The 58,809-nt window shown below is 34.8% G+C and overlaps 3 pseudogenes; all 3 read left to right on the forward strand.

Annotated features, from left to right (window-relative positions):
- Positions 1-39,475: 39,475 nt before the first annotated feature.
- LOC150036462 (uncharacterized) lies at positions 39,476-40,398 on the forward strand (annotated as a pseudogene).
- Positions 40,399-41,344: 946 nt separating this feature from the next.
- On the forward strand, positions 41,345-44,241 carry LOC150036463 (uncharacterized; annotated as a pseudogene).
- A 12,434-nt stretch (positions 44,242-56,675) lies between these two features.
- On the forward strand, positions 56,676-57,517 carry LOC120076763 (putative carbohydrate esterase At4g34215; annotated as a pseudogene).
- The last annotated feature ends 1,292 nt before the right edge of the window (positions 57,518-58,809 follow it).

Below are 58,809 nucleotides of genomic sequence, written 5' to 3' on the forward strand. Positions count from 1 at the left end.
TCCGGTTTAACCTAACTCAGATGCCAACTCGATCTCCAGGTAGTAGGTGTTCCGTGAACCGTAAACTTAAAAACCTTCAACCTTAGTCATCTTATTTGACTTTTTGTCAAGATCTTACCGGGTGAGTTTTCTTGTAACTTTGGTTTTACAAGATATCGACCTATTTTCTATGAAAATTGGGATTGCTCAATGGTTAACCCTAAATGAGCATGCATCTTATCTTTGTTATAGATTTTAGAAGTCTAAGTTATTTTATAACACTTATAAAATAAATTATAACAATTATAACCCTAGAGCATTCATCTATAACATGCTTCCTTCAATCAACCATGCTTTAATATAACACTTATATTAAAACTAAGCATGCATAGTATATATTTTATAACACTTATAAGATATAACAAATGCATGTCACATGTTTTTCCTATGGTGGGGTTTTAAAACTATATGGCATACTATATGCACACATAATCAAACAACATTATACATCACATGCATAATAGGTAAACAACACTAAAGTGGACCGATTTTGGCATTAAAACCAAACAAATAACTAATTTATTACAAAATTTAGCAACCAGCTTCCCGGAATCAGCTTTAAACACTTTAAACCATCTTGAACCGGCCAAAAACTCCCGAATCGGCTCAAAAACTCCAAAAATCAAGTTGAACCGGTCAAACCGGCTCAACCAAATCAAACGGACCGGTCCAGACCGTCTGGATCGGTTGGTTAATGGCCGCTGAAGCAGTCAACAGAAGCGAACACGGCGTGGGTCGAGCGAACGGAAATTGTGGGTCGCGAGCAGGTGGCGGGTCGGATCCACAGAACGCGCGGGTCGCGAGCAAATGGAAGGCGCGCAGGCAGCTTCGAACTGGGTCGCAGAACGAAGCGGGTGGACGCTCGGGTTAGATCCGGTCGAGCAGGCGTGTGAAGCCAGGCACGCGTGTGAGGCTTCTCTGAACCAAGTCGGATTGCTGCTCGGGTCGGGTTTGGGAGCTTCTCGGGTCTGGTGACTAAAATCGGGTCTGTAAGTATTTTTCTTCAACCTTTGATGCTGTCCTCTCTCCCGGAATCAAGAAATTACAGCCTAATTTCAACTCTAATGACTCCAACAAATTTAGACCCTTTTTCACACATTAATGCTCATAAACATGTGAGTAATTACAAATTTCCACAAGAAATTTAAAGAAAAACAATGCCAAAATCATAATAAATCCACTTTAGTCCATATTTCATTCAACACTTGAATAGAAAAGAAAAAAACACCCACCAAAAGCAATTGAGCGTAACTAAAGCATGCTCTAATACCACATGATGGAACTCGAGACATACACAGAGGAATAAGGACCTAATTACACTCTAATTGCTTTTAATTTAAAGGAAAAGATGTATGCAATTGAAGGAAAAAAATAGTGAATTAAAAGGGATGGGATACAACCTTTGTAGCTCCCGAACAATACTTTTCCTCACTGAATCTCGACCCAAACTCTTTCGGACCACCACTAGAGTTGACCTACTATTCTCTAGATTCAGAACCGAGTTGTGGGACCAGTGGATGAAGAAAATCGAGAGAGAGAAAAGAGATGGAAAATAAGAAATGGACTTTGGGTAGGTTTTTGGGTTTTCCTTTTTTCAGCCCAATTTTAGAAAAACAATTTGGCAAAATTGGCAAAATTCTTTGAATTAAATTGAAAAGCCCAATTTATAAAAAAAAAGTCATGCAACAATTGCATGAACCAAATCCATAAAAACCCAACACCTATAATCCACTATCTTAGTGGGCTTCATGTCTCCACTATAAGCCAACACCTAGCCCACTATTTTGTGGAATTATCTAACAAAAGTTTGGATTTTCCCACTAACTATAGTCAAAGGGCAAAATAGTCATTTGGTCAAAGTCAAACTTTGACAAAAAAGTCAACATTTTGACTTTTTATGATTTTTTTCGTGCTGACTAATTTTGACCTCCCGAGCATGAATCCGCATCCATTTTCTCAAAATTCAAATCACATTTGAATATAAGGTCGGTCAAAAGTCAACTCTTTGACTTTTCAAATTCAAAAGTCAACTCTTTGACTTTTTACATCTTTGACCATTTCCATTATTTTCGAGCTTCCGAATATGAACGTATTCATATTCTTGATATTTAAATCACATTTAAATATTAAAACTGTATCTCTAAACTGAAAAACCCAACCACCATATCACATATACTTGTCGGTTTCTCTCTCTTCACCTAATTCGAACAATTCGAATCATTCTATCATACTGTTCTAAGTTTATTCCATATGAGTTAGTAGGGGAACCTAATGAACCTATAGATAATGGACTCCAACGATCCGAGATTAGCTAGCTAAACTCTTTAAACGGAGCTAATCAACATTCGTTAACTAACGGATCATTCCACTATAGTCCTGTAGTTGCACTCCCCTCACTATAGAATATTTGTGTCCATTTGATATAACCATGATTAGTAAGCTAATTCTTCATAGGTTGTTCGTAATCTCGGCTAGGTCATAAAAACCGTTTTACCCTGAGACTACATCTTGTTCCTTAAGTTCCATTGATCCTCTAATGAACAATTGGTTTAAGGTCCAACCTATAAATTGAATCCTTATCGGGCCAAGGAGAGGGTGGAGCCCCATGTTCAAGACCTGAATTTAGTACTAAAGGGAACAACCTATCTATTATCCTTATAACGGGTAGGAGTGAATTCTGTCTTGCACCCTATGTTTCCAGCTATCCACTCAATCTTACCCCTAAAATGGGAGGCTTATTGGGCCAAAGATATTGAGCTGCCCTCACCTATGCAGATCTAAGGATAATTCTGAGTGAACAGGAGTTCATAGTTAGCTCAGGATTACGATTAAGTTACCTAGGTCATCAATTAACGAAATAGTCAGTTTTATACATAAAACGACATTTAAAACGTAAAAAGTGACTATTTCATGATTCAGTCTTATGCAAACTCATTGCATAGGATGCCCCCACTCACATATCTCTATATGAACAATTCAGGATCACATTGTTTGTACTAACTACAAAGTGGGTCGCATCCATAGTGTCCCCAGAACAAGGCGCCCAACCTCATTCATATACTATAGACCATTTTGGCTATATATTTAAACTTGATCCACATTTATGTCACTACATAAAGTTCAAACTACATTAAATAGCCTCAGGATCTTAGTTTATTGGATTCAAGATTACTATTTCAATAACAACTTTATCGAAAAATAAAACAGAATATGTTTATTAATTTACAAACTACGAGTTTTAGGACATAAAATCCAACAACATCAAACTCCCAACTACAGATGCATATGGAATTTGATTCATCTCCTCAACTTCTTGAGGTGTCTTAGGACTCTGTTCCTTAGATAGGTGAATTCCATGCCTGAAAAGTAAAGATCCTTTCTTGAAATTTGGCATTTTATACCCAGACAATATCTTGTCTATATAAGATGCTTGAGATAATGTCAATGTTCTATTCTTATGATTCCGAACTATTTGGATTCCAAGAACATACTGTGCTTCTCCCAAATCTTTCATTTGAAATTGCGAAGCCAACCATCTTTTAACGTCATCTAGATATTCTACCTCATTCCCAATGAGTAGAATATCATCAACATACAACACCAGAAAAGCGACAGTTTTGTTGACAATTTTCTTGTATACATAGGGTTCGTCAACATTTTGTTCAAAGCCATAAGATTGGATCGTAGCGTCAAATCTCATATTCCAGGATCTAGAAGCTTGTTTTAATCCATAAATGGATCGATTAAGCTTGCAAAGCTTTTGCTCTTGACCCTGCTGTATAAACCCTTCTAGTTGAGACATGTAGCTACTCTCTTCAAGATAGCCATTCAGAAAAGCTATCTTGACATCCATTTGCCATATTTCATAATCATAAAATGTGGCTATGGATAAGAGTATTCTAACAGACTTTATCATGGCAACTGGAGAGAAGGTTTCTTCGAAATCTAACATCTCTCTTTGGGTAAACCCTTTTGCCACAAGTCTAGCTTTGTAGGTCTGTACCTTACCAGCTTGGTCTCGTTTTCTCTTATAGATCCATTTGCAATCAATAGGTTTTACCGCTTCTGGTTGATCTACAAGATCCCAGACAGAATTGAAATACATAGATTCCATTTCAAGGTCCATGGCTTTAATCCATTGGTCTTTGTCCACATTGTTCATTGCTTGATTAAAAGACAATGGATCCTTTAAACCATCATCTGGTATGATGACTTGAGTTTCAGTTAAACCCATGTACCGGTCAGGCTATTACATAAGCCTCCTACTACGACGAGGCATTCTAAACTCTTAAGAAGGATATGAAGTATCAATTTCATCAACAACTCTTGTTGATGGACCTGCTCTATCAACAACTCTTGTTGAAGGACCTGCTCGATCAACAATTTGTCGTTTCTCTGGACATTTCTTCTATCACTAGCTTAATGCGAGGTTGATGATTCTTTATATAATCTTCCTCCAGGAAGGTTGCATTTATCAATACAAACACTTTATCTTCCTAAGGATCATAAAAGATACCACCTTTCGTTTCTTTTGGGTAGCCTACAAATAGGCATCCTTTTGAATGGTGTTCCAACTTTTTAGAATTTTGCACCAACACATGTGCTGGACAACCCTAAATTCTGAAGTGATATAAATTTCCTTTACGTCCTCTCCAAAGCTCGTAAGGCATTTCAGAAACGCTTTTCGAGGGAACTATGTTCAAAATATACACCATAGTACCAACTGCGTGTCCCCAAAAAAATTTGGTAACTGAGGGTAACTCATCATGGAATGAACCATGTCCAACAAGGTACTGTTTCTCCTCTTTGCCACACCGTTCTGTTGAGGTGTGCCAAGAGCTGTGAGTTGAGACTGAATTCCATGTTCTATCAAATAGTTATGGAATTCTATGTCTATATACTCACCACCTCGATTCGATCAAAGTGTTTTAATCTTTTTACCTAATTGGTTCTCAACCTCAGCCTTATACTCTTTTAACTTTTCAAAAGTTTCAGACTTTTGGTGCATTAGGTAAACATGCCCATACCAGGAATAATCATCTATAAAACTGATGAAATATTCATACCCTCCTCTTACTCTAAGACCTTTTCTAGAAAAAGATCTTTTTGTCATTTTACCCTTAAGATAGGACTCACAAGGTGGTAATAAACTGTCTTCCAACTTATTTAGATGTCCGTTCTTAACCAATCTCTCAATCCTGTTGAGATTTATGTGACCCAGTTTAAAGTGCCAAAGATAGGCATTTGGAGAAATCTTCCTTTTCTTATGAGTCCCAGTAGTTTTAAACATCTCTATGTTCAACACAACTTTGACCTCAGTTGGTTTTAACATGTACAAGTTATTTTCTAAATTTGCAGAGCAAATCTGTTTATTTTCCATTTTGATGAACACTTCACCATTTTTGAAATAAATTTTATAATTTTGTTCTAGCGAACAAGAGACAGATATTAGATTCCTTTTCATAGAAGGAATATAATATACATTTTTCAAATAAATGTACTTATCTCCTATAAATAACTTCATATCTCCCATTGCTTTGGTTGAAACAATCTCCCTGGTCCTTACCTTAAAGATTGTTTCACCTTCTATCAACTGTCTCCAGGAACTTGTTTCCTGTGAGATAGTACATACATGATTAGCGGCATTTGAATCAATTATCCAGATTTTATCGTTTTCCACTAAATATGCTTCGATAACAAGTGAATCATATTTATCTTGTTGCTTAAATTTAGCATTCTCATCTACATAATTCATAATTTTAGATGAGTTGGGAGATAGAGGACAATCCTCCATTAAAACTCTTTTGGTGTAATCAACCGCTAGTAATTTGTTTGTCGATTTGATTTTACTGTTAATAATATCGGAAGTGAGTATTCTAGAATTCGACATGCTGATAAAATTCAAACAAATTCTAATTAGAAAATTGTAACTAAATCCAAAATCAAGTTTTAACAAAGAGTAATAATGTACCCATAACCATTATTTATTTGCAACGATATTTTAGTGAGTCAGAATATGTGCTACCGTGGGATAGTCAGATACTCCTTCACTAAAACAAACAATTTTGACCAAACACTAACCCCGAAATAACTTTTATTCCTATAGTCGTTTAGCTATCGTTTTCGGTTAAGATCTTTACTAACAACTTAATAATTCTTGTAAGTGTGACCCACCATTTTCAGATCTTATAGAACGTTATGAACTTGCCTCCAAAATAGAAGACAATACCCAAGATGGAACTATAAAACCCTATTCATTTTACTGAAGCCTGGGTTATTCCGAATCCTATGTTACAACCCTCCATGGGGATAGCCGTTGCTAAATTACTAATAAAGGGCCGCTTAAAGCTAACCAACAGGCATAACATAAGAATCTCACGATTCAGACTAATGGAGAAGACCGTAGGATATATTGACACATATCCTTCACCCACTTACTACGAACTACTTCCTCCGTTTACCTTGATATTGATTCATACAAAACACTCCATAGGGAGACCACTTCTAGGGTGACACGAAGCGTTATATGAATCTCATGGTATAAACTATGTGGAGACGTGGCAGCTAAAATCTATTTATCGTATAATAGACTTATGTTTGAACAACTTCCTCTTATTCACTGAAATCCAGATTGAAGCTAAAAATACTTTCCGTAGGGAGGTCACTTCCAGGGTGACATGAAGTACCGCTTAAATCTAGATTGCGAACTCTTAAAGATGTGAGAGCTAAAAATAACGTATCATATATGTTATTAATCTCCCACTGAAGTTTTCTAATAACTCTATCATATAGAAGTTATTAAACTACCACTGAAGTGTTCTATTTGGGTAGATTTATACTTAGGTTCTTTTCGGCTAATAAAACAACCCTAAGTCTATGTGATTTATCCAAGTATAACTCTTATAATTGGATTTTAACCTGCGATGTCTAGGTGATAAACCATTTTATTACCTCACATCACTCACGTATGCTCCTAAAACTAGTTACCAACGAATTCGGCTATAATCCCCAAGTAGAAGGTGTTTCGTAACCCGTCAACTTAAGTACCCCCAGCCTAAGACAAGATTATATACCAGTTGAGTTTGTAACCTAGATTTTATTAATTTTAACAATGAAAATAGGTGGTCAACCTACATGAGTATGCAACTATTGTTTATGGATTTTAAATGTCTAACCCCATTTTATAACATCTTATAAAACTTTAGACATGCTAAATATCCATACTTAAGGCATTCAACATTTAATATAACATTTATATTAAATACAAGAAACCCTAACATGCATACTATATATTATAACAATTATAACATACTTTCAATGCATGTAACATGCTTCCTAAGGTGGGATTTTAAATCTAAATGGCATACTATATACACATACAAGATTTATTTAATTATAACATACGTCAAATGCATAATACAGACTGATATGGTTTTAGTTTTGGTGAAAACAAGAAAACAAAACCTAATTATTACAAAATAGCTTCTAAACCACTTCTAGACCACTCGAACCACTCCAAAACGAACTCAAGTAGCTTGAACCAGACCCGAACTATTTGAACCGGACCAGCCAAGATCCATTTGAAGCTGAATCGAACCAGACCACAAGAGAACCGGTTGAACCAACAGCCCTTACTCATGTTCAACATCTTGCTAAGTCTCATCGTTTAGCAATGACGATCATCGTCTTGCATTTTGCCTGATCGTTTAGCAAAGCTACACGATCGTGTAGTATTTTCCTTCTATCACATAGTGTCATCGTCTAGTGTCGAAGGAAGCTACACGATCGCATAGCTCCACCGTCTAACGCATGAAGCCGATCATTTAGCACGCTGAAAAAGTAACGATCGCTTAATGTCATTGCATAGCATTCAACGCATCGCCTAGCTACCGCACAAAGGTAAGCGATCGCGTAGTGCTATCACTTAGCAACTCGACGCATCGCTTAGCTGCCGCATAGAGGTAAACGATCATATAGTGCTATCGCTTAGCAACTCAATGCATCATTTAACTCCTGATCAAAGGTAAATGATCGTGGTAAGCGATCGCTCAGGGCTATTGTATAGCTCTTCATCGCATCGGTTAGCTCCCACTCGATGTTACACGATCATGTAGTGCCATCACATAGCATATAATGCATCACTTATCTCCAGTAGGTAGATGATCGTCTAGCGCACAATACCTCAATGATCAATGCTCAAAGCTACACGATCGCTTAGCTTTTCTTCACATCGTCTAACCCTTGAAGCTAAATGATCATTTAGCTATTGAAGCTCAACGACAATAAGAACAGAGGCTGATTTTCTGGAACTGCAACTCGGCCTCTTCGCTTATTTCTTCAATTTAGAGCTTAATTTCAACTCTAATGACTCCAAAAAAATTACAGAATCTTGCTAACACATAAAATCTCATCAAACAAAAGCTAATTACAAATTTAAATGAAAATTAAAGAGAATTAAACAGCCAAAACTCAGAAAACCATATCAATGCACCAGTGTCATATTTCTCATATAAAACACCAACCAAACCAAAATTAAACCGAATTAAATGCTTATTTGATGCTTTGATACCAATTGTAGGATTGTATCAATAGTAGCGGAAGCACAAGGATCATCTAAGAACTCAAATTCACTAATTTTGGCTAAATATAAAGTATGCTTTTGCAGAAACAAGTGAGTTTCAAGACATACCTTTTGTAGATCTTCTTCAAAGCTCCTTTACCAGCTACTATCTTCTCCAAACCAAGAACTCAAATTCACTAATTTTGGCTAAATATAAAGTATGCTTTTGCAGAAACAAGTGAGTTTCAAGACATACCTTTTGTAGATCTTCTTCAAAGCTCCTTTACCAGCTACTATCTTCTCCAAACCATGTTGTAGACCACCTCAAGATCTTTTTCACTATTCTCTTGGTGCTCTAGATTGAGTTGTGGGACTCAAAACCAGCTTGAATCAAGGGTAGAAGGAGAAATGCTCACAGCAGAAAACCACCTAAAGAACTCTTTCTTCAAACCAAATTTTCTCTCAAAATCTCTATAGATTGCAACTTCGTTTTTCACTCCATTCTTTTTACTATATTGTAGATCAACATGCAAAGAAAAAAGTTGCATGAGTTGCAACTCATGCTTGGAGAAGACAAAGCCAAAGCAAATGCTTCATGTGTGAGCAACTACAAAGATGGATAATGGAAAATCTCTTTTTTCCATTTTAGTATTTTGTTGTTTTTTTCTCTTTTCTATTTTATCATAAAATCAAAATTTGATTTTAAAAAATCTATTTTGATTTTAAAAAAGAAAAACTAATTAATTTCATAAATTAATTATTAAATAAAACTTAATTAATTTAATATCAAATATTAAATTAATTTTAACACATATACATCTTTATATATTTAAATCATATTTAAATATATATAAATTCTCCTATTTCGTTTAATTCTTAAATTAAACATGTAATTATATCTCATATAATCACCAATTTCCTTAATTCTAATTTGAACGTTTCAAATTAACTTATCACGCTATTCTAGAGCTAGTCCGTTACGAGCTAGTAGGGCGACCTCGCGGACCTACAAATCATGGACTCCAATGATCCGAGATTCATTGGTAAACTCATTAGACCAAATTAATCCCCATTCGTTAACTAATGGGTCACTCCACTAAAGCCCATAGTTGCACGACACTGTAGATATATTATGTCCACATAATTTATCCATAATCAGCAAATCGACCCTTCACAGGTTGTTCGTAATAACGGCTAGGTCAAATATCTATTTTACCCCCGAGATTAAATCTTATTCCTCAAGTCCCTACTGATCATTTAATGAACAATTGATTTGTGATCCAATCAATAAACCAAACTCTCTTAACCTAGTGACAGGGTGGGGCCCCTTGTTCAAGATCTAGATTCAGTACTTGAGAGAACAACCTTTGTTCTATCCCTAAATTAGGTAGGTGTGAACTCCGTCTTACACCCTATGTTCCCATCTATCTATCTGGTTTTACCCCTGAAATAGATGTCATATTCAGTCAATGCTGTTGAGCCAACCTTCAGCTATGAAAATCTAAGGGTAATCCCGAATAAATAGGAGTTCATAGTTAGCTTAGGATTAAGATCAAGTTACTTAGGTCATCTAGGTGAAATAGTCAGTCTTAAACAGAAATAACATTATAAAATAAGAGTGCCTTATTTCTTGGTCCTGATCTTATGCAATCTCATTGCATAGGACGCCCCCACTCCTCATGTCGTCACATGTAGAAATTAGGATCACATCATATGTAGCACTTTACAACTCTTTGTAACAACTATAGAGTAGGCCACATCCAATGGTGTTACTAGAATAAGGTACCCAATATTATTCATGTACCATAGATCATTTTAACTATTTACTCGAATCTGATCTACTCTTATGTCTCCACATAAATTTCAAGTACTCATACAATAGTCATGGGTATTAGTTTATTGGATTTAGACTTTCATACAATTTATGAGATCAATAACAAGTACATTGATAATAGAAAATGTTTATTATTTTACAAATTACGAGATTTTAGGATATAAAACACAACATTTTTGTTGTTTTGTTTCTCTAAAAACCCATCACCATGTTCATTGCTAATAATTACCACTTCGGAGTCCATTTGGGCATGATCGACATTGATTTTGCTTTGGTCAACGATTCGACTGCCATGGTAGTGCATGACAAAGTAGAGGAGGAAGAGAAATTATAACATCGTGAATTGAAAAGTAGAGAAGGAAGAGAACTTACTAGACATCACTAGGGCTTCTTCGATCTTGGAGGAACGGTGAAGAAGACAAGCCAGAAAATATGCTAGGGCTTGTTTGATCTTCCAGCAACCACACGGCGACCACGTTGAGTGTAGAGACGGTGCGATCGTGACCTGGAAAAAAAGAGGCGAGATTGTCGAAGAAGAGAAGGTGAGATGGTCGAAGGGAAGAAAAAATGATAGGGTTTCGTTTGAGAGGGAGAAGGCACGACAAGCGAAAGGAATAAAAACTGAGGCTTTTAAAACTGAATCCTAAAACTTGACATTTTTTACATGTCAAGTATTCTGCCAATGTGAAAAAATATCTAAAAAATCCCCTACCTCCGCTTTTCACATTTTCTTAACGTTTTTCATTAAAATTACCCTCATTTTTAATTTTTTAAATATATTTTCTTGACATTTTTCTTTAAAAATCACCAAAAAAAATGTCAAGTATTTAAAATTGCAAACGTCAAGAAATGTGTTTTTCTAGTAGTGAACAATGTTTTTTTTGGTCATTTGGTAGCTGCCTATCTATAAAATAGAGATCACTTTCCTAAATCTTAATAACAATTTCTATCGTTTTGTACTTTTACAGCTTTACATTTATCTGAATGAAACAAGAATGATAACTTATAGAAATATAAGTTATTGTTCTCTTAAAATTAGAACAATTAGAATCAAATAATGAGAAACACATTCATTTCAATAGGAAAACATAAAAAATTATATATATGCATTCAATACATACAAAAGCATATTTTTTAAAGAAAAATGCACTACTAAGGCTTGATAATGCAGGAGTCCTGGAATTTCACTAAGTATTGCAGAGAATCCAACATAGGAAGCAAGCGTGGAAACCAAACGGACACAAGAAGATACATTTCACTTGTATACTTAACGTCAAATCTCAACTTGTAGTATAGGCAGCCTGATAGATAGCGCCTGAGTAGATCAGAATAGCAGGCGGCCATAATAGGGCATGGAATTTAATGTTATCATATCACAAGTTGCTGAGTCCAGTGCCTATAAAAGAAGATGCTGCCCATCTGAAGAATAGTTAGTTAGTTAGAGAGTCAAAAAGTAAGACACTGAGGAGTAGACAGTAACATCGTTGTACAAAATTAGTTCCTCAGTTGCCTGCAAGAAGATGAGTCTAACCACCATTTCCACTATCGATACGGAGGTTCTACCAAAGTTAGAGTGTGAAAAAGACGACCTTTAACATGCCCTCGCCCCAGTCACAACAGCAAACAGCTAAAAGCAAACCAAAGGAGCAAGAGAATGACCCAAGCGGCTTGACACAATTTTCTTTCCCTTACTTAGCATTTTCTTCCATTATTTGTCTTGATTGAATGGGGATTTTGTAGAAATATTTCATTACTATTAATTCAATCATGATTTCATCCATTTCCATATTCATTTTCTTACTTTCTTTCATCATGAGTACCAAAATCCAACGTCGGTTGTGTGGAACTAAATATTCATCTACTAAGTCAGATGTATGTGCATCCAGCTTGCTTGATGTATACTTAAAATGTTTTATGCTTGAATCCATCTGATCAATCCATTTGACTTGATATAGTCAACTATTTGAAAAAGTAAGTAACTATGGAACACATCAAGTAAGAATATTGAGTAGCTTTAGAGATAAAGTTAGTCATATTGATATTTCATATTAGTAAACACATGCACCTTAGAGATAAGATAAAATGTGACAAACGCATCAAGAGATGTTGAAAGACTTAAGTGGAGAATATAACCTGGACGCATCACACATGTACACTTAGAGATTACCAGATAGTCTTCCCAACCCTATTTCATTCCATTGATTTCATACAAATTTGTTGTCTGTTACTGAGGAATCATCACATTACATTCTAACACATTCCATATTCAAGTCAATGCATCCCATTTCTCAAACCTCTTTCTCTTGCATGTATGCTTGCTTAGTTTAGTTTAGAATCTCAACACATATCTATACTTAGAATCACACTGCAAAAGATCATTTCACCATCTTACGTTAGCACTAACTAATCCCTGTATTCTATCCTGGGCTTGCCAAGAAACTTGAGCTAGGTTTATACTTGGATCTAACTCAAGAAAACTTGTATGTGACTAAAGCTTTGCATGAAATACTAATCTCTACCTCCTAACGTATAGTCTCACATTAAAATAGACAATGACACAAGCACAACGTAAAAATAAAAACACAACAAATTTTTAGCGTCATTGTCGGGGATTACCTCCAATGTAGGGGGTAATCCCCGACAACGACGTCTGACGTAGAAAGAGCACTTGGCTCTACGATCCATTCTCCAGCAAGTACCTCCAATGTAGGGGGAATATCTGACATACGTCCAATTGTGCCTTTCTCCCGATGATTACAAAAAAGTAATGATGAAAAAATATTCAAGTGTTTCCTTGATGTTCTTAAGCAGCTACATATTAACATTCCACTGGCCGAAACATTGGAGCAAATGCCCAATTATGTTAAGTTTTTTATAGATATTTGTCAAAGAAAAAGACGATCAATGAAGCTGACACCGTGGGGTTGACAAAAGAATGTAGTGTGCTATTCAAAAGAAACATTCTTGAAAAGTAAAGCAATCATAGTAGCTTTACAATCCCATGCTCAATTGGAGGGATCGACATGGGGCATGCGTTACGTGATTTAGGTGTGAATATTAATTTGATGCCCTACCAATTTCTAAGAAGCTGGGAATTGGTAAAGCCAGTCTAACCACAGTAACATTTTAGCTTGCTGATAGATCCATTATTTATCTATAAGGGAAAATTGAAGATGTGCTCGTGAAGGTTGATAAATTTATCTTTCTAGAAGACTTCATAATCTTGGATTATGAAGCAGGCAAGTGTTGGGATTGGTGTCCTAATTCTCCCGGAGTCTTGTTGTTTTGTAAAGATTATTGCGAGATCGACAATTAAAGAACACAAAAAGGAACGTAGAGTAGGGAAGATCGACACACAGATATACATGGTTCACTAATAGTGTGTTAGCTACATCCACGGGCAGAGGGAGAACAATATTATTTCGAGAGAATGTTTTCAGAATTACATAAAAAACGGCGCCTCTAGGTTAGAGAGTTTATATATCGCACTGCTCTAAACCTTAGGGACAAAATCGTAAATAACTTCAAATAAATAAATATGTTGAATATAAAATTTGAATAGGTTTCAGGGGCTTTTTCCCCGAACCCCAACGAGGGCACGCCATACTAGGTTGTTCGAAGTGCCAGCAAATAGATTCAAGGCATTTCAACAAATCTCCACCTTGACTTGAATTCTCTCCCAGATAATAGATGTACCAAATGCAACATAAATCAATATCGTCAGACGTACCCAGACTTCTCCCTCATGCCTCAAAATATCCCACAAAGGGGACCACTAACAATTCAAAATATTTAGCAAGTCCAAACAATGTTGGAACTTGCCTTGTGGAATCGGTTTGGTGAACATATCAGCAGGGTTATCAGCAGTACCAATTTTCATCACTTTAACTCTCTGCTCACCTCTTAAGAAGTGATATCTTACATCTATGTGCTTAGTTCTCTCATGATGAACTTGATCCTTGGCTAGCCATATTGCACTCAAACTATCACAATATACAATAGCTTGGTCATGATGCAAACCAAGATCACCAACTAACCCCCTCAGCCATATTCCCTCTTTAGCAGCTTCTGTCAAGGCCATGTACTCTGCTTCAGTAGTAGACAAAGTAACTGTAGGCTGTAATGTTGCCTTCCAACTAATAACAGAATCACCCAGAGTGAACACATAGCCAGTCATAGACCTTCTGCTGTCAACATCTCCAGCATAGTCAAATCGAGAATAACTAGTCACCAAACACTCTGTGCAATTTCCATAAAAAAGACCAACATCAGATGTACCTCTAAGGTAATGAAAAATCCTTTTAATGGCTTGCCAATGCTCTTTCCCAGGTTGACCCATGAACCTGTTGACAACCTAACAGCATGGCCAAGATCAGGCCTAGTACAGACCATATCATACATCAAACTTCCCACTGCACTAGCATAAGGAACTCGAGACATGTAATCCTTCTCAGCTTCAGACTGTGGTGAAAACTCAGATGACAAACGAGCATTTACACCACTAGAAGTATCTATAAGCATAGCTGATGACATACCAAACCTGGATAATATTTTCTGAATATATCCTTTCTGTGACAAGAAAAGCTTATTCTTACCTCTGTCCCTATAAATCTCCATACCTAAAATTTTTTGAGCAGCACCCAAATCCTTTATATCAAACTCAACACTGAGAAGATTCTTCAATTTTAGAATATCAGACTTGGACTTTGCAGCTATGAGCATATCATCTACATATAAAAGTAGATAAATCATCGAACCATCATCAACTTTGTTGTAATATACACAACAATCATACGGACTCCTGTTATAGCCAAGTCCAATCATATAGCGGTTAAATCGTTTGTACCACTGCCTTGGAGACCGCTTTAACCCATGCAAACATAATCTTCTTTACCTGAACACTGGAACTCATCTGGTTGGGTCATATAAATCTTTTCCTCCAACTCTCCATGTAAGAAAGTTGTCTTCACATCTAGTTGTTCAAGTTCCAAAGTCTGATGTGCTACTATAGCTAGTAACACCCTGATAGAAGTATGTCTGACTACTGGTGAGAAGATCTCATTATAATCATCTTCTTCTCTTTGTGTGAACCCTCTAGCAACAACTCGAGCTTTATATTTAATGCCCTCTGAAGGTGATATTCCCTCATTTTTCTTGAAGACCCATTTACAAGTGACAATTTTTCTCTCCTTAGGTCGTTTAACTAATTCCTAAGTCTGATTTTTATCAAGAGATTCCATCTCATCCCCCATAGCAGCAAGCCATTTAGCAGACTCACCACATGACACAGCTTCTCTATAGGTGGATGTCTCATGAGGATCCACCTCTTCAGCAACTTGCAATGAAAAAGTAACCATATCTTCAAAACCATACCTCACAAGAGGTCCAACACCAACTCTTCTAGCTCTATCATGACCTATGCTCGGTTGATCTATTCGTGATCTAGAATTCTCAGGAAAATCAACTTCTGACGTTCTAGGCACATTAATTTCTGGTTGCATATCAGTTTTTGTAGTAACGTGTTGATCTTCTCCACCTTGATGTTGTAATTCATTCACAGCTAAAGTGAATTGCATCTCCACCTGTTTATCAACACTACTACTTTCCCCCACATCAGTAGACGTCGCAAAAGGTTTTATAATTGAGTTAAACATGAAATTTTCATCAAATATTACAGTCCTACTAAGTATGACTCTATTCTTAGAAGGTGACTAAACTCTATATCCCTTAACTCCATCCCCAAAACCTACAAATATACCCTTTCTAGCTCTTGGTTCTAATTTACCCTCATTAACATGATAGTAGACAGTACAACCAAAAACTTTTAATAAAGAATAATCTGCAAGTTTGCCAGACCACACCTCATAAGGTGTTTTACAATCAATAGCTATGTGAGGTCCACGATTGATTAGATAACATGATGTATTTACTACTTCTGCCTAAAACTTTCTAGCCAACCCTGCATTAGAGAGCATGCATCTTGCTCTCTCCAACAACGTCTAATTCATACGTTCTGCAACCCCATTTTGCTGTGGAGTATTCCTAATAGTGTGATGGCGAACAATCCCCTCAGCTTTACAAAACTCATTAAATTCAGATCCATAGAATTCCAGACCATTATCAGTTCGCAGCCTTTTGATCTTCTTCCCAGTTTGATTTTCAATCAATATCTTCCACTGCTTGAAATTCTTGAAGGCTTCACTTTTATGTTTCATCATAAAAACCCAAGTCATTCTCGAGTAATCATCAATTATCGACAAAAAATACCTATTGCCTCCAATAGATTAAACTTTGGAAGGTCCTCAATAGTCTGAATGAATATAATCAAGTGTCCCTTTTGTACGATGAACACCTTTTGGAAACTTGTTGCGATGAAGCTTCCCAAATATACAATGTTCACAAAATTCAAAATCCGGCACCTTATGCCCACAAAGAAGATCTCTTTTTGACAGAATTTGCATCCCTTTTTCACTCATATGACCAAGTCTTATATGCCATAACTTAGTCATATCATCTTTATGAAAAATCGATGATGCAACAACAACATAACCTATTATCGTGGAACCTAATAGAAAGTACAGTGTTCCCTGCTTTATGCCTTTCAGAACTACCTCAGAACTCTTATAGATATATATTGCTCCACCTTTACCTTCAAAACTATAACCCTTGCTATCGAGTACACTAAAGGATATCAAACTCTTCTTCATTAGTGGAACATGCCTAACCTCTTTTAAAGTGTAGAAGGCACCATTATGTGTTTGTATCTTGACTGAGTCGATTCCAACTTTCTTGCATACAACACCATTAGCCATGCTAACATTCCCTCCATCTATTTGCTGATAGGTCGAGAACCACTCTCTATTTAGGCACATATGATAAGATGCCCTAGAATCAAGAACCCGCACACAATCAGAATGTGACTGTTCATTCAAAACTAAAGCTAGATCTCCTTTAGAATTGATCTCGACTTCTTCAGAATCAATCTCAACTTATGCAATAGAGGCGGATGCTTCCCTTTTGTCACTCTTTTCCTTCTTTTCCTGATTCCTTTTTATCTTAGGACATTCAGTTTTCCAATGCTCCTTTTCTTTACAGTAGTTACAAATATCATCTGATCTAGAACCTTTTGACTTCGAAGACCTTTTATTCTGGTTCGACTTCTACTTACTAAAATTCTTATGTCCCTTGATTCCTGTAGCAGCTAACCAAGATGCCTGACTTTCTGTAACTGAACTTCCTGCATTCTAACGGTCTTCTCTCATAAGCAACATGGACTTTGTATCTTCTAAAGTCAGAGTTTCTTTCCCTTCAATATACGAGTCAACGAAAGTCACTTAAGACAGCGACAAAGATGTCAACAAAATTAGGGCAGCATCCTCATCATCAACCTTAACCTCTACATTACGCAGATCCAATAAAATTTTATTTAATTGATCAAGATGGTCTCGTAGAGACGTACCTTCCTGCATATGTAAATGATACAAATGTTTCTTTAGAAACAACTTCTTGGTTAAAGATTTCATCATGTAAAGACTCTCCAACTTCAACAAAAGACCAGTGGCAGTTTCTTCATCTACGACCTCGATGATGACGTCATCAGCCAAACATAGCATGATCGTCGAATGAGCCTTCTCCTCAAGAGTCTGCCACTCTTCGTCATCCACGACAGCCTTCTTTGACTTACTCGTCAGCGACGCCCACCCTGCTGCTTTAGCAGGGATCGCATCTTTATCTGCCATAAACCAAAACTGTTTCTCCCGGTAAATTTATTGATCTTTACGTTCATGGCAGACATCGTCAATTTTCGAACAAATGCGAAATTTCGAAAAAACCCTAACAAGGCTCTGATACTAGTTTGTTGCGAAATCGACAATTAAAGAACACAAAAAGGAATGTAGAGTAGGGAAGATCGACACACAGATATACGTGGTTCACTAACAGTGTGTTAGCTACGTCCACAGGTAGAGGGAGAACAATATTATTTCGAGAGAATGTTTTTAGAATTACATAAAAGAAACGGCGCCTCTAGGTTAGAGAGTTTATATATCGCACTGTTCTAAACCCTAGGGTCAAAATCGTAAATAACTGCAAATAAATAACGCAACGAGATCCCCATACTAGGTTGTTCGAAGCGCCAACAAACAGATTCAAGGCATTTTAACAAAGATACACATTGTTTAATGAATAAAATAAGTGTTATCTAATTATGGCATTTACTCATATCCAATAAACAAAGCTCCTTGGTTATCTTATGTGAACTTAAGCATGTATATGTGATATACAAATGGATCATGCCTTAAGTGATAACCTAAATAGGTCTGTAGTTTAAGGATTAAGGTGGGATATCTGATCTTGGTGACACTACGGATACGGCCCGCCTTGCAGAGGTTTGCAAGTGTTGTAAACTATTACAGATGGTAGATCCTGACCATTCATGTGGAGACGTGGAGCAGGGGTGTTCTATACAAAGAGTTTGTATAAGACCTGGACCACGAGATGACTAGACTCTCTATATAACGCCATTGATACTAGATTTACATCTCACCTAAATGACCATAGGTGACACGACTTCAATCCTGAGTGTTTTGAGAACTCCTGCCTTTGAGGGCGGTTCTCTGATTAGTATGGGTGAGAGTGGCCAGATTGCCAACTCAGCATGCTTATCTTTTTGGGGACTTGTCTGATATAGGAGCTGGGAACTCAATCCACAATACGAAATTCACTTCTTTCCCGAAGCAGGGATAAGTAGAGAGATTGCTCCTTAAGGGATGATTCCGGGGCTTGAACATAGTGGCCACAACTTCTCTTTGGAAGAGAAGACTCAATCATAGTAGGACTATGGCTTATGTTCATTAGAGAGATCAGTGGTACTTAAGAAGACAGATGTAACTACAAGGGTATAACGGTTATTGGCCCAGTTGTACGTACGAGCGATCTGTGAAGGGTTGTCGCACTGCTCATTAGTTAAGATGAACACATAATATATCTGTGGTAAGAAGAGTTCAGTTGTCGGTCTTTAGTGGAGTGCTTGGCAGTTAATGGATGGTGGATCCCATGACTAAAGAGTTTAGTCAGTTATTCACGTACCGTTGGAGCTTTGAGCTATAGGTCCATGAGGTCCCCTTGGTAGCTCAATGGATTCAGTTGAGGATCAGTTCTTGGTGTTGATTTGAAATATTCAAATTGACAAGAGGTATTTTGATTATATATGATATAATTGGTATGATATATAAGATACATGTAGTGAAGGATTGATGTAAATGAGATTTACATTAAGTACCATGGAATAGAAAAAGAACTATGGTTTATATGTTTCATGAGATGAAATATTTAAACTATAAGTTATAAATATAATATGATAAGTTGGTTATCATTTATATTTATAATAATATTAATTATTGGATAATTAATTCTTTTTCTTTTAAATAACCAAAGTAGTGGGTGGTTATTGAATCATGGTAACCGTGAAATTAAAAGGAAAATGGTTTTCCTATTTTCAAAAGAAGTTTTTACAAAAGTTTGAAAAAGTTTTGAGTTTTCTCTCCACGCAAAAGAAACTCACGACATCGTCAAGTAAATTCAGATTTACTAAACGACAGTTGAGCGAGCTAAATGATCGTGCAATATTTACTGAACGATCGCATAGTTTTGCTAGACGATCGCTAGCCCAAGGTAAACGATCGTGTAGAGTCTGTAGGTGACAAACCGAGCTAAACGATGAGCTAAACGATCGCATAGCTTATCTAAACAATTGGGCATCAACCTATACGATAAGTCTCCGCCATCTCCCACTTGCCCAGTCATGTATGCGATCGGTGTTTTCTCCTTCATCTGCCTCATACCAAGTCCGAACAGAGCCCACCCTCTGGATTCTCACACCGAGAATACCAAGGTAGCCTTGTTGGTGGTATCAGACTCAACTCGACACCGTCGAGGTTTTTTGGAGGCCGTTCGCGGTGTTATGGAGGCTGTTCGTGTTGCAAAAGAGTTCATGATCGAGGAGATCATGATGAGTGCGAAGTGTTTTTGTTGTGTTCGTGCGGTGTTGCAGTCGTGTAGATTGAACATTCGTGGTTGTTGTTGTTTGAGCATTCGTGCGCAATAGAGCATGGAGACGCTTCTGTGATTGTACACAGAGTTTGATCTCTTTATGCATTTGTATTGTTAATGCTGTAACTTCTGCTTTTGAATTGTATAACCACATATTATGAAGTCAACTGTAAATATATGTTCATTCATGATTGTAATTTGGAATAAGCTTGTTCCGCTGCTCATGGAAATCTCGATTCCGATTTCCTTCAATAAGGACATCTCAATCATTCTTAGGCATCCCTTTTTGTCAATTGGAAAAGTTTAATTGATGTACACCAAGGGGAACTCACTCTGCGAATGGATGATCAAAAGGTCAAGTTTAATGTATTCAATGCATTAAAGTTACCAAATGAATTGGAAACATGGCAATCAGTCGATACCGTTGAATTATCTAAAAAGGAAAGCCAAGAAAAGCAGGACTTGAAATGTGAGGTCCATGCATTGAGTGATAGTACAAAGAGGTTCAAACCTCTTTATCTAAAAGAGCGATAATCAAAGCCAACGCCCCCTTATCTTGAGGAGGAGCCAGGGTTTGAGCTTAAACCTCTCTCTAATCATCTAAAATATGTTTTTCTTGGAATTAATGATACTTACCTATTATCATCTCATCTAGACTCTCTCATACTAATGAACAACTTTTGTTGCAGGTATTGAAGAAGCATACACGAACCATAGGATACCCCATGAATATAAAAGCATACACGAGCCTCTCGAACTTATACATTCAGAATAATGTGGTCTGATGAATATAAAAGCACAAGGAGGCTAATAGTATTTCATTAGTTTTATTGATGATTACTCTAGATATGAATACATTTACTTAATCAGTCATAAGTCTGAAACTCTTGAAAAGTTCAAAGAATTTAAGATTGAGAGTACATAAATTTTGTTAAGTAAAAGAATTAAAATATTTCGATCTGATTGAGGTGGTGAGTATATAGATTAACAATTCCAATAACTATCTAGTACATCATGGAATTCAATCCCAGCTTATAGTACTTGGAACACCACAACAAAACAGTGTTGCAGAAAGGAGAAATCAAACCTCGTTAGACATGGTCCGATCAATGATGAATGATGCTTAGTTACCTCAATCCTTTTAAGGGTATGCAGTACAAACTGCAGCGTTTATTCTAAACGTTGTTCCTTCAAAAAGTGTTTCAGAATCACCGTTTGAATTATGGAAAGGACGCAAAACTAGTTTACATCATTTTCATATCTGGGGTTGTCCAGCACATGTGTTGGTACAAAATCCTAAGAAATTGGAAACACGTTCGCAATTTTGCCTTTTTGTAGGATACCCCAAAGAAACAAAAGAAGGATTGTTCTATGATCCTCAAGAAGATAAAGTATTTATATCGACAAACGGTACATTCTTGGAAGAAGATCATATAAAAAATCACCTACCTTGCAGTAAACTAATATTGCAAGAAATGACCAAAGATGCTACAAGAATATCAACAAGAGTTGTTGATCAAGCTGGTCCATCAACAAAGTTGTCCCGTCACGTGCATCCCAAAGTTGAGTATACCTCGATGCAGTGGGAGGGTTATTCAACAACCTGAACACTATATGGGTTTAACAGAAACTCAAAACATCATACAGGATGATGGTCTAGAGGATCCACTAACCTTTAATAAGGTAATGGAAGATGTTGACAAGGAACAGTGGATAAAAGCCATGGACGTTGAAATGGAGTCTATGTTCTTCAACTCTTTCTGGGAACTTGTAGATCAATCATATGGGGTTAAACCTATAGGTTGCAAATGGATCTATAAGAGGAAACAAGACCAAACTAGCAAGGTGCAAACCTATAAAGCTAGACTTGTGGCAAAAGGTTTTATCCAAAGAGAAAGGGTTGATTATAAAGAAACTTTTTCTCCTGTTGCCATGATAAAATCAATTAGAATACTTTTATTCATTTCCACATATAATGACTATGAAATATGGCAAATGGATGTCAAGACAGCTTTTCTAAACGACTATCTTGATGAAAGAATTTTATGTCTCAACCAGAAAGGTTCATTGAACAAGGACAGGAACAAAAAGTCTGTAAGCTTAAACGATCCATTTATGGATTAAAACAAGCATCAAGATCTTGGAATATAAGGTTTGATACTACGATCAAATCTTATAGCTTTGAACAGAATGTTGACGAACCTTGTGTATACAAGAAGATAGCCAACAAGACTATAGCATTCTTAGTTCTTTATGTTGATGATATCTTGCTCATTGGGAATGAGACAAGCTTCCTTACTGACGTAAAGAGATGGTTAGCAACACAATTCCACGTGAAAGATTTGGGTGATGCTCAATACGTTCTAGGAATATAGATCTTTTGGAATCGAAAGAATGGAACTCTAGCACTATCTCACACACCTTATATTGACAAAGTGTTGTCAAAATATAATATGCAAAATTCGAAAAGATGTATGTTACTTTTTAGACATGGAATTCATTTGTCAAAAGAATAGTGTCCTAAGACACCTCAAGATGTTGAGGAAATGACAAGAATTCCATACGCACCTGCAGTTGGGAGTTTGCTGTATGCAATGTTATGTACACGCCTTGACATATGTTTTACAGTTGGAACCGTCAGCAGGTTTCAATCCAATCCAGGACACAGTCATTGGATTGCTGTAAAAAACATCCTCAAGTATCTAAGGAGAACGAGGGACTATATGCTTGTGTATGGACCTAAGGATTTGATCCTTATAGGATACACTGATTTTGATTTCTAGACTGATGTAGATTCAAGGAAATCTACTTCAGGATCATTTTCACTCTTAATGGAGGAGCTATAGTTTGGAGAAGCATTAAACAAAGTTGTATCGCTGATTCCACAATTGAAGCAGAATACGTGGCCGCATGTGAAGCTGCTAAAGAAGTAGTATGGCTACGTAAATTCTTGGCTGATTTGGAAGTATTTCCAGATATGCACCTACCTATCACACTGTATTGTGACAATAGTGGTGTTGTTGCCAACTCGAAAGAACCAAGGAGTCACAAACGTGGAAAATATATTGAGAGAAAGTACCATCTCATCAGAGAAATAGTACACCTAGGGGATGTGATCGTTACAAAGATAGCCTCTAAAGACAAACTTGTTGATCCATTTACAAAGGCCCCCTCGGCTAAAGTGTTCGAGGGCCACCTGGTTGGACTAGGACTTCGAGTAATGTAATCTAGGGCAAGTGGGAGAAGATTCTATGGTATTAAAGTTGCTCTAGTTTAATGTATTTTCCCTTTATGTTTCTCAACATTGTATTGTATATATTTGTTTTCACTGAAGTTTTAGTCTAAGTGGGAGATTGTTGGGAATGTACTAGAACTCGCAATTCGTGTTAAACTTTCTATTTATCAATAAAATATTATTGAGTATTTAATTCAAAAAAGTTTTTGATTTTGCATTCTATTATGAAAATCCAATAAACATATCCATTGCTATAGTATGAATACTTTAACTTTATGTGGTGACATAAACAGGGTCAAGTTAATAGTATATAGCTTAAATGGTCTAATAAGTATATGGATTAAATTATGTATCTATCCTGGTAACACTATTGGATGCAACCTATTTTGTAGGTAATACAAATGATGTGATCCATAGATCATTCATGTAGAGACATATGAGATGGGACATCCTATGCAATGAGTTTGCATATAGACTAGACCACGAAATAGTCACTTTTCTTTATGACGACCGTTTACTATTAAAATTGACTATTTCATTTTAAATAACCTAAGATAACTTCATCTTAATCCTGAGCTAGCTATGAACTCTTGTTTATTAGGGATTATCCTTTGATCTGCGTGGGTGAGAGTAGTCCAACAACACTGCTCAATAAGCCTTCCATTTTGGGGATAAGACCGGATGAATAGCTGGGGACATAGCCCCGCAAGATGGAATTCACTCCTACCCGATTTAGGGTTAGCAAATAGGTTGTTCTCTTAACTACTGATTCTAGGTCTTGAACAATCGAGGCCCCGCCTTCTCATGATAGAGAAAGGACTTAATTCATAAGTATTATGAATCAAATTGTTCATTAGAGGGTCAATGGGAACTTAAGGAACAAGATGAATTCACAAGGGTAAAACGGTGAACTTGACCCAATTGTGATTACGAACGACTTATGAAGGATCGATCTACTGATTATGGTTTACATGGACAGAAATATATCTACAGTTAGGAGAGTTCAACTCTCGAGTTATAGTGGTGTGTCTTGATAGTTAACGAATTAATTACATATCATTGGAGCTCATGATCTATAGGTCCATTAGGTCCATCTACTAGCTCATTAAATTGGAATAACAAATTAAGTATTGATGTATGAATTTTAGGGTTTTCAATGGATTGTATATGATACAATTATAAACGTTTATTTTAATAGAAATTAAAAGAAATTAGAAAATCAATTAATATTTAAATTATGATTTAAATATAAATTTGATTTATTGGTGATATTGTATTAATTTAATATTTAGATATTAAATTAATATTTAAATTAAAAATTAGTTTTATCTAATTAATTATTTTAAATTAATTTTATAAAACTAATTTTTAAAAAACAATGTTTTTTTCAAATATTTTTGGTTGGTCCACTAACTATATTTATTGGAGAGTCACTAAATTCCATTGCTAATCTTCAAGCTAGAGGTTCCCAACATGCGACCTGATACATTTGCATGGTTTTTACCTATCCATGCATGAAGACGAGCGAGAGATTGGAAAAAAAAAGAAAAAGTTCTATATTGATAACCCTACTCTCATTTTTCATCAACTTAATTTAACCCAAGTATTTCTACCACACATTCCAGCTTGAGCATAACAGAGAAGATCTCGGTGGTAGTCCTCTTGGTGATTCAAGCGAGATTTTGGTGTTTTCTAGCTGATTTGTGGAGGAATCTTCAAAGGTAATATGTGTTTCAAACCGTCTTTTGATTATCATATGTACAATATACTTAAAACTCAAATTAAATGTAGTTTAAGTGCTTATTGATTCTGTAGTCTTCCATTGCGTGATATATCAATCCTACACTTCAAAATGGGTATTTCTAGCCTATCTTATTGAAACTCGCAAGAAACTATGTGCTTAAATGTGACCAGTGCCAATATACAGGAATATCTCAGTCAGGAATGAAATGCGCTAAAACAACATACTTGAGGTAGAACTATTTAACGTTTGGTGCATTGACTTCATGAGACCATTTCCCTTTTCCTGTGTCCAATTGGGTTGAAGCGGTGGCCTGTGCCAAGAATGATGTGGTGACTATCTCAAAATTATTAACCAAGTATATCTTCACACATTTTGGAATGCCCAGGTCGTTGATCAGCGATGAAGGTACACTTTTTATTAACTGCATAATTTCTAAACTACTTACTAAGTACAATGAAAGGCACAAGGTAGCCAGTGCCTATCACCCTTAAACGAATGGTCAAGTAGAAGTCTCCACAAGAAAGACCAAGTCCTTCCTAGAGAAAGTTGTCAACGTGTCGAGGAAAGATTGGGCACTGAGATTAGATGAAACATTGTGGGCATATCGTACACTGTACAAAATTCCTATTGGAATGTCCCACATGCCCTCGTGTTTAGGAAGGCTTATCACCTGCCACTAGAGTTGTAACATAAAGTTTTTTGGGCATTCAAAAATCTCAACTTGGATTTCGACACAACAAGAGACGGTAGAAAATTACAACTGAATAAGCTAGAAGAATGGAATCTCAACACATATGAAAACGCAAAGATTTATAAGGAGAAGACAAAGCATTGGCAAGACCAACACATTCGTAAGAAAATTCTATTTGTTGGACAAAAAGTCTTGCTCTTTAATTTGCTTATGCGTTTGTTTCTAGAAAAGTTGAAATCTAGTTGGTCTGAACCATTCATCATAAAAGAAATATTTCCTCATGGGGCGGTTGAGCTGACTAGAGAGGATGGATCAAACCCATCAAAGTCAATGGACAGAAAGTAAAACCCTACTTTAAAGGAGAAGTCCAATGAAACAAGACTTGCATCAACTTATGTGAGCCTACTTGATGCTTGCATCGGGGTCGTCCCTACGTTTAAACAGAAAATCATATTCTCGGGATGCTTCCCTTTACTCTGCTTTATTTCTACTTTCTTTATATTGCTTTCTTTACTTCTTTAGTTGTTACTTATTTAGTTTGGAGAATGATTTTGTGATTTTTCAAATTGAATTACTTTGTTTGCTTGCAAAAAAGACAATAGAAAACATGGCTAATACTTAAGTGTGGAGAACCAACACATGGCTATACGTTGGAGTGGTGCATTGTCCTGTTGGGAATGTCCTAAAACTCGCAGTTTAAAAGCATTAAACATATTCTTTTCACAATAAAGATATTATTGAGATTTCTTTAAATAAAGATGTTATTGAATTGCACTCTTAACTAAGTCCAATAAACTAACCCATGGCTATAACATGAATACTTAAACTTTATGTAGAGACATAAAAGAGGATCATGTTTTAGTATATAGCCAAAAGGTCTATAAGTATATGGATAAGATTAGGTAGCTTATCCTGACACTATGGATGTGGCTCGCTTGGTATACTGATACAAACGATGTGATCCCAAAGTTGTTTATGTGAAGACATGTGAGTGAGATATTCTATGCAAAAGATGTTTGCATAAGACCGTACCACAAAATAGTCACTTTTTCTTTATAACAACCATTTACTGTTAAAACTGACTATTTCAATTAGATAACCTAAAGTAACTCGATCTCAATCCTGAGCTAACTATGAACTCCTATTCATTCAAGATTATTCTTTAATGTGCATGGGTGAGAGTGGCTATATATCGCCACTCAATAAGCTTCTCATTTTAAGGGTAAGACTAGATTGATAGCTAGGGACATAGTCCTGCAAAGTGGAACTCACTTTTACATTTTTGGGTTACCGAATAGGTTGTTCCCTTAAGTACTAACTCCTGGTCTTAAACATAGGGGCCCCGCCCTCTCGTGGCTGAGAGGGATTCGGTTTATTGGTAGGACCATAAACCAAATGTTCATTAGAGGATCAGTGGAGACTTAAGGTGTAAGATATATTACAGGGGTAAAACAGTAATTTTGTACCAGCTGTAAATACAAACGACCTGTGAAGGATTGACTTACTGATTATGATTAAATCAAGTGGATAGAAATATATCTACATTGAGGAGAGTGCAATTACTGAGCTATAGTGGTATGTCTCGGTAATTAACGAATATTGATTAATTCGATTTAAAGAGTTAATATAATTAATTTCAAATCGTTGGAGCTCATGATCTATAGGTCCATTAGCTCCCTCTACTATGTTGTAAAAGGATTAAACCTTAGAATAGCATGTTGAGAGAATTTGAAATATTCAAACTCGATTTAGGGTTTGGATTATTATATTTGATATAATTGGTATTTAATTATCGAATTAAACATTACGGTTTTAGAGAGTTGACAATATTTAAATATGATTTAAGTATTTAATGATGTGTTATATTAATTTAATATTTGATATTAAATTAATTAAATTAGTTTAATTAATTTTCCAATTTAGTAATCATTAATTTTCTAATTTATGTAATTCAAAATTGGATTAATTGTTTTCTGGATATATTAAATTCATAATTATAAAATTAGATTTATGAAATTTATTTAATTTAAATTGAATTTGAAATTCAATTTTTTACATATTTCAAATAATTCAATTTTTTGAATTGAGAAATTGGAAGTTTATGAAAGTGGGATAATCTCACTTATTCCACTTTGATTAACACCTCATGCCACTAAACTGAATGGAATATGAAGCGGCTACTTCATATTTAATCTCAGCTGCATGATCTTCTTCTATATATTGAAGTTTTATATCAAATTGAATGGCCATGCAAACTTAAAATCAGAGAAAACAAAAATCAGGTTTTCCTCTCTAGCTCAACTCTCAAAATCACATAAAATTCCCCTCAATTTGAAGACCACACTTCAATCTAAGACCTGAGATTAGTAGAGAAGATACATCAAACCTAAACCAAAGACCACCGTGCCATCCACCAGAAAAGCCCCTTTAAGAACCCAATCTCCAATGTCCTTTAAAATTCCTGTGAAATCGGCGTCGGCCAAACCCTCTCCATCAACCCAAGCCCCTTTAAAACCCAAACCCTCCTTCTCCCAAAACCCTAAAAATGTCGAGTCCTCAACCCCTTCCAATATAATGCGACAGCTTGCATTGAAGGCATCAGCAACAAAACCTTCCGTGAAACCCTACAAATTACCAACTCCACCACTCGTATCCCAACCATCACACCAATCATCCCAATGCAAGACTTAATTCCCAAGCATCTTCAGACTGCTCCATCTCTTGCCATGCGTCCAATAGTGCCTCTATCCATTAAACCCTTGACCATCTTATTCTCTATAGAGACTGAAAACCAACCCAACACATCGTCACCCTACTCCCTACATACCCTCTCTAGCCTCGCCCTCTCACACCGCCATCATATGATCAGTCCTTTTCGCAAATTGACTCGCAACATGGTGCTGTTAAGCTAGCTTGGATGAATGAACAAGAAGTCTTTGGTGACATCCTAGCCAGCCTCGAAGAAAGGCAAGAACTACCAAGTGCGAAGCAGTCGATGCGTCTAAAGATGGTAACTGTATTGAGCAGTACCAAAGAGATGTTAGCTCAACCACAAGAAGAATTGGATAAAGATGATCGATGGGCCATTATTTTAGACCAAGAGATGGCTGAGGAAGAAAAGGAAGAGCAACCACAAGGGTCTATCCCTACGGCAAGTGGTTATATGTTGTCAAGAACAAAATCATGCTTACCTTGCATGATGAAACAGTGTTAAGAGAAAGGGTGCTAGCCACATATTGCATCATGCAACATCCCACTTGACGTAGGACTGATCATATAAGAGGAAATCAAAAGCATCAAAGGAAAACCATGCAGCCAACTATATTTTCAGTGGTTGAAATGCGCTTTGTGTGAACGAGCTGGCATCCCTATGGAGGATGACTTTAAAGAAGTGGAAGGCCTAATGGACTTATTTCAAATTCGGCGTTTGATGAGAGGATAGCCACGTCAGCTAGACCTTCCACCAAAACCAAAACCTCCAAGTCTTAGCCTTCAAAACGCGAAAGGGAAAGAAGGCACATTGAGACATCCGAAGAAGAGTAAAGCAATGAAGCCTTCCTTAACAAAGACCCTGAGGCTGAGCTTGTGTTGGAAAACGAAGAGTCTGAGTTTTTAGAATTGAACCTTCCTCCATTCCCTGAAGAAATTGAACATAGGGAAGAAGACCTTACCTTGCACTTCCTTCTCAAGACCCTTAAATCTAACTCCTAGCTTCTGTTGATGAGCTAATAGATCCAGAAGCCCATGATGAAACATAAAAAGAACTGGTTGGTGAGACAGCTTACCACATTCACTCAACCGCTCTCTTCCAACCCAATTTAACCCCTCTATGACCATTTATGAATCAACTAGGCTTGGAACCAGCAATGCCCAAAATTCATAAAGTTCAGTTGGTGAAATGCGAGAACGCTTGCAGCAGACGCCTAGGATTCATGCCAATCTTCCAATACTATCTGTCGCTAGCTTTAACATGGATGACCTCAAGAAGTTCATCCAAGCCCAAGTTAGACCGATAGTCACATCTCTCGAAGCACTTCATCTACAACAAGTGACATTTCATTGTCAGAACGTTGCACTGAGAGATTACCTACACCAATAGACGTAGAGAAATTAGGACCACTTTGAATTCACCGTGCAATTCATCAATCAAGTCCCAATGGGGTTGTTTTCCCCTCATCTACTGCTGCAGCATCTACGCCCTTCAATTTATGGATCAAAACCATACTTCTAAATGTAGGGACGATGTGGTACATCATGATTAAATTTGGTTTCGGTGTTGGGTTTATTTGTTTCTTTTATAATTTTAATTCTAGCTTTTGTATGTTTTGACCACATTATGAATTTTGTGAAAGTAATTCTCTCTTGTGAATGAAATTTCAGTCTTGTATCTCCTTGCGTTTGTACTAAGAACTCCTTTACGCCTTTTTATCTGCTCTTTTGTTTTGTATCTTTCCTTAATACCTCAATGACTAAACCACTGTTAGATGACTAAAGAATCATTTGATAGGCATCAAAATTAAGTTTAGGAACTCCAATTAAAACATATCTTTGATTTTTATGCGTGCAAGCCTCACCTCATACCTTCTTTTGAAATTTTTTTCTAAGGCATTCTCATAGTTTTCTTTCAGCAATGAGGACCTTGCTGACCTCCAATGTTTAGGGAGGGAAAGGGGAGAGGTTCTAGTTGATGCATTCATTTTCATAAAAGATCCTTTTCATAATTTTATATTAAAAGGATCGAATCTCGAGCGAAAGCAAGTGAATGCCTTGCATCTTGGTAATCAATTTTATAAGAAACAAAAATAGTGTTTTAAAACATAATGTAGAAGGAAAAACTCATTATAAGCATGCTTTAGATGAAGGGAAATAAGAAGAAAGAACCATTCTTACCTTTGAAGATTCCCGAGCTCCTAGAACGATCCTCTCACTTTTTCGACAAACATGATCTCAAACACGAACGTCTCCTCGAACAATATTGAACACAACCACGAGAATAACCTTATTATTCTCTAGGATTCCAATAGAAGGATAGGTGGTATCCAACTATTGGAAGAGGGTGAAGAGGAAAGAATTCTTTGGAGAGAGTAGAGAGGATTTCTTTGGTGGCTATGGTAAAAATTACAAAATCAGATCTTACCCTAAAAGGGCCATAAGAAAGATTTTATATGGAGAAAGGTTAGTCTCTTCTCCAAGTATTTCCCATAATTACCCTTATGCACAACTAATTAAATAACATTTATTTAATTAACTAACACATCAATTTAATAACCATTTATACATTAAATCCAATTAAATGTATACATTTAATTAACATAAACATCACATGTTTATGCGCAACACCACTCTATTCATTAATTAATTCTTTGTGAATCTAATTCACTTAAATTAAATATTTGAATCTCATTCAAATGTTTCTTTCCTACTTAATTTTAATTATCGATCACATCCATAATTATTTACATATTAATCATATTAATATAAAATTTCTTCAAATTGATTTGAACAATTCAAATCATTTCTCTTTAATATCCTTTAGTGAGCTAACAAGGGATGTGGTGGACCTGCAGATCAGAAGCTCCAACGATGTGAGACTAATTGGCTAAACTCATTAACCAAATTAATCAATATTCGTTAACTATGGGTACACTTCACTAAAGACCCACAGTTGCACGCTTATCACCGTAGATATATTTCTGTGTCCACGAATATAGACTAGTAACAACAAGTTAATCTTTTACGAGTGTTTGTAACACCAATTGGGTCAAATTACCGTTTTACCCTCAGGTTACCTTTGTATCCTTAAGTACCAGTGCTTCTCTAATGAACAACTTATTTCTAGTCCAACCAGTAAATCTCTCTCGGGACAATGAGAGGATAGGGCCCTTTGTTCAAGTCTCGGAGATCACTTAAGGAAACACCCATCTACTTACCCTAAGTTGGGGAGGAGTGAATTCCATCTTGTATTATTATGCTCCCAGTTCCTCACTCGGTCTTATCCCCAAAATGGTAGACTTATTGAGTTGGCGAACTGACCACTCTCACCCATACAAATCTCTATTTATAGATTAAGTAAACACACCACATTAACAAAAGGATAACAACCAAATATTTACTAACTAATTTCTCTTGTAATAAGAAAAATCTAATCTCATGCAAGTTATATCACAAAAAGTTTTATGAATTTTGGTTGATGAATACAAAAAGTAACACATTTTTGTAAAGCAAGAAGAATTAAAAATAAAGGGTGTATTTGGTTTAAACGTAAATTTTGAAAATAAGTCATCTTGAAAAATAAAACTTGAATTGCTTGATAGTGACTCAAAATAACTTTTGAAACATTTCCCTAGTATATTTTAAACTATAGTTTTTATCAAAAGAGTTTAGTAAAAATGACCTTTCTAAAAAATTTTTTTTTCCTCTACTCAATCCAAACATACCTAAATTTGATTTAAGAAAACATTTTAGATCCCTAAATTAACTTTCCATATAAGTAGTTTGATAAAGAAATACATTCATATAAGTAATAATTTAGTCAACGAGCCAACAAGAGCATAACTCAACTGGTATAAAACTCATACTATTTACCTTGAGGTTAGATGTTCGATTATCCCACCACAAATATTATTAAAAAAAAGATCATATGAACTTACTTTGTAACGATAGTCACTGTACTTTCAAATTTGAAACAATTTAGACCATGTGTAGCAATTTAATCCTCAGACATGACTCTGTAACAATTTATTCCCTATATCTTCAAATTCGTTACAATGCTTAGTTCCACCATGATAAATTTCATCAAAACTAAGTGTCAATCTTTACTATAGAATGACTTAGTCTTTATAATTTTATAAACAAATTTGATCTATAATCAATTTATCAAACTGCATGGAAAGAAATTTCAGTAAATGTTAATAATACTTTTGACAAGGTATTAATCGTTACATATTATAGTGACTAAAAATGTAAATCCAATCTAGGAGAACAAGCATCTTTCATATTGTTGGAAAATCAATAAGTAAAGAATGTGTTCTATGAGAAAATTAAAACAGTATATAATAAGACGAGATAACAAATACATACTTGATGAAAGTGGGTTTTTCCCACTTTTCACACCTAATCCACCTTCCTTAAGTAGAAATTTGAGTGTCAAATTCTCCTTCACTCTTAATTTGCATGTTGAGGTTGATAAACACTGGCTTAATCAATAGAATTTTCATGCATGCAAAACAAGAAAGGCTGAAGAAATAATCTAATTTTTTTTCTCTCCATCTCTCCAAAACTCATCCCAAAACCTCACTCAATTTGGATCCCACAATACAATCTAAGGCTTGAGAATAGTAGAGAAGATCTTTGTGGTAGTCTACAACCTGTTGGAAAGAAGAAATCAGTTGGAATTTGCACCAATTTGAAGTTCTTCAAAGGTTGTGTCCTTGAAACCCTTTTTACTGTTATTATATGAACTTGCATGCAAATCCTCTAAATTAATATAATTAGAGTGTTTAAGATCCCAATAGGTTCTATGTGTTGATTGTCAACTTCATCAGTTGGTATCAGAGCATGATTTAAGCACCAATTTACGTTAATTTTAGCTTGGTGGGTATTTTTTCATGAATTGCATGAAATGGATATATTATGGTTTTGGCCTTAGATTTCTCCTTAATTATGAAATAATTGTTGTAATTGACTCTTTTATGGGTCTTAATATCTATAAATTATTTTAATTAATAGAATTGTAATTAGGTTGTAATTGAAGAAGAATCAAAGCATCATCAGCAACATGTGAAACTATTATCTTACAGCATTGCAACGCTACCCTTGGAGCGTTGCAACGATGTCTTTCAGCCAGCACATGTCAGAAAGAAAACTCGTGATGTTGCAACGCTGGGATGAAGCATTGCAATGTTGTTCATCCCAACCCGAAAGACTCGCGCGTCAACAAACCGATGGGTCAACAAAATCGATTCAGGTCTTGGAGGTCCAGTTCAACTTGTTTCAGACTAGTTCATCCCAAATTTCTTCCTTGGAGGTCCAGCTCAAGTGGTTGGAAGCCTACTTGGGTCGGTTCGGGCTGTTTAAGGCTTGTATTGAATTACTTTATAATAATTACTTTTCCTTGTTTAGAATGCAGAAATCAGTCCATTTCAGTGTATGTTTAATTATTTATGCATTTTGAATGTATGTTTAGTTAAATTAAATCTTGTATGTGCATAAAGTATGCCATGTACATCTAAAATCTCACCATAGGAAGCATATTTCATGTCTTGAAAGTATGTTATAATATGTTATAATATATAGCATGCATGGTTTAGGATTTCATGTATTTAATATAAGTTGATACATTAAATTATGAAATACTTGATGTATGTTATACTATGTCTATAGTTTTATATAGTGTTATAAAATGAATTAGACATTAAAATATATAATAAAGATAAGATGCATGCTCACCTAGGGTTAACAAATAACAACTTGTTTTAATAGTTAAAATAGGTTGTTTTCTTGTAAAACTTGGTTACAAACTCAACCAACCTATAATCTTGTCTATGGCTGGAGGTACTTAAGTTGACGGTTTACGAAACATCAACTACCTGGAGATTATATTCGAAGTATTAAGTATTGTTAACCCGGTTTTATGAGCATATGTGAGTGGTGTGAGATAATAAAATGGTTTTATCACATAGACATTGTAGGTTAAATCCAAATATAATTGTTATACTTGGATAATCACCTAGGATGTTTTAGTCGGCATGCACCTATGTAAATAGATATACCCAACCATTTAGAACACTTCAGTGGAGATTAACATTATATATGATATATTGTTTTTAGTTCTCACATCCTAAAGAGTTCACACCGTGAGATCGATGCTCGGCTTTGTATTACTTTTATCGTGACAGCTCCATTCGAAAAGTGTTTGCATGGGTCAATAAACAAGGTGGATAAAAAGTTGTTCAAAGTAAGTGGGTGAAGGAAATGTGGCAACATATCCTACAGTCTCCTCCATTAATTTGAACCATAAGATTCTTATGTTGCACCTGTTATTGTTTTTAGGCGGCATTAGCTAGTCATTTTTAGTGACTATCCCCTTGAAAGGTTGTAACATAGGATTCAGAACAACTCAAACTTTATAAATGAATAAGGTTTTCTTAGTTTTGTTTTTAGCATTGTCTTTCATTTCGGGGGCTTGTTGATGCCGTTTTATGAAAATATAAAAAATGGAAGGTTACACTTTCCTAATAGAATTTGTTTATGTTTCATCATGTCGAATTCAATTATCCAACTTTTAGCTTCCGATAAATTTAACGGCGAGGGTTATTCCAACTGGCAATCAAAGATCAATATGATACTAGTTGTAGATGATTTAAAGTTCGTTTTAACAGAGGAATGTCCTCCAGTTTCTAGCTCTACAGTAAATCAAAATGTTTGGGATGCATATGACAGGTGGATTAGGGTTAATGAAAAAGCCCAAGCCTACATCTTAGCTAGCATATCTGATTTGTTAACTAAGAAGCATGAGAGAGTATGGTCACTACTAAGGAGATCATGGAGCATTATAGGCAATGTTTGGACAATCGTCCTTATTTGTACGACATGGTGCTTTTAAATACGTTTACAATTCCCGTATGAAGGAAGGGACATCTGTTAGAGAATATGTCTAGACATAATGGTCCACTTCAACATCGCAGAAGCAAACGGAGATTTCATAGACGAAAAAAGCCAAGTCATTTTTATTATGGAATCTCTTTTGAAGCATTTTCTAACATTTCACACAATTGCTATGATAAATAAAATAGAATATAATCTGACTACTCTTTTGAATTAGCATCAGACTTACTAATCCCTGATGAAAAATAAAAATCAGGAAGGGGAAGCAAATGTTGTTACCCAAAGAAAATTCCAGAAGGGATTGTCATTTGGGACGAAACCTTCTGATAAAAAGTCTGGACCTTCTAAGGATAAGAGTATCCAAATGAATAAGAAGGGAAAAGAGAAAAAGAGGACTCCTACAAAGAATAGCAAGACGAAAGTTGCAAAAGGAAAATGTTTCCACTGCAATAAGGATGGATACTGGAAAAGAAATTTCCCTAAATATCTTGCTGAAAAGAAGGCTAAAAAGGAAAATCAAGATAAAGTTGATTTACTTGTAATTGAAACATGTTTAGTGGAAAGTTCTTATTTGACCTGGATACTAGAATCGGGCGCCGCTAACCATATTTGCACTTTCTTTCAGGAAACTAGTTCCTGAAGACAGCTGACAGAGAATGAGATGACTTTTAAGGTGGGAACAAGTGAAGTCATTTCGGTTCGTGCAATGGAAGGTCTAAAGTTATTTTTTGGACATGCTTACATTTTGTTGGAAAATATATATTATGTACCAGACATGAAAAGAACACTAGAAGAAATTCGGGCTTCAATGTCGGTTGAAAATAACATTATTGGATGTATTATGTCGGTTCAACCGACATTGAAGATGGCCTATAATGTCGGTTTAAAACCGACATTGAAGGTCTCCCATTATTTATTTTATTTTATTTTTTAAAAGAATTTATCAAAATTAAATTTTGTTTTCCCTCTCGCGCGTGCCCTAACTTTCATTTCTCAGCTCTCTTACTTTACCAAACGTACTGCAACGCCATCAAAGTCGTCGAAGCTCCCTTGTAGTGCCCTAAAATTTCCTCTCTCAGTAGCTGTTGGTCGGTCGTTTGCCTTCAGTTGGGATTGTCTTCATTGGGCGGTCATTGGAAACGAGCTTGTCATCCAAGCTTCTCCATGTATATTTGAACAACATTTTCGTTTGCCTTCAGGTGGGGTTGTCTTCCTCTGTCATTTGATTATGTTTATAAATGTTTATGTTTATAAACACAGTTATATCCTCTGTCGTCGTCATCCAAGCTTCTCCATCGCAGGTATATCCTCTATCAAATTTCTGCTCACAAACTAATTGCATCCCATAATTTTCTGATTGCATTTCGTTTGCCCTCTTGATTGCATTTCGCACCACCTGAAAGTTACCATTCTTTTTTTTCAAAAAGAAATTTCACCAGTCTCATTTTCAGCTTTATTATTTTTATTTTTTTCTTGTTTGCATTCAGATCTTGTTGGATTTTGTTGAATTTGTTTGACTGTTTCTGAATGAATATGAATGTTGAATGGATCTTGTTGGATTTTGTTGAATATGTTTGACTATTTCTGAATGGATATGAATGTTGGATTTTGCATTTCGTTTTCCTTCTTGATTGCATTTGTCTTTTGCATCAAATAAACATGTTATTGCTTATGTTTTTGAACTAATACATTGTGATGTTTGGGGACTACATCATGTTGCTTCTCATGCTAGTTATCGTTGTTTTGTATTCATTGTTAGCTTTTCTTGAAGTAATTATAGAAAGAGTCTAACTCTAAGGACACGGTTTATTGTGATATTTGTTTAGATTGATGGAATTTTGAACTTTGCTGAGTTTTTGTTTTTTAACTTTTCTTTTCGTCGATAGGAACCGAGTCCTTGATATTGACTCATACGAAACACAGTCTAAGGACACAGTTTATAAATATTGACAAAGTAATATTTATAAGATGCTTATCTTAAAAGTCTAGTTGTTCTAAATTTGTTGAAGTTGCATATTTTTTAATCATAATTTTATGCTTTTAAATTTTCCCTTGTTATTGTTTTTTTTTTTTTTTTTTTTTGTAGATTAAGTTGCATATTTTACAATCATGGATAAGTCATGGATGGAAATGAATAGAATGTCAACTGAGTATGGTTTAGGAGTCGAGATGTTTATTAAAAATGATTTACAACATTCAAATATACCGAATGTCATGAGTTGTCCATGTTTGAAGTGTGCTAATACAAAGACTCTAGATGTGAACAAAATAAGAGAACACTTATTTTTTAATGTTATAGATCAAAGTTATTAGACATGGATTTTTCATGGTGAATCATTACCGATTAAGGGGAACAATGAAAATGTGTCTACTAGTGAAAGAGACGAAGCTGATGAGGATGATGTTGATGTTGATGACATAATTGGAATGTTTGAGGCTGCATACAATAACTATTTTAGTGGAAAATCCGATAATTTTGAAAAATTATTAGATGACGCGAAGAAACCATTGTACCCAAATTGTAAAACTTTTTCCAAAATATCTACATTGGTAAAGTTATGTAATTTAAAAGCTAAATTTGGATGGAGCGATAAGAGTTTCGCTAAGTTGTTGGAATTAATTCATGACATATTACCTAGTCCTAATGAAATAACAACTTCTACTTATGAAGCAAAAAAGATGTTGGGTACTCTTGGAATGAAGTACGAGAAGATTCATGCATGTAGAAATGATTGTTGCTTGTTTAGAAAAGAACTCTCTAATGCAAATGTATGCCCCATTTATGGTACGTCAAGATGGAAGCTTCAAAAAAATTTAAACGAAAAGACTAAGAATATCCCAGCAAAAATCATGTGGTATTTCCCCCAAATTCCAAGATTTGAAAGAATGTTTCAAAGTAAAGAGATAGCAAGTTTATTAACGTGGCATGCTAAAAAAAAAGAAACAGATGGTTTATTAAAACATCCCAAAGATTCCTTATCGTGGAAAAAAATAGACAATTTGTGGCCAGAGTTTGGGTCAGAACCTAGAAATCTTCATCTTGCTCTTTCGACAGATGGGGTAAATCCGCATGGAGATTTGAGTAGTAGATATAGTTGTTGGCCAGTGATGTTATTGACGTACAATCTACCTCCATGGTTGTGCATGAAGCGAAAATTTTTTATGTTGACTGCACTAATATCTGGTCCTAAACAACGGAAAAATGACATAGATGTTTATTTAGCTCCATTAGTAACTTGAAAAAACTTTGGAAAGATGGGGTAGAATGTTACGATGCATATGAAGAACAACGTTTCATGCTTAAAGCCATTTTATTATGGACCATTAATGATTTTCCTACGTACGGTAACTTGTGTGGTTGTACGGTTAAAGGATATCATGTATGTCCAATTTGTGGAGAGAATACTTCATCCACTTATTTACCAAAAGGGAAGAGGATGGCATATCTCGGGCATCGCAAGTTTCTACCCCGCCATCATCCATATAGGAAACAAAAGAAAGCTTTTAATGGCGCACAAGAATTAGAATTTGGTCTAGAACTATTGAGTGGGGAAGAAATTCTTGCAGAAACAAATAAGTATCAATATTCATTTGGTAAGAAAAGTATTAAAGAAAAGAACAGTGGAGATAACACTTCAACTTATTGAAAGAAAAAATCTATTCTTTTCGAGTTAGAATATTGGAAGTATCTTGACGTGCGACATTGTTTAGACGTGATGCACATTGAAAAGAATGTATGTGCAAATCTTATTGGCACATTGCTTGATATTCCTGGTAAAACAAAAGATGGAATAAATACTCGATTAGATTTGGTGGAATTGAACATTAGATCAGAGTTAGCCCCTCAAGTAGGAGAGAAAAAATTCTTTTTACCTCCCGCATGTTATACATTAACACGAGCTGAGAAATTGAGCTTTTGTAAGGTACTATTAGAAATTAAAGTACCTGAAGGCTATTCATTGAACAGTCAAAGTTTAGTATCGCTCACAGATTTGAAACTTTACGGACTTAAGTCACATGACCACCATGTTCTTATGCAACAATTATTACCGGTAGCCATTCGTGATATTTTACCCAAACATGTAAGACCTGCAATTACTCGCCTATGCTTCTTCTTTAATGCATATGTTGCAAGGCGATCGATTCATCTCAGTTAAAGGGTATGCAAGAGGATATTATTGTCACTCTATGCCTCTTAGAGAAGTATTTTCCTCCATCATTCTTCACAATAATGGTACACCTTGTAGTGCATCTCGTAAGAGAAGTTGAGTTTTGTGGAACTGTTTATTTGAGGTGGATGTATCCTTTTGAACGATACATGAAAGTGTTGAAAACTTATGTACGAAATAGAAATCGACCAGAAGGATGTGTTGGAGAAAATTATATTGTTAAAGAGACTATAGAGTTTTGTTCTGAATTTGTATCTGGTGTTAATTCTATTGGGCTAAACTCATCAACAAAGAAAGTGAATTCAAACATTGATAGAGCATTGTCAGCTGCTTCTTTTATCAGATCGAGTAAGGATGAGTTGGATCAAGCTCATCTTTATGTCATTCAAGATATAAATGATGTGCTTCTTTACGTCGAGTATGTAGATCTTCATCTTATTCTCATTTTAGGTTACTTGATTATTCAATAATCTACTAACTTTGTCATTTATAATAGGTAACATATGGATATTTTGTCTAAGCTCAATTTTGGTAAAAATAAAAGTAGAAAGTGGCTTCAAGAAGAGCATAATCGTACATTCAGTCGGTGGTTGTCCACACGAGTAATCTCTAGAAACCTACTATTTGATGCATAATTAAATGTTAACTACTAAAATATTATGAAATATATCGTAGGTTGCACTAGCTCTCGAAGTTCCCAAAAATTCCATATCGCCTTCTTTGAGATGGATAGCTAATGGACCTTGTCCAACTGTGGCAAAATATTCTAGTTATGTGGTCAATGGTTACTACTATCACATAAAGAATCGTGATGATGTTAGGTGGGTTCGCTACCACAATGCAAGTCTCTAATGCTAAGGATAAAAGGTCCGTCATGTCAGATATGACCTTTTATGGTGTAATACAAGAAATATGGGAGCTTGACTATCATGGATTATCATTTATTTTATTCAAATGTAATTGGGTTGAGAATAGAACTGGAGTCAAAACAGACGAGTTTGGGTTTACTATTGTGGACCTCAATGTATTGGACATAAATCAGACCCATTTATTTTAGCCTTTCAAGCAAAACAAGTGTTCTATGTAAAAGATCCCGCAAATTCGGGTTGGTCAATTGTTTTAACATCTCCACAACGAACAATTGAGGATGATTTTTATGAAGATGAAATAGGAGATATGCTACAAGAGTGTGGTTATGGAGGTATGCAAAGAATGCCCAATGTTGATACATTTACTGAGATTGATGATACAACATCCACATACATTAGACATGTGAGGGTCGATGGGTTGATAAATAATGTATTAAACATGGTATGTCATTTACTATGGTTATATGTATTTAAATATTAAGATTATATGTTTTTTGTGTGAGTAATGTTTTTTTTTTTTTTTTTTGTGCAGATTGACATGGAAACTTCAACAAGTAGCAGCGAGGATGATAGAAATATGATCCCACAAAAACATAGTAGAATAAGTATACCACGTGGCCCAACTACAATGTCTGAGTTGGCACAAATAAGGACATCTGGGCAACGGTTGACCATCGATTATAATGAACATGGACAACCGGTTGGATCTGGAGCAAAGAAGATGCAGAGTTATATAGGAGTTTGTGTTCGACAACAAATTCCTATAACGTATGATTCTTGGAAAAAAGTTCCAAACCATTTAAAAGACAAACTTTTTGATTGTGTAGCGGTATGTTTTCTAAACTTTTAATTCATGTGCATAGTAGTTTATTAGTTTATTGTTTAACTACTTTTTTCATTGTGCAGATGTCGTTCAATGTGGACTCTAAGTCCAAACATTGTATACTAATGTCTGCATCTAGGAAGTTTTGGACTTTCAAGACAACGTTGACTCAAAAGTTCATACTTCCATTTAAGGATGAACCCTCGGTCTTGCAATTTCCACCGCAACAATATTCTCATATAGAGCAAGATCATTGGACATCGTTCGTCAATGAATGATTGAGTGAAGAATGGGAGGTAAGTCATTCACAATAAATTACATGTCAACATTATCATTGTTTTGATAGGTAACTTCAACTAGATTTGTTGTACAGAAAATCAGTCATGTTCAAAAAGAAAGACATGCGAAATGTGTATATAATCACCACATTTCTCGGAAGGGCTATGTGAATCTTGCCCAAGAATTAGTGAGTTATTCGACTTAAATTAAATATTTTATTCTAATATGTTTATGCTAATTAAATATGTATGTTCATGTAGAACCTATCGAATGACCCTTCTTATCGAGCGACTTTATAGAAAGAAGCAAGAAAAGGAAAGAATAATGAATACTTTGATGAAGTTACTCGAGAATGTGCTAATCGGATTGTAAGTATATATTATGCAAAATTTAAGATGACATATATATAAGTTTAAGATGATATAGATATTGTGTGAAAATTGTAATATGTTTTACAGGATAAATTGGCTGAAGTTCATGAAGGTGAAGACTGGGTACGGAAGAACATTGGGGACGTGTTAGAAGAATGGGTGATTTTGTTTCCCATTCTCAATCTTTCAAATTAGTAAAACCAAAGTCCTCTATGAGCCAAGAAACTGAAGGAAGCCCTAGTCAAAAAATTGTTCGACATGGTAAAATGTCAAGAGAAAAAACTAACAGTAAATAATCTCATCAGTCCAAATCATCTGTTGGAAGTGTTGCACTAAGTGCATCTAAAGAAGATACTGAGAAGATGTCTAAAGAAGATTTGGAGGTAATTTATTTATTGTGACTTTTAAATTTTAATCATATTGTACATGCTTAACCATACATAACATAAGTTCTTTTTAATTTGTTAAGGGGACACCATGCCACTTGGCTATAGGAATTGTAGATAATATTGTTGCAGTAGCCACAACATTTGATGATGATGTGTCATGCTTAATCGTGAAAGTTTTGATTGACATTGTCATTGGAGAAGATTTTCCTATACCAATTCCTATGAAGGGTAAAATAGATTCTGTAGGATGCGGGTACTATGTGCGAAAGTATATACACGTAATAGTGCATAATCCTACTACTCCCATTACTAGCCTCGTACGTAAATTATTTATTTTTTATATAGTGCTAGCTTTAATTTAATAAATGGACGTAAACTTATGTTGGGTTTATCTTTTTTCTTTTCCTTTTTGTAGTTCAATACAAAAGATGCATATACGCAAGGAGAGATCGACGTAATTTGGACCCAATGGGCAAGTTTTGTTGGCCGATTTGTGTAAGGATGTAATTCTTGTTTTTTTTGTCTCAATAGAATGTAAATGCTAGTTATAAAAATGAGAGAAATATTTGAAAGTCCCACATGAGCACATGATAAAAATCATAAGGACTGATTAATTATTTATTGATTTTCTTGTCAATTCTGATTCTCTGTAGCTGAGGACTGGTTAAACCCCAGCATCGTTCTAGAGGTTTTCAAAGCATGGTCAGCCAGGACGTCTGTTGAATGTACCAAAGAACTTAGCAACTTTACCAATCAAGAAGAGAGTGAGTCTGCTTTTACCTGGATGAAAAATGGAATTTAATCTATACATGACAGTGATGATTTGTTCTAAGCCAGTGGAGATTTTCATAATTATCCTTTATTGTTCGAAGACTGTTCTTGCCATTGGACCTGGTAATGCTTCTTTATCCTATGATAGAATGGTTCAAAGTGCTGAGTCGGAGACGGAGGAAGAAGAGTAAGAATGTTTTACTGCACTTCTTTTTTTATTGTGGTATCTCTCTGCCTATGCGTTGGTTTTTAATTTTTACCATTTCTAGTTTTTTTTTGTTTAGCCAGTTATGAGAAAGTTTACGTCTTGTTGTGTGGAATAAGGGGAAATGGTTTGTTCCTTATGTTTGGTGCTCTGTGTCGTCTTCTTATATTTCCTTGTTCTGTTGGTGTTTTGGTTATGAAGTTGTGCTTTGTCTTTGAACAATGATATTGTGTTTGCTTCTTCACCTAAATAGTGTCCTTATACTTTTTTATTTAGACCTCCTGTTGATCATTTACATTTTTATATTGAAGACACTTTTTTAGACTTGCAGATCTTCTCATCTTCACCAATTTTAGAAAAATGAAGTTTTTGGACGAAAAATGATGGAATAAATTGAATAACTTCGTTAAAATTTATAAATTTTTAAAATACTTCAAATCCAAGCTGTTGATGCTGCTGTTGATGTTGAAGGTTTTGTGTACTGTAGGTTTTGTTGATGCTTCTATTGATGCTACAGGTTTTGTTGAACTGCAAGTTTTGTTGATGCTGCAGGTTTTGTTGATGCTGCAGGTTTTGTTGATGCTGCAGATTTGTGTAAGGATGTAATTCTTATTTTTTTGTCTCAATAGAATGTAAATGGTAGCTTAGAATGAATTTGTAGATAAATTCACAGGTGGAAAACATGATATGTTTATTATTGGAAGTTGTATTTTGTATTGTGATTCTTGTTTAATGTAAATGGTAGTTTGTGGGTTATTCATGTACTATGGTAGTCTTTGTGACAACTTTTGAGGTTTGAAGTTAATATAATTATCTACCTTCGTGTGAGTCATGTCTTGAGGATAAAATGATTAAGAGATCTTTTACAGGAAAAGATCTAAGAGCCAAAGAACCTCAAGAAGTTAAGAAAATGAAAAGAATTACGTATGCATCAGCAGTTGGGAATTTGATGTATGTTATGTTGTGTACACGTCTAGACATATGATATGCGGTTGGAATAGTCAGCAGGTTTAAGTCCAATCCTAAATATAGTCATTAGAGTGTCGTTAAGAACATCTTGAACCCCAACAACTACCTTTCGTTCACAGACCTTTTGGGTAGAGAATTCTCAGAAGGTGTGGGCTTTGAGTTTTGGGAGAGGGAGAAAAGAATTTGAGAGGAGAAAATTCTCAAAGAAAAATTTTGTGAGAATAATTAGGAGAGAACTTCTGCAAATCTCTTCCATATACCTTCTGTGAAGAAGAAGAAAAACCCTTATTCAACTGCCTGACTCCACACATTTTTTCCAGAGAGAATTAAGGGGAAGGAAGTTATTTCTCTCCTTTTAATTTTGAAAATTAAATTAAAAATAATTTTAATTTTAATAACAATTATATATAGATATAATAACAATTTATTATATGTATATATAACTATATGTTATATCATATATAACATATAGCCTATAGTTTTTATATTGTATCAAATACAATATATCCTATAGTTTTAATTCTCTCAATCATTTGTGGTATTTAATATAAATCACATATATACTAAATTTAATTATATGAATCCTTTAATATTTGAATCATATTTAGATATTTATTTCCTCTCAAATAAACTTTATATTATAATATATCAAATACATTATGTTAATTATATCACATATAATTAATCTAAAATAATTGTATCATATATAATTAATACCCTCAATTAATTTGAACAATTCAAATTCATCCAAAATTAATTCTCAATAATTTCTTTTGAGCTACAGAGGGAATCTTATGAACCTATAAAATGAAGCTCCTATGGTACTTGAATAATTAATTTAACTCCATTAATTAAATTATTCAATATCCATTAATTTTCGGTCATTCCACTAAAGACCGACAGCTGCACTTTTCGCACTACATATATATTTCAGTGTCCATTGGAAATAACCAATCAACAGTGCGATGACCCTTCATAAATTGCTTATAAGTACAATTGGGCCAAAATTACCGTTTTACCCCTGTAGTTGCATCTAACTCCTTATGTACCACCGAATCCTCTAATGAACAATAAGTCATAGTTGAACTATGACTTATTGTTCATTAAAGGATTCGTGACTAAACCTCTCTTGGGCCAAGAGAGGGTGTGGCACCACATTGGTCAAGCCCCAGAATCAGCCATTAAGGGAGCAATTTATCTACTTACCCAAACATTAGGGAATGAGTGAATTCCGTCTTGTGTAGTTGTGTTCCTAACTCCTCAATTAGATGAATCCCCAAAATGGTAGGCTTATTGAGTTGGCGAACTGGCCACTTTCGCCTATACAAATCAAAGAACTGCCTTTATAGACAGGAGTTCACAACTCACTCGGGATTCAAGTCATGTCACCTATGGTCATCCTGGTGAAATGTAGATCTCTATTATTAACGGTGTTATATAATGAGACTAATCATTTCGTGGTCCACTCTTATACAAACCCCTTTACGTAAAATACTCCCGCTCATATGTCTTTACATGAATAATCAAGATTATATTATTTGTAGTACTTTACAACAATTATAATATCTACAAAGCGAAACATATTCGTAGTGTCTTTACAACAATTATAATATCTACAAAGCGAAACATATTCGTAGTGTCACCAGGATAAGGATAAGGTAGTCAGCCTTATCCATCTACTACAAATCATTTAGGTTATCACTTAAACACGATCCACCTGTATGTCTCTACATACATATTTAAGCTACAGAAGATAACCTTAGTGAAGGAGTTAGATAAAATGCAATGGAAGAATTCAGAATCAATAAGCACTCTAACTACTTTTAATTTGAGTTTAAAACATGCTACTCATAACAAGTTCACAAGAAGGTTTGAGTTACACATTACCTTTAAAGAAAACTGAGGAATTTAGCAAGAAATCCAGAAATTTGAGCTTGAATCTTCAAGTAGACTACCACCAAGATCTTCTTTACTAATCTTAAGTGAGGATTGTGTGGTGGAAACAGTCAAACTAAGCTAAATTTGGATGAACTTTAAAGAGGGGAGTGGGTTTTCACTGCTGCATAAATTTGGTGCAAAAACATAGCATGCATCCTTCATTCTCAACATTGAGCTTCAATTTATAAGCTCAAATCATGCATGGAGGCCAGCTCCAGCTTCATCAATTTAATGAAACTCAAGTGGAATTTGGTGATTAAACACTCAATCACCATAATGGATTTTTCCAAAATTAGAAAAATACACTAAACCCTTTTGATCATATTTTAATCGATTTGATTAAAATATGTTTTTATATTTAAATAAACTATTTTATTTAAATATTTAGTCTTACAAAATTAATTCGAAATTAATTAATTTTAAATAAAACTAATTTTAATTTTAATCAAACTTTTTATTAAATTATTGATTTAATATATTAATATTAAATTAATAAAACACCAATTCCACTATTATGATTCAATTTCATATAATTAATATTTAAATCATAATTTAGATATTAATTTATTCTCCAGTTTCGTTTAATTTCGATAAAATTAAACGTTTCAATTGTATTGTATACAATTAATTGAAACCTAAATTAAATTTGAACGTTTCAAATTCATAACCCAAATTTCAAATTTCATCCAATATTACTCAATTTACTAATCCAATTTACGAGCTAGTAGTGGGACTTAATGGATCTACAGATCATGAGCTTCAATAATTTGTAATTAATTGATTAAACTCTTTAAACCGAATTAATTATTATTCGTTAACTGTCAAGACATATCAATATAGTTCGATAGTTGTACTCTTCTCACTTAGATATATTTCTGTACATTTTAACCATAATCGGTAAGTCAGTCCTTCATAGGTCGTTCGTATTTACAACTAGGTCAAAATTACCGTTTTACCTTTGTAAATACACCTTGCTCCTTAAGCTCCCACTGACCCTCTATTAAACAACTGATTCATTATACCACTTGTGAATCATGTCCCCTCTACCAAGAAAGGGCGGGGCCCCATTGTTCAAGACCAGGAATCAACACTTAAGAGAACAACCTATCTACTAATCCTAAGACTGGTAAAGGTGAATTTCATCTTGCAAGGCTATGTCCCTAGCTATCTATCTGGTCTTATCCCCAAAATGGGAGGCTTATGGAGAAGTGCTGTTAGACTACTCTCACATATGCAGATCAAAGAATAATCTCGAAATAAACAAGAGTTCATAGTTAGTTCAGGATTAAGATTGAGTTACTCTAAGTCTTTTTAGTTTGAAATAGTCAGTTTTAGCAGTAAATGGTCGTTATAAAGAAAAGTGACTATTTCGAGGTCCTGCCTTATGCAAACACATTGCATAGGATGCTTCCACTCACATGTTTCTATATGAATGATATGTGGATCACATCATTTGTATCAATATACAAAATGAGTCGCATCCAATAGTGTTACCAGGATGAGATACCCGATTTCATCCATATACTTATAGACCATTTAGGCTATATACTATAACTTGATCCTATTTGTGTCACCACATAAAGTTAAACTATTCATACTATAGCCATGGATTTGTTTATTGGATTTTCATAATAGAATGATATATCAACAATTTTATTGAATCAAATACTCAATAATATTTTATTGATAAATAGAATGTTTAACACGAAATTTACGAACTGCGATTTTTAGGACATTCCCAATACTTAGATGTTAGTTTATTGGTTTGTGGTGAATGCTACTAAATGTCGAATAAAATATCTAATATTTTATTAAATAAATAAATTATTTGTACATTACAATTATAAACTACAAGGCCCACAAGATTTAGGGCATCAACCCCAATAACGTGAAGATTTTAACCAAGATCATGGTCATTTTAATACCACCACGAAAATTACTTTGGGTAAATGGTTGTCTGATACCTACCTCTCCCACATAGTCATTTACTTTAATTATATTATTTATCATTTCTAATCTCCATTAACTTTCTTATCTATCTCAATAAAATCACCATTCCATCTATTCTCTTTGTTTAAATCTCAAATTAATTCATTGTTTTCTTTTAATGTCTTCATTTAAATTTCATACATACATATAAACATATCCCAAATATTTTACTTAGCTCTTCCAAATTTCATGATCCCTAGATTAAACTCAGTTACACTACAAGAATTTTGGGCTTTAATGTCGGTTAGAAAAGGTGAAATCGGACGTATAATGTCAGTTTTTTTTTTTTTTTAAAAAAAGTGGATCTTTAATGTCGGTTTAAAATCGACATTGTAGGGTACTTTTAATGTCGGTTTTAAACCGACATTAAAGACCCACTTCACTTTTTCCTCTAACTTTCTATTTTCCCCCCATTTTTTTCATTTCCCTCTTCATTCTCCCTCTATTTTCTTTTTCCTCTCATTCTCACAGTTCCCTCTTCAGACCCTATTCTTTCTCACTCCTCTCTTCCAAACCCGAGTCTACTTCTCATTTCATTTCTCACTCCTTTCTTCCAAAGTGGATTTGATGGTCATTCCGTCGGATCTGCTGCTCATCTCGTCGTCGTTCGCGTGTCTCCAGATCTGCCATCATCGTTCGTTCGATGTTCGTTTCATTGTTGTTTGTCGTTTGTTTTGCCGTCGTTCGTCGTTCGCTCTATCGTTGTTCTGCTGCCTCCTCGTTCTGTCGTCGTTTGTCGTTCGTTCCACTGTCGGATTAGGTGTGTTCGCCTAGCCATCAGCCTCTTTTTTTTTGCGCTTTTGTCTGGGTTTTCGTCGCCATCTTCGTTAGTCATCTGTAGGTCTTTGTCCACCGCGCTGTCGTGACCATTATGTTTAGTATGCTCTTCTTCCCTTCTTTTTCCATCGCTATCACCATCAGTATGCTCTTCTTCTCTTTCTTCTCTTAAGCTCACAACAATTTTTGTTCTCATGTTTATGCCTCTCAACTGTTTATGTAAATGTCTCAATGAAAGCCAACTGCGATTTCCCTCTAATATGTCTCTCTACTCCTAGATTTGTGCCTTTTTATATGTCTATGGCCTTTGAAATTCGATTTGATTAATGGTTTTGTTGTATATGATACATTTTTTAATTATTTGAAGTTCTAGTGCAGAATTACTTGCTACCTTTTGTGATAACATCCTTAAGAAAGGTATAAGTGAGAATCTGAGCGATGAAGCAACTGAGGAGCTAGTTCATCTACTAAAGTAGTAGATAAAACTAGTACATTTGGTCAGTCACATCCTTTTCAAGAGTTGAGAATGCCTCGATGTAGTGGGAGGGTTGTTCATCAGCCTGACCGTTACTTGGGTTTTACAGAAACATAAGTCGTCATACCTGATAATGGCATAGAGGATCCATCGACCTATAAAAGGCGATAAAAGATGTGGACTGTGATCAGTGGGTCAAAGCCATGGACCTCAAAATGGAATCTATGTACTTCAATTCTGTCTGGAAACTTGTAGATCAACCAAATGATGTAAAACCAATTGGTTACAAGTGGATCTACAAGAGAAAATGAGACCAAGCCGGTAAAGTACATACTTTTAAGGCTCGACTTGTGGCAAAGGTTATACCCATAGAGAAGGAGTGGACTATGAAAAAACTTTCTCTCCTGTTGCCATGCTTAAGTCGATTAGAATAATCTTATCCATTGCCACCTTTTATGACTATGAAATTTGGCAGATGGATGTCAAGATAGCCTTTCTAAACGGCGATCTTGAGGAGAGTATCTATATGGCTCAACCAGAGGGGTTTATTGCACAAGGTCAAGAACAAAAGGTTTGTAAGCTTCAAAAATCCATTTATGGGTTGAAACAAGCTTCTAGATCTTGGAATATAAGATTTGATACTGCGATCAAATCTTATGGCTTTGAACAGAATATTGACAAGCCTTGTGTTTACAAGAAGATCGTCAATTCTATTATAGCGTTCTTAGTTTTATATGTTGACGATATTCTACTCATTGGGAATGAAGTAGGTTACCTAATTGACATCAAGAAATGGCTAGCAACGCAGTTCCAAATGAAAGATTTAAGAAATGCGCAGTATGTTCTCGGGATTCAGATTATTTGAAACCGCAAGAATAGAACACTAGCCATGTCTCAAGCAACTTATATAGATAAAATGTTGTCTAGGTATAAGATGCAGAATTCCAAAAGAGGTCTATTACCTTATAGATATGGAATTCATTTGTCAAAGGATCAATGTCCTAAGACACCTCAAGAGGTTGAGGATATGAGACACATTCCTTATGCTTCTGTAGTAGGGAGCCTGATATATGCAATATTATGTACTAGACCTAACATATGCTACGCAGTAGGGATAGTCAGTAGATATCAGTCCAATCTTGGATATGAGCATTGGACTGCCGTTAAAAATATCCTCAAATATCTTAGGAGAATGAGGAACTTCATGCTCGTGTATGGTACTAAGGATTTGATCCTTACTGGATACACTGACTCTGATTTTCAAACTGATAAAGATGCTAGAAAGTCTACATCTGGATCATTGTTCACTCTTAATGGAGGAGCAGTAGTGTGGAGAAGTGTAAAGCAAAACTGTATTGTAGACTCCATAATGGAAGCTGAATACGTAGCTACTTGTGAAGCAACAAAGGAAGCAGTATGGTTGAGGAAATTCTTGACAGATTTGGAAGTAGTTCCAAATATGCATCTGCCTATCACCCTATATTGTGATAATAGTGGTGCAGTTGCAAACTCAAGAGAACCAAGAAGCCACAAGCGTGGCAAGCATATTGAGCACAAATACCATCCGATCCGGGAGATTGTACATCGTGGAGACGTTGTAGTGTCCCAGATATCTTCTGAGCAAAACATTGCTGATCCTTTTACAAAGGCCCTCATGGCTAAAGTGTTTGAAGGTCACCTATAGAGTCTAGGTCTACGAAGTTTGTAAACTAGGACAAGTGGGAGAATTTTTGGGTATATGCCCTAGTTTATTTTATTCATATGTTTATTGTACTCATATATTTCTCACTTAAATTCAACATTGTGATACTCCACTAGGAGTTTTAGTCCAAGTGGGAATTTGTTGGATTTTATGTCCTAAACCTCGTAGTTTGTAAATTAATAAATATATTCTGTTTTGTTTTTCGATAAATTTATTATTGAAATTGTAATCTTGAATCCAATAAACTAAGGTCCTGAGGCTATTTAATGTAGTTTGAACTTTATGTAGTGACATAAAGGTGGATCAAGTTCAAATATATAGCCAAAATGGTCTATAGTATATGAATAAAGTTGGGCGCCTTATTATGGGGACACTATGGATGCGGCCCACTTTGTAGTTAGTACAAACGATGTGATCCTGAATCGTTCATATAGAAATATGTGAGTGGGGGCATCCTATTAAATATTTTACATAAGACTGAACCATGAAATAATCACTTTTTACGTTTTAAATACCGTTTTATGTATAAAACTGAATATTTCGTTAATTGATAACCTAGGTAACTTAATCTTAATCCTGAGCTAACTATGAACTCCTGATCACTCAAAATTATCCTTAGATCTGTATAGGTGAGGGCAACTCAATATCGTTGGCCCAATAAGCCTCCCATTTCAGGGGTAAGATCGGGTGGATAACTGGGAACATAGGGTGCAAGACGGAATTCACTCCTACTCGTTATAGGGACAATAGATAGGTTGTTCCCTTTAGTACTAAATCTAGGTCTTGAACAAGGGGCCCCACCCTCTCCTTGGTCCGAGAGGGATTCGGTTTATAGGTTGGACCTTAAACCAATTGTTCATTAGAGGATCAGTGGAACTTAAGGAACAAGATGTAGTCTTGAGGGTAAAATTGTTTTTATGACCCAGTCGAGATTACGAACAACCTGTGAAGGATTAACTTACTAATCATGGTTATATCAAATGGACACAAATATATCTATAGTAAGGGAAGTGCAACTATGGGACTTTAGTGGAATGACCCATTAGTTAACAAATGTTGATTAGCTCCGTCTAAAGAGTTTAGCTAGCTAATCTCGGATCGTTGGAGCCCATGATCTATAGGTCCATTAGGTTCCCCTACTAGCTTATATGGAATAAACTTAGAACAGTATGATAGAATAATTCGAATTGTATGAATTAGGTAGAGAGAGAAACCGACAAGTATATGTGATATAGTGATCGGGTTTTTCAGCTTAGAAATACAGATTTAATATTTAAATGTGATTTAAATATCAAGAATATGAATACGTTCATATTTGGAAGCTCGAAAATGATGGAAATGGTCAAAGTTGTAAAAAGTCAAAGAGTTGACTTTTGACTTTGAAAAGTCAAAACTTTGACCGACCTTATATTCAAATGTGATTTGAATTTCGAGAAAATGAATGCGGATTCATGCTCGGGAGGTCAAAATTAGTCAACATGGAAAAAATCATAAAAAGTCAAAATGTTGACTTTTTGGTCAAAGCTTGACTTTGACCAAATGACTATTTTTCCCTTTGACTATAGTTAGTGGGAAAATTCAAACTTTTGTTGGATAATTCCACTAACAAAATAATGGGCTGGGTGTTGGCTTATAGTGGAGACATTAAGCTCACTAAGTGAGTGGATTCTAGGTGTTGGGTTTTTTGTGAAGTTTTTTCATGCAATTGTTGCATGCTTTTTTCTATAAATTGGACTTTTCAATTTAGTTAAAAGACTTTTGCCATTTTGAAAATTGGGCTGGAAAATTACAACTTTGTGAAAAAAGAAGGAAACACCCAAACCTACTCAAAATTCCATTCCTTATTTTCATCTCTTTTCTCTCTCTCGGTACTCTTCATCCACCGGGTCTCACAACTCGGTTCTGAGTTCAGAGGATAGTAGGTCAACTCTAGTAGTGGTCCAAAAGAGTTTGGGTCGAGATTCAACGAGAAGAAGCGACTTTCGGGAGCTTCAAAGGTAGCATCTCTACACTTTTAATTCACTATTTTTTCCTTCATGATACATGCTTATTTCCTTTAATTTAAGAGCAATTAGAGTGTAATTAGGTCCTAATTCCACTGCTATGTCTTGTGTTCCATCAAAATATATGTATTGGAAGAGTTCTGTAAGGGAATGTGAATAATCAAAATACTCAACATTGTAAGCCTCTATTTAGAATGTTTGTTTGTCGAGAGGGAGAATGCTTTGGCATTATAAGGATTTAAGAGAATTATGCCTGTTTAAAACTGACATTAAAGCCCGAAATTCTTCTAGTGTGTATTCAATCATGTTGCTCCATGTATAATTTTAATTTATTCAATAATCGCTATGTTTTGAAACTGACTTTACCCGATGTTTCTTTTACACTGTGTAATGAATCTAAAAAAAGCCTTATACAATTCCAACTCCTCTATTAGAAAAAAAAAAAAAGTTTTCTTCTTTTGATTAATTTTTTTGTGCAAATGAACTATTTGATTGTGGTTTTTTTATAATGTATTGTTCAAAATTCTATATAGCATGTTGTATCTAGTTTTTAGATGGTGCTAAGCTTAAAGCTCTAGTCACTTACTTATGCAAAGTTAAAGAATCTTTTTTTGTTCCCTTTCTTGTTTTTCACCATTTTGGCTTATATTACTTGTTCATTTGCAGGTATTGTGATTGTTTGGCCAATGGGATGTATTGTCCTGAGTCTTGTTCTTGTCAAATGTGCTTTAGCAACCCTGAGGATGTAGATATTGTTTTCCAGACCTTTCTATAATAATAGTTTTTCTATATATTTTTCCTTCATGTCGAAGAAAGCACTCGATATTTCATCTATTGTTCTTGTAGGTTCTTGAATATATGTATTGGAAGAGTTTTATAGGGGAATGAGAATAATCAAAATGCTTGACATAGTAAGCCTCTATTTTGTTTGTTTGTTTGTTGAGAAGGAGAATGATTTGGCATTATAAGAATTTAAGAGAATTGTGCCTATTTCAAGAAAACTCCTGCTTCCTCAGTTATACTCCTATGAGTTTAGGTTTAGTTCATATTGATTGAAGTTGCCTCACATTTGTGTTCTCTCAATCTCTTCCTCAACCATAACATGATGTATATTGAAACTTTCCTTGTAGGTTGGTCTTGGAATTCAAAAGAAGGTAGTGTGGTTATCCATTATATCATCTCCCTCACCTCCATAATCTATTGATTTCAAAAGAAGGTAATTTGGTTATCCATTATGCTGTTAGCAAAATAGTTTATATTCATTCTATTGGATATTTAGTATTGATATGACCATTTTCTTTTCTACTTGAATGTATCTTCATTAAGAGTATGTGATTGTGATATGACATGTTTTTGGATGTTTTGCCTGTTAGTTGATTCTACTATAGGAAAATAGTACTCATTTGTAGTATCAATTGGGTCTAGAAGGCATTGGACTAGCGTAGTTGGCTAGAGAAAATAGTACTCGTTTGTAGTATCAATTGTGTCTCCGCCAGATCTGCGTGTCTCTGCTGAAGCACCACAACCATGCTTGCAATGAAGAGGTGAGTAAACATATTGCAATCAATTATTTCTCTTAAGGCCATTGGCCTCTTTGTAGTTTACATTGGATTAGAATGTAAACATACTGGATTAGAATGTAACACCTGTTTATGACTCATGGGTACTATTTATTTGTAGTTTAGATCTGATTCAAGGTGCTTGCGTTTGTGAGTTGCACTATGGTAGTTTTTGTGACAACTTTTGAGATTTGAAGTACATTGTGAGCTAAATTTGCTTATTGATGTATGTGTTCTTGAATATTCATTTTTTTGGGGAATTCTGATAGTTCTGTTGAGAACAAGTGATTGTGAAATATTTTTAAGAGTGTATTTCTTTGAATAGGTTCAAGGTAAATTTTTGGTTTTGTTGTGGTAGCATCGTTATGCTGCCAAAAATTTTCCATCGTCTTCGTATCTCATATCTAGGTAACCAAGCTTCTCTTCTTCAAGATCTTGAAAAAGAAGATTCTCTCATTTATTCAACTATTGAGTTTTCTTATTTTGCAGGTGCAACAAAGGAGTAAAGATTTGGTATCACAACCTTTTTATGCTTTTTCTTGGGGAACTCTAGATCCAACACATTCACTACAAGAATTTTGCCTTGAATTTACTATTTATACACATTCCCAATAAACATGGTTAGTTGAATATGAATTATGATCACATTTTCACTTTCAATCATTTGTCTTAAACCCTTTTTGTTTGTGATCTTTTGACAATAGTGGTCAGATAAAGATGCCTAACCAGATACTGCTGAAGCTGGGGGTCTATTCAAGAAAAATTATGAAGGAATCCATACTTACCAAGTGGAGAGGGACAGTAAACTCATAATGTTTGTATTACTTATAATTTGTGTTTTTAATGGCTGAATTATTGTACGGCCTTTTAAATTATAATTTTATAGCAGAATTTGCGGATTAAATGTAATAGATTTGCAATCCATACATAAATAATATATCATAGCCACAGTATTCGATGATGATGTATCATGTTATACTTTTTTATCAAAAAATAGATTCGGCAATGAAATTTAAAAAAACGGAAACTAATTGATAAAATGGACAAATTTTGGGTTTCATTGTCTATTAAAATGACTTCATTTGATTCTTGGGCTTCAGTTGCAACCGACATTAAATCGACATTAAAGGGCTTTTATCTTTACAAATATACTTCATGAACTAAATTTTTATATTTTTATCTCATAAAGAAACGTCTTCTATTTAAGAGAATGGAAGAGAAACTTAAAATAGTATGTAATCAAATGGAAATAAACATGAATTCGCCAAGTTTTTTTATATATACCTTTACAAATAAACGGTTAACAGATTTATTTTGTGGTGGTCCAAAATAATTAAATGCGAAAAACACTCATAGTCCACAAATATTCACCTATAAAAATGAACTTTCAAAACTAAATATGCTAAACTTAGAATTAATTTGAATATAAAAATTGAGGGCCACTAACATAGAAAGACGGAGGTAAAGATCAGCCAACAAAACAAAAGGAAGAGGGAGCAAAATTTCAATAGGAAAGTAGTTGTGTCTGTGCAAATAGACACAGAGGAAAAGTTACAACCTTTTTTAGACAAGTACACCTATTTTACACTTTTCTTCTGTGTCTACTTACACAGATACAAAAGATCAAAATGGCTTTATTAAAGTTATCAATCTTGCTATGTACAATACTATTAGGTTCTTCCGTTTCGAGGGCTGCTTCTCCTAACAACATATTCATCCTAGCTGGTTAGAGCAATATGGCTGGCCGAGGTGGGGTTGAAAATAATCAAGTGCGACAACTTGAGTGGGACGGGTTAATCCCACCAGAATGTCAATCTAACCCATCCATCCTACGATTAAACCCTGCACTCCAATAGAAGATGGCATGAGAGCCTCTACATGAGGGAATCGACATCTACAAAACGGTTGGGATTGGTCCAGGAATGCCATTTGCTCACTAGTTATTAGCAAAAGTAGGGCCAAAAGTAGGCACAGTGGGTTTAGTTCCTTGTGCTAGAGGTGGCACCATAATTGAACAATGGATTAAAAATCCTAGCAATCCTAATGCAACATTTTATAAAAATTTTATTGAACGAATCGAAGCATCATATAAAGACGGTGGGGTTGTGTGTGCTCTTTTCTGGTTTCAAGGGGAGAGTGATGCAGCTCTGAGTGACATTGCTAATAGATACAAAGACAACCTAAAGAACTTCTTCACCGACATTCGCAATGATATAAAGCCTAGATTTTTACCAATGACTTTATGATGAAGCATGATACTCATGATTTACCGGCAGTAAGGGCAGCACAAGATGCAGTCAGTAAAGAGCTACCGGATGTGGTGACCATCGATGCCTTGAAATTACCTATAAACCTTGACATGCATGAAAGTTTTAACCAAGATCATGGTCATTTCAATACTACAACGGAAATTACTTTGGATAAATGGTTGGCTGATACCTACCTCTTCCACTATGGTCATTTACTATAATTATATTATTTATCATTTTCTAATCTCTATTAAATTTCTTATCTATCCCAATAAAACATCCTTTACCTCTCTCTTTCTTTAAATCCCATTTCTATTGAATCTTAATTTAATAAATACACACCACATTTTATTATTATTCTTTTTATAGTTCTTCATTTAAATAATCAATAATTTAAAAAAAAATTGTAAAATAGTAGAGCTTAAATGCGAGTAGAATTAAATATATCGATTCCAAATGTTTTACCTGCTTCTTTCAACATAACATATTCAAGTTTCATCCATCCCGATTTAAACTAAACTAATAATAATATTAAAATTAAAAATAATATTGAGTGTTTTAAATTTGTGCATAAATTTATGAAATAAAACTTGAAAATTATAACATGATTTTTTTTTTACGTATTTGGTATAATTTAAGATAACAAAAAAAAAAAAAAGACTAAAGATAACAAACACTACAAGAAATAACATATATGATAGCTAACGAAAAAATCTATAATAGACTTTTTATAACTTTTTTCAAAAGTTCTGACAGCCCATGTTATTAAAAGTTTGAGACTTTTTATAGTGTTTTTCTAAAGCTATAATGGATGCTATTATAAAGTATGAAGATACAGCTTATAAACGATGCTATAAAAATATTTGATAATGTTTTTTTATTAAAGCTATAATATGTTTGTATAGCTAAAATAATGTGTTGTCTTTAACATATAATAGCCTTTTTTCAATGCTATAATATAGTATTTATAGCTGTAATTGTATGCTATAGTAATGTTATTTAATCCTTTCCAATTATTATAATTATTATAATAACCTTTTAATAGCATTTCGTTTTTGCTATATAAATCTTTCAATAACTTTAACTCATGGCTATAAAAGAGATAAATTTTTTTCAAAAATAATTTTTAATTATTAGATTTTGATAAATTTTAGCTAGAATATACACACATAATATACTTCATAACATAATAAATACTAATAACTTCCATTCATAATCTATCAACATTACAAAATAAAATATTCAATAATTTCCTAAAATAAAGTTGTGTCTAAATGATACAATCTAGATAAAATATTTAGTGACCATACCAACAACATAAGTTAGTCCTCCAAATACAAAGGGTTCAAAATCTGCCAAGTGTTCAAAATTCACCAGGTGTTCAAAATACAAAGTATTCAAAATTCTCTAAGTATTCAAAATTCGTAGTTGAGCTGTCATTGTTGGTTCTCTTTTCTTTGGTAAGGCATCATGTCATTCAGAATCGGGATCAGAATCATCGACGACAAAAATA

Source organism: Benincasa hispida, chromosome 4 (genome assembly GCF_027475165.1).
Source record: "Benincasa hispida cultivar pf3 chromosome 4, pf3_genome.v1.1, whole genome shotgun sequence".
Lineage (NCBI taxonomy): Eukaryota > Viridiplantae > Streptophyta > Magnoliopsida > Cucurbitales > Cucurbitaceae > Benincasa > Benincasa hispida.